The sequence below is a fragment of the Anoplopoma fimbria genome, chromosome 3, assembly GCF_027596085.1.
Source record: "Anoplopoma fimbria isolate UVic2021 breed Golden Eagle Sablefish chromosome 3, Afim_UVic_2022, whole genome shotgun sequence".
Taxonomy (NCBI): domain Eukaryota; kingdom Metazoa; phylum Chordata; class Actinopteri; order Perciformes; family Anoplopomatidae; genus Anoplopoma; species Anoplopoma fimbria.
In genome coordinates this window covers 1,055,907-1,120,776 of record NC_072451.1, presented here as the reverse complement: position 1 = coordinate 1,120,776, position 64,870 = coordinate 1,055,907, and the positions used below count along the sequence as shown (strand labels likewise).

The 64,870-nt window shown below is 37.2% G+C and overlaps 2 protein-coding genes and 1 pseudogene across 3 annotated transcripts; 2 read left to right on the top strand and 1 right to left on the bottom strand.

Moving 5' to 3' along the window:
* Window positions 1-4,292: 4,292 nt before the first annotated feature.
* On the top strand, window positions 4,293-8,016 carry LOC129088896 (transcriptional regulator Myc-like). The gene is given in 4 exon segments (XM_054596152.1): window positions 4,293-4,363; window positions 5,225-5,445; window positions 5,448-5,862; window positions 7,035-8,016. Coding segments are annotated over 3 exon segments (1,143 nt in total). The 5' UTR covers window positions 4,293-4,363; window positions 5,225-5,232; the 3' UTR covers window positions 7,550-8,016.
* A 9,595-nt stretch (window positions 8,017-17,611) lies between these two features.
* LOC129088799 (CYFIP-related Rac1 interactor B-like) lies at window positions 17,612-32,978 on the bottom strand (annotated as a pseudogene).
* Window positions 32,979-36,108: 3,130 nt separating this feature from the next.
* phb2a (prohibitin 2a) lies at window positions 36,109-50,826 on the top strand. 2 transcript variants are annotated; one of them, XM_054596690.1, is made up of 10 exons: window positions 36,109-36,211; window positions 37,173-37,302; window positions 40,000-40,084; window positions 41,359-41,438; window positions 42,401-42,585; window positions 43,846-43,975; window positions 44,671-44,774; window positions 46,268-46,345; window positions 49,357-49,433; window positions 50,318-50,826. In XM_054596690.1, the coding sequence occupies exons 1-10, from the start codon at window positions 36,191-36,193 to the stop codon at window positions 50,334-50,336; spliced, it is 909 nt and encodes a 302-aa protein (XP_054452665.1). In that variant the 5' UTR covers window positions 36,109-36,190; the 3' UTR covers window positions 50,337-50,826. The 2 variants fall into 2 exon arrangements, with proteins under 2 accessions (XP_054452665.1, XP_054452664.1); XM_054596689.1 differs by lacking the exon at window positions 36,109-36,211 and adding an exon at window positions 36,381-36,431.
* The last annotated feature ends 14,044 nt before the right edge of the window (window positions 50,827-64,870 follow it).

Here is a 64,870-nt window from a genome sequence, read left to right as displayed (position 1 = left end):
TTGATTATGATCATGATAATTAATGGTAAAAATATACCTATAGTACATTATTTTCAAAGAATAATAGTTTGCTAAATAAATTAGATCTGACAAACGAGCATCATTGACTTGAGGATATTCTAAAGACATGAGATTAAAATAGACTTTATTAAGAAGCTCGGTGCTTTCCTATGACCCATGTTTGAGACATACAAATAAATACATTAATTAAAACATATTAAACACGAGCTCAGAGAATTATGTTTTCATGCAGAGAAATAAGATTTGTATAAATAAAAAGATCATCAGAGCAGTGATAATACCTCCGCGGCGGCTAAAATATTGACAAAGAAGATCACCAAAGAATTGACTCAAACACGCACAAATAATGATGAGAAGATGCCGTAACTTTTCATGATGATTATCGAGCAGGTGAAGAAAATCAGTTTCAGCAAATAAATATTAGAAACAAAATGAGTTGAATTAAACACAGATTTAATCGCCAAAATTTTTGAATGATTTAGTTATTATTTGAGTTTACAGAACTTACAGAATTATTAGCGGTGAAACCATGAAAAACAAACAGCCGCTATTTGAGAAATGAAGTCTGACTCGAGGACATCAGAGGAAGATGGGAACACCACCAGATCCAGGGAGGCACCCACTCGAGGACCGGACCAGAGACAGAGTTTACTGAGCAGATGTTATGGGCGGAACTGCCATTGCCAGCAAATATAAATGACCAAGACTGCCACAAATCCGCTCGCCATCATCTTCTGTTCTGCCAGATGCTCTCAGCGTGACCGCCATACCGGAATTTCTCCTTCCTTCCACTCCACCTCCGGTAATAACATCCAGTTGACTTTGACGATCTGCCCATTCCAGTGAATCACCTGTGCAGATTACCGACTGTTGTTCACCATTAATGCCATTTGCCTTCAGATAATAAACAGTTGCGGTGTTAATGGTTTGATCCGAGCGATACCGGACATTTAAGAACCAGGCCCGAATCGGTTCTGTTGATAGTAAAACGCCCACTTCAGTCGTACACCGTGGAGATGCTTGTCCACTTTCAGACGCCCTGCATATTTCCGACTTCTGAGAGTCGCCAAGTCACCTCCAAAGAGAGAGACTCTGATATTGATGCTGGATGAGTCTGATTCACCGATGCTGACGCAGGAGTGTAGCTGGGAAACCGTAGTTGTGTCCCTGTGCAGGAGAGCTTCTGCAGCTTCAGCGCCATCTTCAGCCTTCGATTCGACTCCATCTTCCTGAAGCTTCCTGACTCACTCATCACTTCAGCCGTTGGATCCGATCTGGCTGAAGCCGGCATCGAGTTTTTTCGCGAGATGATCAGAACAAATGAAGACGCCGCATCCCACGCTTCCCATCTCGAGCATGACGCGCTTCCACCCTGCTAGCAGCTTCACGCCTTTCCTCTGTCCTTGACTTCTGCGCGGATGTTAATGACCCGGCAGCCTTCTGCTTCTTAACCTTCATTGCAGCCAGAGACTGCCGGCTTCTTCTCAGTAAATATATTTCCAAAGGTGCTATTGACATGAAATGTTCACCAGATGTCGGTAACAGACCAAGTAATCCATACATACAAAGAAAACCAAACAAATAAGTTCAGAAATTAGGTGATGTGTAATCAAATGGAATGACACAGGGAAAAGTATTGAACACATGAAGAAAGGGAGGTGCAAAAAGGCATGGAAAGCCAAGACACCAGCTGAAATCTATCAGTAATTATGATGATGCCGTGGTGACGCCAACTCGGACTGTGAGGAATCTGGGTGTGACCCTGGACGACCAACTGTCGTTCTCAGCAAACATTGCATCGGTCACACGCTCCTGCAGACTCCTCCTCTACAACATCAGGAGGATTCTCCTCTTCCTCCCTGAGGAGACGGTGCAGGTGCTCTACAGGCTCTGGTCATCTCCCGCCTGGACTACTGCAACTCACTACTGGAGCCCCGGCGTCGGCCATCAGACCTCTGGAGCTCGTCCAGAAAGCTGCAGCTCGTCTGGTGTTCAATGACCCAAGTTCTCCCACACAACTTCCCTTCTCCGTTCTCTACACTGGCTCCCTGTAGGAGCATCCAGTTACAGACTCTGGTGCCTACAGGGCAGTGAGAGGAACAGCTCCTTCCTATCTCCAGGCCATGAAGCCCTACACCCCCCCGACCACTCCTCTCTGCTGCCTCGGGGCGACTGGTTGCCCCGTCGCTCAGAGGTCCCTGCGGCCGATCCACCCGGTCACAGCTTCTTTTCTGTCCTGGCCCCTCAGTGGAGGAATGAACTCCCCACTGACCTCAGGACAGCAGAGTCGCTGCCCATCTTTAACCTCACCTCTTCAAGAAGTACTACCTGATAAAGAAGTACTACCTGATAAAGAAGTACTACCTGATAAAGAAGTACTACCTGATAAAGAAGTACTACCCTGAGCCTTCCTCGTAGCACTTATTGTATTCGTATTAGTCTGTTGCAATTATTGTTTTCGTAGTAATCTGCCTCTGCACTATACTTTTGCTCTGGTTTATGCTCTTAGATGCTTGTTTAAGAAAGGAGATGCACTTATGACTTCTGGTGACTAGTAGTTCTCTTGAATACCTATGTTGAATACACTTCCTGTAAGTCGCTTTGGATAAAAGCGTCTGCTAAATGACTGTAATGTAATGTACTGTAATGTAATGTACTATAATGTACTGTACTGTAATGTACTGTACTGTAATGTAATGTAATGTGTCATTGCAGCCACCAGAGAGCAACAGTGGATATATGAATATATTTATTTATTTATATTTCATGTATACTTACAGTGAGATTTTCATTATAATGTACACATCAGCAGGCAGGAGAGTTTTATAACAGCACAGCTGTATCTATTAGTCCATCCATCAATTTGTCAATTGACAGAAAATGATGTGTTTTTTTTGTGTGAAACCATTGGATGGTTCTATATTTGACTGATTATATATACTTTTGATTAAAGGATTTTTTTTAGTGCAGGAGTTTGTCTTGTAACTGAGTATTTTTAAAGGATTTTTACTTTTGTAAAGACTCTGAATTCTTCCTCCAACACTGCATACAATAAACAACAAATAGAGAACCAGTAGAAAAAGACCTGTAGATTGAAGCAGCCTTTGTAGCCACCAGAGTGCAGTGGTGTAAAGGCAACAGCAGGAGGTATAGAGGATAATCAAAGCTTTAAAAAAATATATAACTAAACTACATTAAATTGTATCTTTGTCAACTGATCCTAGTTGAAAATATCAGCCCGACTTTAGGCTGTATTTCAAAACATCACTGATGTCGACTAAGATTTCCCAGAGTAATAGAACAAAACATTCAAATTGACCTCATCAAGTGTTTTCTATACCTTGCAAATACAGTATGGAGATAAACAGGTAATGTGAAATATACCGTGCTGAACAGATGTAATGGAATAACTGGCTTTATAAGTGTGATGTGCAGGGGGTGGACACAATAACAGAAAGTGACTGAAAGAGGATGACTTTGAGTTTAGATGTAGGAAGTACACGACAGAAGTACAGAGGGCCGGAAGAAGTCATTGTGTAATGGATTATATGTTTTCCTGATTAATTAAATGATTAATTATTATTTTTCCTCTTCCTTTCTAATTGTGTTTTGATCATGTTAAATCATTTTTTCTTTCATTCTTCTTTTTTCTTTAATATCTTTTATTTCTTCTTTGATTATCTTTTACGTTATAATCATTGTATTCTGTTATTTTATTTTTAATGTTGTAATATATTTTATTATATTAATCTTCACCATTGTTTTTATCCATCTTTTTTTTATTATTATTATTTGATTGTGTTTTTTTTCCTATGTAAATTTATTTTTCAATGTTTTATGTATTTAATTAGATTTTTGTTTTAATATTTTCCTCTCCATATTTATTTATAATTTTATTTTCTAATTTTATTCCATCGCATTTCTTCCATTAATCTATTTATAACGTGTTTTATTTCCTATTTTCTTTAATGATTTGTTTTCATGACTTCACCACTGACTGGGAGCTGAGTTCCCGGAACTTCGTTCCTCTGCATCATTTCCTGTCAGAACCGGATCACCCCTTACGTCACCGCTTCACTTGCACGTCCGCGGAGCAAAACAGTTCCCCCTCAAACACACATCTTTGCAGCGTTTTAAAGCAGAATGTTCATTCAAAAACGACTCATGCTGAAAGAACAAGTCTTTCACTGTTTTTTCACGTGTGGAGTTAGATCACCGCGTACTCACATTTGGTGTGAAGGTGGAGGTGTGTGTGCGGATGGAGACACGAGGCGGAGTATAAAGGTGTGCAGCGCTGCAGGCCGAGGTGAGTCACGCTGCAGAAGGCCAGCGCAGAGTCACGGTGAGTGCGTCCTCATGCATGGTTATAACTTATATAATATATTTATATAAGTTATATATATATATATATGTGATATATTCTATAGCATTATTTAATTATAACCACATAAAAACATACATTTACTGATTTGTCTGGTGTGACTGCTGTACCTGATCTTTCTGATTTTATTTTCAGTTTTTTTTTGTTGTAACTTTTTAAAAGCTGTGTATTTTTTTATTTTATCTTTACATTTTGTATGTTTTATATTTAAGATTTATTGTATTTGACCTGTTATTGCTACATATGCCTATCTGAGTCATATTTTATAACAGTTCATTGGACCACAAAGAAAAGAAACCAGTTTCTGTAATAGACAGCAAATCCTACATGTAAATAAACACATGACATTTAAGGAGAAGCACTTTAATAACACCATATATATATATATTTATTTATTTATTCTCTTTTTTTACACTACAACATACTTTCTTTTAACGTTTTCTTTTTTGTGTGGGTTATTTAAATACCAAATGAAAGAGTAACCTCCTGATGATGAAGACCAGTCTTTGAGTCACAAGTGATGAGCCACCACTTAAAGAATGTTAAAATGCCTCATTCTTAAATGGACACTTATGGATTTCCTTCTTTTTTTCATGTGGGAAAAGAAATGCATTTTTTTCCATTTTGCTATTCATAAATGCAGGTTTCTAAAATCCCCTCTTGTATTTGTGTAAACTTTCTGTCTTTTTTTCCATTTATTTCATATAATGAAGTGTTTGTTTTCTATTCAGCTTTGTTGAAGGAGGTTTTGTTGGTTCTACATTTTCTAAACCTTCATATTAAACTTCTACAACCATAACCTGGTGTTTTGTCTCCTCTCAGGCACCGTCATGCTGCAGGTGTTGCCCACGTCCAGCAGGAACTACGACTACGACTATGACACGGTCCAGCCCTACTTCTTCCTGGATGGCGAGGAGGAGGACTTCTACCCGCCGCCGCGCAGCCAGCTCCTCCCGGGTCCAGGTGAAGACATCTGGAAGAAGTTTGAGCTTCTGCCGACGCCCCCCCTCTCCCCCAGCCGGAGACCCTCCCCGTCCCACGCCCCCTCTCCGCCTCAGAACACCTGGAGGCGGTGTCCGACCTGCTGGATGAGGATGGCGACCCCTCCGCGGCCCTCCTCCAGTCCTTCGTCATCCAGGACTGCATGTGGAGCAGCAGCTTCGCCGCCGCCACCAAGCTGGAGAAGGCGGTGTCCGAGAGGCTGGCCTCGCTCCGGGCCCGTCGGGACTCCTCCACAGCCATCAGCACCAACGCCACGACGGAGGGAGCAGCTGGTCAGCAGGTGGGCAGCACTCAGGTGAACTCTGGGTACCTGCAGGACCTCCACACCGACCGGACGGACTGCATCGACCCCTCCGTGGTGTTTCCGTGCACCACGCCGAGCGAGAGGAGCACTGATGGAGCGGCGACAGAACTGTGTCTGGACTCGCCGCCGCTCAGCAGCAGTGACAGTGAATCAGGTGGGGGGCAGGCTTTTATTTTGAAAAGGATAACTGGGGTTTACTACGACCAAGCAGGCTTTTATTTTGAAAAGGATAACTGGGGTTTATTACAACCCTGCAGGCTTTTATTTTGAAAAGGATAACTGGGGTTTACTACAACCAAGCAGGCTTTTATTTTGAAAAGGATAACTGGGGTTTACTACGACCAAGCAGGCTTTTATTTTGAAAAGGATAACTGGGGTTTATTACAACCCTGCAGGCTTTTATTTTGAAAAGGATAACTGGGGTTTATTACAACCCAGCTGGCTTTTATTTTGAAAAGGATAACTCGGGTTTACTCCAACCCTGCAGGCTTTTATTTTGAAAGGGATAACTGGGGTTTATTACAACCCAGCTGGCTTTTATTTTGAAAAGGATAACTGGGGTTTATTACAACCCAGCTGGCTTTTATTTTGAAAAGGATAACTGGGGTTTATTACAACCCTGCAGGCTTTTATTTTGAAAAGCAGGCTTTTATTTTGAAAAGGATAACTGGGGTTTATTACAACCCAGCAGGCTTTTATTTTGAAAAGGATACTGGGGTTTGGGGTTTATTACAACCCAGCTGGCTTTTATTTTGAAAAGGATAACGGGTTTATTACAACCCAGTAGGCTTTTATTTTGAAAAGGATAACTGGGGTTTACTACAACCCAGCAGGCTTTTATTTTGAAAAGGATAACTCGGGTTTACTCCAACCCTGCAGGCTTTTATTTTGAAAAGGATAACAGGGCTTTTATTTTTAACTGGGGTTTATTACAACCAAGGCAGGTTTACTCCAACCCTGCAGGCTTTTATTTTGAAAAAGATAACTGGGGTTTATTACAACCCAGCAGGCTTTTATTTTGAAAAGGATAACTCGGGTTTACTCCAACCCTGCAGGCTTTTATTTTGAAAAAGATAACTGGGGTTTATTACAACCCAGCAGGCTTTTATTTTGAAAAGGATAACTGGGGTTTATTACAACCAAGCAGGCTTTTATTTTGAAAAGGATAACCCAGCTGGCTTTTATTTTGAAAAGGGGTTTATTACAACCCTGCAGGCTTTTATTTTGAAAAGGATAACTGGTGTTTAATACAACCCTGCAGGCTTTTATTTTGAAAAGGATAAACAGTGCACTGACTCCACTATGTTTTCTTTGTTTGTTCCCCAGAAGAAGAAGGTGAAGAAGAGGAGGTGGAGGAAGAAGAGGAAGTAGAAGAAGAGGAGATTGACGTGGTGACGGTGGACAAGCGGAGGCCGTCACGGCGGTCCGACCCCAGCATCAGACCGACGGCCCCCCCGCTGGTCCTCAAACGCTCTCACATCAACATCCAGCAGCACAGCTACGCCGCCCGGCAGCCGCCCGGGAAACGGCTGAAGCCGGAGAGCAGCCGCCCGGCGCCGAGGCAGAGCGGCGAGGACGACGTGGACAGACGCAGGACTCACAACGTGCTGGAGAGGCAGCGGAGGAACGAGCTGAAGAGGAGCTTCGCCGCTCTCAGGGATCAGATCCCGGCGGTGGCCGACAACGACAAAGCCGCCAAAGTGTCGATCCTGAAAGAGGCGACGGCGTTCGTCCTGGAGGTCGGAGAGGACGAGAGGAGGCTGCTGACGATGAAGGACGAGCTGAGGAAGAGGAGCAGAGAGCTCAAACACAGACTGAAGCAGCTGAGGACTTCACAATAACGCTGACTCAGTTTAATGTTGGATTATTGTTTTACGTCACGTTTTTACGGGTTAGCTGGGTTGAAACTAACATGTTTATAAAAAAAACATTTTTTATTTTGTGCAATAACGTAACCTGAACAGGAACTCAAAGGATCACAATCAGTCAAACTGTGTGTTTTATTTGTATTTATAACATTTTTACATCTTCTGCACATTTTAATTTAAAGCCGTTTTTGTTTTTTATCAAGTTTGGTTCAAAATTCAGATGTTGTATCAGGAGAAATAATATTATGTTCATCTCACTGACTAACTTTAACTCCCGGCTGGTAATGATCATAGTGATCAATAATTTAATATTATCTGGCAGTTTATTTAATCAATAAGCATGGTTCTGTTATTGTTTTATTTCATTTTTAAAACTGTTTATATTTATACCTCAGCCACTTCAAAATAAAAGCCCTTCAGACATCGGAGGTCCTGTTAGTCTGACAGACTGTGTCCGAGTCGTTTGTGTCTTCTCATAGAAATCACAACCACATTAATGAACGTTGAGCTCCAGTTGGTAAATATGAAGTCAAATGCCTCCACTTCCCAGAATGCCGCGGGAGAATTAACACATGAAAATAAATCTTTATCTGCTCAATCAGCAGTGTCACACCGAGGAGGTCAAAGGTTGACGCAGGCTGCTTTTCATTGTGTGTTCTCTACGAGTAAGTCGCTCCCTCTCCACCGCCACGAAGGATCCCTTATGCACCCTGAGGAGACAAGGAGAGAGGATGCTCGGTGAGGAAACACAGGTGTATCCTACAAGGACGTCTGGTATCCAGGAGTCAACCTCTGGTTCTGTAAAGTGAAGCCGAAATGAAGTGTCTTAAAGCTGCATTCTCTCTCCTGTCCACCAGGGGGCGACTCCTCTGGTTGTATAGAAGTCTATGAGAAAATGACTCTACTTCTCTCTTGATTTATTCCCTCAGTAAACATTGTAAACATGAGTTTATGGTCTCAATCTCTAGTTTCAAGTCTTCTTCAATACAGCATGATGTTCATTTAGTAAATGATGCTCCATTTAGAGTCAAACAGACCATAAAGCAGGGGATGCTTTAGGGCGGGTCTACACACTGATTGACAGGTCCACACCAGAGACGTATACGGCGTCTCTACGTCACTCCTCCTCAGTCCAAATATGGTCACTTCCTGTTCACTGGTTGCAAAAAAACCAAGATGGCGACGGCCACAATACTGAACTAAAGGCTTCCAAACGTCCACAAACCAACGAGAGACGTCATGACGACTTCATCAACTTCTATGGTTTTCACTAAATGATTTAAGTGTTTTTTTAAATTATAATAAAACCGTCTCATCACTTTTTTGAGGAGGTGTTAACTCCTTAAAATGAGAAACAGATCTCAGATCCGCTTGGTGGCTCCACAGAGTAAAACAGCGATTTCCATTATTAATAACTCATGATTTGCATAATGTTTATCTGATCATGATTTTCAGAAAACAGGGTTCCAATTAAAATAATACAGATTATTGATGGCAGGATGTTTGTTTGTATGTGTCCAGATGTGTTGCATAATCCAGGAAACAAAATGTGAACTGTGTTCATGTTATTTAGATTTCCTCTCTTTAGACTTACAATTTAAGTTTTCTGATTTTAACGTTGAATGTTTATAACCAGGTGGTTGTTTGCCAGTGACAGTAAATACTCCAAATAACCGTGATGAGTCAGAGGGTCGTCATTGAACACACCTGAGGACAAACAGCGAGGTCATGTGATGTTTTCAAGTTGATGAGCGCCACCTGAGACTTAATCAAGAGGAAACATGAGGCAGACTCTCTGGTTGTGTATTTCACCATCTTTATTAAACATAACTCAGTAGTTTCCTGTGAAGTTTATTTTGAAAAAATTGCACGTAACAAGTGAAAACTGACATGTTTTTCTGGATTTTTGTAGGAAAACACAGTAAAATGAACTTTTCTTAAGATATCATAGGGACCGTTGTTTGAGGATATATATTCTTCCTCTCCTTCTGTGCAATTATAGCTAGAATAGTTTTTCTGTCTGTACATGTAATATTTCAGTGATTGTGGATTGTTTTACTGTTTTTTATTGCTTATTTATAATACTTGTTTTTCATTTTATTTGATCTTGTTTTTCTTTTACTATGTCTCTTGTTTGCACTTTACCCTATGCTGCTGTAATCCTGTACATGTCCCCACTGCGGGACTAATAAAGGGTTATCTTATCTAATAAAGGATTATCTTATCTAATAAAGGGTTATCTTATCTAATAAAGGATTATCTTATCTAATAAAGGATTATCTTATCTAATAAAGGATTATCTTATCTAATAAAGGATTATCTTATCTAATAAAGGGTTATCTTATCTAATAAAGGATTATCTTATCTAATAAAGGGTTATCTTATCTAATAAAGGATTATCTTATCTAATAAAGGATTATCTTATCTAATAAAGGATTATCTTATCTAATAAAGGATTATCTTATCTTATCTTCTCTCCATTTATAGTTTTTATTTGTGACCTAAAGAATAACTGAAGCTGATCATGTTTAAAATAAAGCAGCAGCTTCGTTCCTCAAAACCTGATTTTTTTTTTGTGATAGTGTTTAGATATTTATAGCTGCCTCTATGAAAACTTTCTCAGTGTCAGAAACTCTGTACTCCCCCCGCCCATCCTGCTGAGCCCCCGTGGGATGCCATGATGGTATTCCCCCCCCATCACCCCCCATCACCTCCCCATCACCATCACCTCACCTCCCCCCCCACTCTCGTCTGCTGAGCGGAAACTGAGACTTTTCTGTCTGCAGACCACCGACAGAAGAAGCTGCCGACCACAACGCCACGCTGACTTTCCAGAGATGTAACAGTTATTTAACAAGAGATTTTCTGTTGTTGAGAGGAGAGAGTGATGGAAAACAAAACGTTTGTTCATACAGGAAGAAAAGGACTTTAAGTTCATAAAACACGATTTCTGTGAGATCATTTAAAGGTTGAACTTTGAAGAGAATCTGAAAATCATGAAATGTTAATAATAATTTTAGATTATTTCTTATTATATTTTCTGAAAGTGTCATATAAGGATCAGGAGAGTTCATTATTTATTGTATGATTATTGATAGATATTAGAAAGATACTTCCTTTAATTCAAGCCCTACAATGAAATATTTTGGTTCTACTGAGACAAAATAAGCAAAACATCAGACGTAGCATTCTGGGACAAAATTAAGTGAATTAAAAACTAGTAAAAAAAATGCAAAGCACACAATAAATGAAGGAAAACATAACATATATGTAGACAAAGCTTTGAAAACAAATTAGTATTAAATCTTTGACAAAATGATATCACAGTGCACTACAAAAACAAAGTACAAGAGAACGTATAGTACTTTATACAATAGTGTGGAATTGAACTTTTCACCTGTTTTTTGACTGATATTCATGTAAATAAAATCCTGCCTAAAAAGTAAAGAGATCATTTCTCCTGAATCACTCGAAGGCTTTTATTGTGAAATAAATGGAGGAAGCAACAACATGTCAAACAGGATCAGATCAAATAATAAAAACTGAAAGCACGTCTAACATAAAGGCCTGATTCTTCTGTACAAAATTCAGAACAACATGCAGTTGTGTCTCTGTCAGTGGGAGGAAGTCTGAGAGGAATTTCCCTCCGAGGCAGCAACAAAGAAGAACAAAACAACAAACATCTGTGGCCCAAAAAAAAAGAAAAAAGGAACGTGCTGTTAAAATTGGAAAATGTAAATGTGTCAGAGGTAGATGATTAAACCGTGAGTCACCGGTGTCTCCCCTACACTTCCCTCCACGCTCCAGAACACTGTTCAGCTTGTACGAGCACAGAGTTTCAACAAGACCACTTCTGCAGAAACACAAGTTTCTTAGATACTTGAACGCACCACTCATTTGGTATCAGGAGAGTTGAAAAGTCTTCAGGGGGAACTTCTCCTCTTCCAGAAGTTCTTTGTTTTAGAACAGTTTGGCTGCTTTAAAGGGTCCAGTGTGATTTAGTGACATCTAGTGGTGACGTTGCAGATTGCAGGCAACTGAAACTTCTCGGATTACTCCCAAACGCCTCAAATATCACTCAGCTTGGTCAGTGGCCAGTTTGTTGATTGGTTTTGTTGTCTAAACCTAACTGTTGCCTAAACCTAACCGTTGGTTTTGTTGTCTAAACCTAACTGTTGGTTTTGTTGCCTAAACCTAACTGTTGGTTTTGTTGCCTAAACCTAACCGTTGGTTTTGTTGCCTAAACCTAACTGTTGGTTTTGTTGTCTAAACCTAACCGTTGGTTTTGTTGCCTAAACCTAACCGTTGGTTTTGTTGTCTAAACCTAACCGTTGGTTTTGTTGCCTAAACCTAACCGTTGGTTTAGTTGCCTAAACCTAACTTGGTTTAGTTGCCTAAACCTAACTGTTGGTTTTGTTGCCTAAACCTAACTGTTGGTTTTGTTGTCTAAACCTAACCGTTGGTTTAGTTGCCTAAACCTAACTGTTGGTTTTGTTGCCTAAACCTAACTGTTGGTTTTGTTGTCTAAACCTAACTGTTGGTTTAGTTGTCTAAACCTAACTGTTGGTTTAGTTGCCTAAACCTAACTGTTGGTTTTGTTGTCTAAACCTAACTGTTGGTTTTGTTGTCTAAACCTAACTGTTGGTTTAGTTGCCTAAACCTAACTGTTGGTTTTGTTGCCTAAACCTAACTGTTGGTTTTGTTGTCTAAACCTAACTGTTGGTTTAGTTGTCTAAACCTAACTGTTGGTTTAGTTGCCTAAACCTAACTGTTGGTTTTGTTGCCTAAACCTAACTGTTGGTTTAGTTGCCTAAACCTAACTGTTGGTTTAGTTGTCTAAACCTAACTGTTGGTTTAGTTGCTTAAACCTAACTGTTGGTTTAGTTGCTTAAACCTAAGCCGTTTGGAAAATAATGTTGTCTTGCGGACAAAAAACCCACTTAATTAAGTAGAAATAACCTTTGTGAGTTTGTGCTCTGACTGTTCTGCATCACTGGAGATGTTTGTTTTTTCTATCATGACAGCAGTGAGGTGACTTTCAGAGAAAATGAAAGTCAGGTGAAATATTCATCAAGCAGCTAAAAATACTGCGTTATTTCCTGAACTTCAAACGCAGCACCTGGTGTTTTTCTAAGAAGTACAGCCGACCTTTAAGAGAATCTTCGTGCTGCGTTTGATGACATTCAGTTCATCATAAGACTTCTGAGCTGAAACAACAGACGTCAACTTTGTTTAACACAAAAACTTTGTCTTTGCATATGTGGGGGAAGTACTCTGATCCTTTACTGCAGTAAAAGTACTCATACCAAACTGTAGAAATACTATGTTACAGTAAAAGTACTCATACCAAACTGTAGAAATACTATGTTACAGTAAAAGTACTCATACCAAACTGTAGAAATACTATGTTACAGTAAAAGTACTCATACCAAACTGTAGAAATACTATGTTACAGTAAAAGTACTCATACCACACAGCAAATGTTTTTACATGAAAAATGAAGATCAACCATTAAAATAGTTTCACATTTTATGTCACTAATGTTTTCTGTCCACTAATTGATTATATTATTAATTTATTAATGGACTAATTGATTAATCAACTGATGGATTCAGCTGTACTTGTATAAACTGTTGGGGGTTATTTATAATATAATGTAAAATAATAACATATTTCATAAACTCTTGTTATGTTTTGTGTGTAAAAAATATTCATCTGTAAAGTAAATAAAGTTGTCGGATAATTGTAGTTGAAGAAGAAGTAGAAAATAGCATGAGAAGAAAATACTCAAGTAACGTACAAGTACCTCAGATCTGTACTTTTGTACAGTACTGAGTGGCTACACTCAGATCTCCACCTCTCTGACCTATAAAGACTTTAAAAACAATGACGTGTACCATGAATATATTTTGTATATATTTATATATATAGATATATATTGTGTATTATGGGATGTGCTGTGGATTGAGGTTGAAAAGGAAAGAAAACAGTGGTGTTAGTTTGTGAGTAATCTAATCACACAGCTGTCGTCTGGTTAACCAACAACAACTAGAAGTAAAACTCCACACCTGAAGGCTGCAAACTGCTGAGCTGATAAGGCTTCACGTGTGCCCAGAGTTTACCCACAATGCCGAGCAGCGGTATCAGTCAAACAGAGCTTTTCCTGCTTCCTGCTGGCATCGACCCCTCTGACCGGGAGGAAGGAAGCGCCTTATATGGGCGTCAGATGTGAGTGTGTGTGTGTGATACTGATGGTTCAGTTAATCAAACAGCTAAATTGAAATACATGATGTGGCCAAAAGTATGTGGACAGCCATGTTTCTGAGTTTGTCAACTCCCAGTTTGAGAAACTTTGATTTAAAGTATTCAAACTTCCTCTGACAGAGCTGCAGAAAATCATTTCTTCATACTGCGATGAATCAAATGTAGTCTGTTTTACGACACGTGACTGTGTTTTCTAAAACAAACTACAACACGTAGACAGAGTTTAAGGTCACAAAAACGCCCTGTAAGGGATGAAACAATACAAAAATTGAAAGTACTCGCATGTGAATATTATCCATCTAGGTCTTTCATTGTGAAAGGAAAGCCGTACGGAGATTCTGTGTTGTTTTTATAAAAACAGTCAAAAGTCAATCCGTTTGAACATTATTCCGAAAATAAAAAAAGATTGCAGCGCTTAATATTCGTGTTCTGTGTGAAAGTAAATACAATTTATTAATAGTGAATATAATGAACTAATAAATAAAGATGTATAATTTAATAATCAATAATTATGATAAAATAATGTAATTTTATTCTCATGAGTTCTTTTTCTACCTCAAATATATTTTGATGCTGATTCTTTTACATTTTACATTTTGAATGCATATTCCTAGTATTTCTACCCTGTGGTATTAGTACTTATTCAAACCAAATGTTTGAAAACGAGAGAGAGATAAAGAGAACGAGGTCGTGTTTTATGAGTTGAACGTGTTAACGTTGACGGTTGTTTGCTGGTTTCTAAAAAACAGTCGGAGTCGATGACAGGAAGTAGAGAGAGAGAGTCACCTGTTTCATTATCTGTGTGTCTAATAATAAAAACCAACAGGTTTATTTTTAACGGCCGCAGGTGAAGGAAAGCCCGTCTGATGTGAGAATAATAACCGTCAGTCCTCTCGCTTTATCTCTCATCCAACGTTCCTGCCTGTGACCCCTGCAGGCCACCGTAATCTGATCTCAGACAGGAAACACATGCTTTCTTTGTTGTTATTTTGGATTAAGTTACCTTTCATGAGGAAATATTAAACTGGTACGTTATAGTGCATATTTGGTTTGTTGTAATGTAAATCTGTAGTCTAAATATATGGACATCTTTTTCACATTTCAAATGGAAACAGCTTTTTACAATTTCATAGGAGGAGTTTGTTTTCTTTACACAAAGTACAATTCTATCATTTCATATATATATAATATAAAACCCAGTTTAAATCAATGGGAGTAATCGTGATGTTAAAACCGCTCCGATGACGATCTTTAAGAATAACTTTATAGAAACAGACGATCTTCTCTCTGATGGTCTGGTTTACTGATGGAGGTCTGTAGAGGATCAGGACTAGACTGAGACTGGATCAGAACCAGATAGACGTTCCTCACAGTTAGGATTCATGAGAAGTTTAGATGTTGCGTCATCATCGGGAAGTTGGCGAGCTGTCGTACAGTTAGAGCCGATATTTGATTAAAGCGAGAAGTCCCGCCCCCAGCTTCCTGTCTCTTTGATCTCAGGTGAGACACACCTGAGGTTTCCTAGGTCGCATTAACCCTGAATCAGACACACACACACACACACACACACACACAGTCTACGGCGGCTTGGACATCTAATCTATAAACACTTATCATAAAGATAAGATCGCATTCAAACCTCACGATAAGATAACAAAACATTTTTGTTCCCAGTCTGAAGTCTCTAAAGGCTGCAGTGGCTCAGAAAACCTTACAAAGACTCATTTTTGACGCTTGAACATGTTTGTGATAATTATTTAATTTCATCAAAATGTCAGACTAATGCTTTTGCAGTATTTAAAGTCTATAGATTATAGAGTAGCTTTTGGTTAATAACCTTTTTATTATAATTTCCTTCTATTTTATATTCATATTTATTTATTTTTGCAATACTTTCTATTATTTTTATTCTTATTTAATTTTATTTCATTCTATTTCATTTTATTTTCAAGTTTATTTATTTTGCAATACTTTCTTTTATTTTGAATTTAATTTAATTTAATTTTAATTTTATTTCATTTTATCCAAGTATGTTTTGGTTATGCGCTAGTAAACCAAATTCCACCAGATTCCTTGTATGTGAAAACCTACTTTGCAATAAATGGCATTCTGATTCAGAATTGTTTAATTTTTGTAGTTCTTGTTATTCTAAAAAAGTAGTTCTGTTGTGACTCGCCTGTTGTAAGAAGATTGAGGAAAAGTGTAAAGTTTCTTCTTCTTCAGTCCTGTTTGGATGCATTTTGTCCATGATGAGTCAAAAAACCAACAAAGAACAAAGAGAGGCCTGAAAAACTTTGTAGAAGTCAGTTTCCTGCTTTGTCTCATCCATAGATATTTCTTTTGTTTAATATTAACACTGACATTGTGTTATTTCTTCAATAAACTTTACATGCAATTAAGATAAATAGAGACTTTGCTTTAGATGTCAGGGCTCCAAAACTTTGCAACATTCTTCCTGTTGAGATTCATCTTGCAACCACGCAATTATTAAACTTGCTTTTTTGTAACTTTGTTTGATTTGTTTCTTTCATGTTATTTTGTATTATTCTGTAACACTGTTTTGAATGGTGCAATATAAATAAAGTTATAAAATCAGTTATTACTCCTACTGTATAACAGCGTGAGAGAGATTTTTGCCCAAACTAAGTTTTTGTCAATTTCTTTTTAGTTTTGTAGTTTGTACATGAGTCTGGTTTTCCTGTCATGCTGTTATTGTATGTTGCTGTAAACACGGATAAAATGTACAATTCATCGTTATAAAGAACGCTGTGTGTGTGTGTGTGTGTGTGTGTGTGTGTGTGTGTGTGTGTGTGTGTGTGTGTGTGTGTGTGTGTCTTCAGATTCTTTGGTATGACTGATAAGAAAATAAGGTTATCATATAACACACCCACACACAGTCTTCGGATTCTTTGGAAGTTAGTAATTCCCGGGGAAAACATCTGACAGGAAGTAGCACATTCCACGTATGTAAGTCTGAGAGTTCTTGTACTTACTACATAGTGGGGACCGACAGTTTTTAACCTACAGAGTGAGGACACCATGGGAAAGTGAGGACTTTTGACCACTCCTCACTTTCTTCAAAGGCTTGTTTGACTGTTGAGACTTTGTTTTTAAGATTCAGATCAGAGTTAGGTTTAGGTTTGGGTAAGGGTCTGGGTTAAGGGGTATGTGTGTGTGTTTGTTCTATCTTTGTGAGGACCGTACCCATTTGTCCTTGTTTGTGAGGACATGCTCACTCCTTCAAACTGTTTTTGAGGATTCAGACTTGGTTTTAGATTTGTATTTTGGATCAAAGCTACAAACCAGCCGCAGACCTCGGGACATTCACTATCGAGAGAGAGAATAAAGTAATTCTGTGTCACATCGGAGTAGTTAAATTCCAGTGACTTACATTTCCCAGTTAGATCACTTAAAAAAACAATGATGACCAGAGTTTAAAAAAACGGATTCAGACAATAAAAAATGATAAATACCCCAAAATTGCCCAAATCAGCAGAAACAAGTCAGACAGAATAAAAACAATCACGAAAAGCAGAAGTGAAACAATGAGTCTTGAGACGGATTTAAAAACACAGACTGTTCCTTAATCAGTAATAGAAAACAGACGTTTAATTGCTCAGACTCATGTTTTTGTTTAATTACATAACGTTAGTGTTTTATCTTTATTATAATAATGAGGTTCATTTTATTGTTTAATATGGACCACAAACATCTAATTTTAGCTTTTAAAAAATACTTATAAAATAATAAAAAAGGATGACCAGATTTTTCTTAAAAATGTAAAAACTTTATTCGGCCAAACAAACATCATTTAAAACATTTAATGCCATTCCATCGTGGCGTAAACATACAAAGCAAAATAAACAAGATTTCCAGTCAGATCAGTTCAAACATCATTCAGAGGTTTTCTCTCGTCTCCGTACCGATTCGTCTCCGTCACAGTGATTCTCCTTCTCGCTGCTAATTCCAAACTATGTTAGCCATTTAGCTTAAATATATATAATTCCTACTTGTTTTTTTAATAGCGTACCGTATCGAGTTTGAGATCAACATAAATACAACTGGGTTTGAGATTAACTTACAAGATGCAGAAATGAGGATACAATTTCAAAACTTTTTGTTTGGTTTCAGGAATCTAATTGTTTGATCGTCAAAGATGCTTCCCAGATAAAAACATTTAGCCGGCTGTGTGCTGCTCGTTAGCGGAGGAGGTTTAATCAACCAGTCAGTCCTCATGCTTGAAGTCTTTTCTCTTGTAAAACCAAAACCTATTGTTTGAAAGCTGTTCACATAAATTCTTTTTATTTGAAATATGTTTTAATTGTTTTCCTTTGTTTGTCTCTCATAATTTATTTAAACATGAAATGTATTCTTAAATCTTGTTGTATCCGAGTGCTGATAGAGTTCCAGCAGTGCATGTTCATATTTGATAACATGATTATTGTATTTTACAGCTACAGTCCATCTGCAGTAGATTTAAGAAGCTATTTAACTGTCTGCTGACAGTTTGGACCATTTCTTTCAACCAGAGAATCCAGAAACCAGAGGAAATTAGCTTTCATGCAAACCAGGAACTTGTTAGGACAGTGTGGAAAGCAGGTCACATGGTACTCTACGATCTCTAATGCTGTGTTATCACCAAACGCAGTTTGATCCGCTGGAAATGTATTTGTCTATTTGCGTCACTCTTGCTAGATGCGTCAAAGAGGAGACCTCCGTGTAGACCAGGTTTCATAAATCATGGCTGAAATAACTATTGCTGCTTTGTACATGTTGTGGAACTCCCAGATATCCCGGGAAACTAAACACCATCGTGTCTGGGCTCTGAACGTCATCCAGAGGCTGGTTAACTGCAGCTGTATGAACCCCAAAATTAACAATTTAGCTGTGATTAAGTTGCTATAAACGGATGAAAGGGTTGCTGAAGTAACAACATGGTAATGCTGATTTGTCTGAATTCATGTTTAGTCAGGTCTGTCTGCAAGACAACAACCCTCGAGTTGAAATATTCAACTTTAGCGAATATACAAATGAACGTATATTCTCGTATTCGCATTGACTTTGTATGTAATAGCGTCGTGTTAGGTGAGAACACAGCATTAGAGAGACATTTAGCAAAAAGCATGAGTTGAAAGAGAAATTGTTTCAAAACTAAAACGTCACACATTCATCATCTGTCGTTTGCAGGCTGAAAAATGATTCTCCAGGAACCAAACATGTTTGTTCCAGTTTTAAACTCACTATTTTACATGAAGCTGCTTTTCTGTGATTTAAATTGTTGTTAAATAATTATTTTTGAGTATTAGAACTTTTCATAACCATAAGCCTGTGGGTTTTATCTGTTTTAACAACATTGTGTTTAGGTAAGACTTTGGAAGATTGCATAAAGCCCCTGAAAGTTCTGTTTCAAATCTTACGAATTTCTCTTTAACATTAAAAATCCTTATTTAAATTATACATTTTCCTAAAAAAATCTATTAATCTGCTTCATCAGGACTGCGTGAATGTGGTCTGATCATATTTGAAAGAAGCCAAACGGTCAAGCAAAGACGGAAACAGAAAATATCTCGTGTTAAATAACCAAAACCTTCTCTTCCTTCGGCAGAAAAAGGTTTGATCGTATAGAAAGCCGTTACTCGTAGTTCTGGTTGAGCAAATAGAAGTTAAGGTCCAACAGAGCAACAGACACACACTTATGTTCTATCATTACCCAAAGAACACATCTTTTTTTCCTTTAAAATCCTCGCTGAGTTTTTGTTTTGAGTTTGTTTGACCGATAAGTAAAACTGTGAAACTGTAAAAAGTTCGACCTCGGCCACAGAGACTTTGTTTTTTTAAATCTGAGGTAGGAACTGTGGCCCGAGGAACTAAATGGGAACAAGGTTCCTCTGGAGGAAATGTTCCTGGGTTCTTGGGAATAGTTCTTGGAAATAGTTTTTGGTAGAAAAGGGGTCCGAAGTGATGATTCTTCGGACTTTCGAGCCACCAAACGGCAGCGAACGCATCTGAGCTGCTTGTAAGCTGCATTCACGTCACACCAGAGGAACGAACGGTAAACTGGCTTAAGTCAGTTGTTGGTTAAATTGTGTATTTTGCACCACTAGTAGCTGATCCTGAAGGTGCTGATCACTTGATCTCTTGGTCCCACATGTTTATCCAGATGAACCTTTGCATCTGTTGGCCAGATTGAGATTAAAGTTGCCTTTGGATTCAAACACGTCGCCATTTTTGTGGCAGTTTTACGCCCCCGTTCTGAATCCAGAATTCAACGTTTTGATTGGTTCTTCAAGTGCTGGAAATGGTCGTCAAGGAGCACAACAGCGAAACGTATATGAAACCCTGAAATTATACATATATGTGCAGCAATTTAGAGGTTTGGAACCAGACAAGGTGAGTCGCTGCAGCCTCTAGGGGGCGCTAGAAGAACCACCAACATGGGACAATTCTGGAAATTTGTAAAGGCAAGTAAAATAAATCTGAACCTGAACTATTGTGAACGTCCACAAGGAGTCGGAATAAACAGCAGATTGTATTTGTCGTAAATCTGATGAGACGTGAACGCAGCTCGAGCACATTTAACATCTTTTCTTGGATCAAACAACTAAAAGGTTTCTTTTTCTCTTCTTTTCTTTTTTTACGACAACATCAACAACAAAAACAACTCTGAGTAAAAAATAAAAATAAAAACGACAAAGAAATATTAGCTAAAGGTTTTTTTCAGTAGTTCTGTTGAAATTCTTTGGACCATAACATTTGTTGTCTCCCTGAATCGCTCCGGAGGCGGAGAGTTAATTTGGCTGCAGCATGTTTTTGATCTGCTTGGACGTCGCCTCGTCGTTCAGATGTTTGGTCGTATACCTGCAGGGACGGAGCGGGAGGTTTAATGATGACTCAACAATAATCACTGTAGCATCAGGTCAGAAGACAACGACTTTACTAAGGGAGTTTAATACGAGTCATTAAAGCTCAAATAAGAAATTCAGATTTAAATAAACATAAATAAATAATGTTTGTGATTTCTGTCCCGTTGTTAGTATCTGTGGTGCGTTTGTGGAGAGTCAGACCTGAGAGCGTTGAGTAATCCCTCCACACTGCTGGGCACCTGCTCCTTCAGCACTCTGATGCAGCCTTTCATCTGAAAATAATATTAATCATTATTATTATTATTATTATTATTATAATATACTGCATGAAAACCCTCCAGATGTGTTGAATGTTTGTGATAAACTGAAGGAGGAAATGTTCCTTAATGTGTTGGGAAAATCCTCCTTCTTCTCTTTGAACCCCAAAACTCAGTGGCAGATTTGAAAAAACATATTTACCAATAAATGCCCATAATTCACCGTTTATTACAGCCAGAAGCTTTAATAAAAGACATTATTGTCAAAAGTTCAACGACGGCCCTTGAAAGAATCATGTACGACAAAAAGAAGCAGCCAAAACAAATCTTAAAATTGGGATATTTCATCAAAACAAATGTATTCTACTGAACCGTTATCTTTAACCAGATTCTGTAAAAACATTAAATTCTGAGCTCCTCAGTGAAACTATGAAGACATGATTGATTCATCTGAGACCAACAGTCATGTGACAACAAATCTGTGAAGCTTTGACTGAACTGCTGCTGAACACAGAGCAGAGAGGAGAGTGTGTGTGTGTGTGTGTGTGTGTGTGTGTGTGTGTGTGTGTGTGTGTGTGTGTGTGTGTGTGTGTGTGTGTGTATTGCAGGCAGGTCTTAACGAAGGCTCCGGCTGGGTGGACGTGGTCGTACAGGATGATGACGCCGACCATCACACGGAGGCAGAACAACACCGTCTCCTCACTGGCGAAGCGAGTGCGATACTCCCACACACACACACACACACACACACACACACACACACACACACACACACACACACACACACACACACACACACACACACACACACATATACACACAAACACACACACACAGTGTTGGTTCATGTCTGCAGGCAGGTAGACCACGGTGGTGCGTTCAGTAACACGTCAGGACTCACGGTGTTTCCAGCATCACTTTACACACGCTGGCCATCGTACTCAGACAGTCTGTCGTGTTTTCAATCGGGACATCTGGATTCTGGAGAGCAGGACAATAAAGTTTTATTTAATTTAAGCACAACAAGTAAACAAACACTACGGCAGGTAGTTCAAATTAGAAAAAAACATCCGTGGTGGAGAAAAGTTCAGATTTTAATGAGGTTAAACGATAAAATACAAAATGTTCTGCATTCAAAAATGTTTTGCAAAAGTACATAAATGTTTAATGTTCTTAAAGTACAAAAAGTAAAAGTACTCCTTCTGTAGTATTTCTTTCTGAAAATGTACTCAATGATAAAATAGTTTGTACATTTAAAAAAAAAAAAATGAATACAGTAAAATCCAAATATTAAGATTAAAAAATATATATAAAATATAAATTAATTACAGAGATAAATATTTAAAAATAAATGTGTCCAAACGTCAAAGAAAAATAATTCAAATAATAATAAAATATGTAAGATCGATGATAATTAAAAGAGTTCTGCTAATAATATTCGCAGTATTAGAATAATAAACTGCAGAAAGTATACATCTGTTGTGCTTTATTGCTTTGCATTCGTTTCTAGGATTTTATAAATAATTTAAATTAATTTAGAAATCACTCAAACTAGCTTTATATAAATATAGTTAAGAGGAATGTAAAGCTTTTCCTCTCTTCAGTAGAATAACACGAGGCATATCGATGTTCCTCACAGTTCTTTTTTGTTATAAAGGTGAAGCTTCAGGGTCCATAAGGATTTAATTAATCATCAATATAATAATCTCTTAATGATTTAATGAAAATTTCAAAAGTTTTTTAACTTTCCATTACAGATAAATGTGGTGACGTCGCCCTCTGCTGGAGCTTTGTGATAAAAAACATGTTCATTACGCCTGTAATATAAAGTGGTTTATCCTTAAATTACTAACATTCTCACTGGTCTGTGTCCTTCTAGTGTTTCTCATGTCTTTGCTTATTATTTTTTGTATTATTTGGAGGTTTTAGCTCAGTGGGGAGAACAGGTCATCCTTTTTATTTTATTTTATTTATTTAAGAGAATATCATAAACATGCTGTATGAAAAACACAACTGGGTTGATTTTAGCCATGACTTCATCTTGAAGAGGCTGCAGCTCTCTCTTATAGAACCTGGTTAACCACAAGGTTGGCGGTTCGATCCCCAACTGCTCCAGATTTCATGAATGTACTTGTTTGTATATGACAAGTTTAAATGTATTTACCTTTTATTTTTACTTTCATTGCGGTCCTGAAATGGTCGATTATTATTTATGTTAAACATCTGGTAACTTTGTTTTGAATAATACTGTTTAAATACATTTATTATAACTATCATTCTTCCTCTTCTTCTTCTTCTTCTTCTTCTTCTTATTATTATTATTATTATTATTATTATTATTATCATTATTATTATTATTATTATTATCATTATTAGTAGTAGTAGTATAATAATAATAATAATAGTATTAGTTTAATTGTTATTATTATTTTATAAATATTGCTATTTGTTATTAAAAAATATTATTATTACCATCATCATTATTATTATTGATATTATTATCATCATTATAATTTTTATTATTGTTGTTCTTATAATTATTATTATTATTATTTTTGCAACCAACGATCCAAAAGAAATTCTGAATAAAAAGTTCAAATTTAAACATTTTGTACAAAATGAAGTGATCTGTTAAATAACTGAATTCATTGAGAAAATTTTAAAAAATAAAAAATAAATAAATAAATAAAAAATAAATAAATAAATAAATAAATAAATAAATAAATAAATAAATAAATAAATAAATAAATAAATAAATAAATAAATAAATATAAAAATAAAAAAATAAAAATAAAAAAATAAAAAATAAAATAAAAATAAAAATCTCTGGACGGACTCACATCTGAGACGAACTTTGACGTGGCGTCGCTGAGCGTCTTCAGCATCGGCGTGGCGCTGGCGTAGAACAGAGACATCCGATTGGCCAGCTCGTTGTTGACCTCATTTCCTGCGTCGGCCTGCAGCACGTTGCCATGGAAACAGTAATCAGGAAATATGTGATTGTGAATGTTTTCACTTCATAACCTTCCCATTTGTTTGTAAGATATTATAAAAGTGTGGTTTCACATTTGAGGACTCAGCATTAAAAATGTTTTTGGAACTTTATTTTGAAATTTTGTTCCCAAGTTTCAAAATAAGTCAGAGTTTTTCTATCCGTCATGTTTACAGGAAGTGATTGGGATCACTTCTTCTTCTCTGTCTTACAGAAAGGTTGTTGATTCGCATTCGGCTGATGGTTCGACGGTAATAACTGAAGTCGTTCTGGATCGCCGGGTTCGTCATCTGGAACAAAGAGAAGGGGAGATGTAGAGGAGGTGCTGGAGGTGGAGGAGGAGGAGGAGGAGGTAGAGGAGGTAGAGGAGGTAGAGGAGCTCAGGAGGGGGCGAGAAAGTAAAGAAGAAGGGGAGTTGAAGGAGGTGCTGGAGGTGGAGGTGGAGGAGGTAGAGAGTTCAGGAGGTGAAGGGGAGTTGAAGAAGGTGGTGGAGGAGGGGGAGGTTAAGAAGGGGAGTTGAGAGGTGAAGGAGTGGGAGAGGTGAAGGAGGTGCAGAACATGCAACAGCAGAAGAAGGGGAGCTGGGGAGGTCCAGGAGGTAGAGGAGGTGGAGGAGGTAGAGGAGGTAAATGAGTTCAGGAGGCGCGAGAAGTAAAGAAGGGGAGTTGAAGAAGAGATGCTAGAGGTGGTGGAGGAGGGGCTGAAGGTGGAGGAGGTTAAGAAGGGGAGTTGTAAAGTGGGAGAAGTGAAGGAGGTGCAGAACATGCAACAGAAGAAGGGGAGCTGTAGAGGAGGTGCTGGAGGTGGAGGAGGAGGAGGAGGAGGTAGATGAGTTCAGGAGGTGCGAGAGGTGCGAGAGGTAAAGAAAGGGAGTTGAAGAAGAAATGCTAGAGGTGGTGGAGGAGGGGCTGAAGGTGGAGGAGGTTAAGAAGGGAAGTTGTAAAGTGGGAGAGGTGAAGGAGGTGCAGAACATGCAACAGCAGAAGGGGAGCTGTAGAGGAGATGCTGGAGGTGGAGGAGGTGCAGAAGTGGCAGGAGGTGGAGGGGGTGGAGAATGTGCAGGAAGTAAAGAAGGGGAGTAATGGGGAGGTCCAGAAGGTAGAGGAGGTGCAGGAGGTAGAGGAGGTTGAAGGACTGCAAGGGTGCAGGAAGTGCAGGAGGTGCAGGACACACAGGAGGTAAAGAATAGTATTAGAGAAGGTGGTGCATGAGGTAGAGGAGGAACCAGGAGGTGGTGGAGGTGAGAATGTGCAGGAAGTAAAGAAGAGGAGTAATGGGGAGGTCCAGAAGGTAGAGGAGGTGCAGATTAAACAGATGGTAAAGATTGGGAGTTGCAGAGATGGAGGTGGAGGAGGTGGAGGAAGTGCAGGAGGTGCAGGTGGTTGTGGAGGCTAGAAAAGGGAGTTAGATGAGTTGAAGGAAGTTCAGGAGGAGGTGGAGATCCAAGAGGTGGAGTATGTGAAGATGATAAAGAAGGGCAGTTGTACAGTAGAAGAAGTGCAGGAGGTGCAGAACATGCAGCAGAAGAAGGGGAGCTGTTGAGGAGGTGCTGGAGGTGGAGGAGGAGTCGGAGGGTTGAAAAGGTGCAGGACAAACAGGAGGTAAAGATGGGGAGTTGTAGAGAAGGAGGTGCAGGAGGTAGAGGAGGAGGAGGAGGTGGAGGAGGAGGTAGAGGAGGAGGAGGAGGAGGAGGAGGAGCAGACCTTGAGCTCGTCGAAGCGCAGCGTGAAGTGCAGGATGTGAGCGAACTGACGAGCCAGAGCTTGTTTCTGCTCCAGATGCTGAGTGGGAGTCGAACCGGAGCAGGTGAGGACGTCCAGGAGACACCGCAGACTGGACTCTGAGGGGGGGAGACAGGAGGGAGACAAGGAGGAGGAGGAGAGACAGGAGGGAGAGAAGGAGGAGAGACAGGAAGAGACAGGAGGAGAGACAAGGAGGAGAGACAGGAGGAGAGACAGGAGGGAGACAAGGAGGAGAGACAGGAGGAGAGACAGGAGAGACAGGAGGAGAGACAGGAGGGAGACAAGGAGGAGAGACAGGAGGAGAGACAAGGAGGAGAGACAGGAAGAGACAAGGAGGAGAGACAGGAAGAGACAGGAGGAGAGACAGGAGGAGAGACAAGGAGGGAGACAAGGAGGGAGACAAGGAGGAGAGACAGGAGGGAGACAAGGAGGAGAGACAGGAGAGGACAGAGAGGAGACAGGGAGGAGAGGGAGGAGACAAGAGGGGGAGATACAGGAAGAGAGACAGGAAGAGAGACAGAGAGGAGACAGGGAGGAGACAGGAGGAGAGACAGGAGGAGAGACAGGAAGAGACAGGAGGAGAGACAGGAGGAGAGACAAGGAGGAGAGACAGGAAGAGACAGGAGGGGAGACAGGGAGGAGATAGGGAGGAGAGGGAGGAGACAGGAGGAGAGACAGGAAGAGAGACAGAGAGGAGACAGGGAGGAAAGACAGAGATGAGACAGTAAGGAGACAAGAAGGAGACAAGGAGGGGAGAGAGGAGGGAGACAGGAGGGGAGTCAAAGAGGAGACAAGGAGGAGACAAGGAGGAGACAGGCGTTAGTGTCTAACCACACATCCAGTCTTCTTGTTCTCTCCGGTCCGTCAGCGCCCCCTTCAGGTCGCCTCGTTCTTTGCAGCGCTGACAGCATGCTGGAGCTGCAGGTGTAACATTTGACCTGAGGGGGCGCTGGGGGACAGCTGCTTTAATTATTAATCACAGAGAGGAAGTGAAGATGATGAAATATCTGCCTCTGGATTAAAGGTCAGTGTGAACCAACTACAACTTTAATTCTCTGAAGAAGAAGAAGTTTGTTTTCAGGGAAACGTAGTTCTTCAGGTTCTTACCCAGTTTGTGGGAGAACTCATAGAAGGTTTTGAGTTTACCGACCAGAGGAACCACAGCAGACCAGGCCTTCTCCTGAACGCCCTCCACACCAGGACTCTGGATGGCCTACACACACACACACACACACACACACACACACACACACACACACACACACACACACACACACACACACACACACACACACACACACACACACACACACACACACACACACACACACACACACACACACACACACACACACACACAGGGGTTGCTTCCTGTCCTTTCACAGTAAAAGCCTCTTAACAGTGGTAAAATAAGTGTTCACATCTAAGTACTACCACACTGTGAAAATACTGTTACATTAAAATACCACACTGAAGAAATACTATGTTACATTAAAAGTACTAATACCACAATGTATAAATACTCTCTAACAGTAAAAGTACTGATACCACACTGAAGAAATACTCTGTCACATTAGAAGTACTAATATCACACTGAAGAAATACTCTTTCAGTACTTTTTACTGCCACAGTAAAAGTACTGAAATACTTAAACTACAGTACTTTTTACTACAGTAAAAATGATCTGTCACAGTAAAAGTATGAATACAACACAATTAACATTATAAGCTGTGGAACCAGCAAATGTTTAGTTGTCTAATTGATTCATTGTCTCATTTATTTAATTGACTAATTGACTCATGGACTAACTGATTATTTGTCTAATTGACTAATATATTAATACATTAATTGATTAATGGACTGATGTACTTCTATAAACTGTTTATTTTATAACTAAACATCAGATCTTAAAAACTCTTCATATGTTTTTCTGAGTAAACATCTTAATTTGCAAACCACAGCTGTCAGATAAACATATTGGAGTAGAAGGAGAAATTACCATGAGAAGAACATACTCAAGTAAAGTACAAGTACCTGAAATGTGTACTTAAAGTGCAGCCCTGGAGTAAAAGTACTCACCTGCCGTATCTCGTCCCCTGCTCCTCTGTACGTCTGCAGGTCTTCCAGGATGAGCCGAGCCTCCGTCAGCGTCTGGTTCACCTCCTCCCACACCGCCGTCTCCGACTGCGAGGGCTGAGCGTCTGCAGGGAGGCAAGGTCAAAGGTCACACACACACACACACACACACACATCGGACAAGTGTGTGTGTGTGTGTGTGTGTGTGTGTGTGTGTGTGTGTGTGTGTGTGTGTGTGTGTGTGTGTGTGTGTGTGTGTGTGTGTGTGTGTGTGTGTGTGTGTCTTACTCTCAAAGTCCAGGAAGAAGTTTCCCCCGTTGTTGTCGATGTCTCTGGTTAACACCTTGATCAGGTTCCCCATGCTGTCAACACACAGACGGGGACAGTGAGGACATTTTGACCTGACAATATGATCAATGCGATCAATAAAATGATTAGACAGATAAAAACAGAGTCATTCAGACACCTCATTTTATTTTTATTTAAATGTTAATTGGTTTTTAGTTTGACATGACGGAGAGAATCCTGTTGAGAAAAGCATAAATATGGAGTCATAGGAGTGGCATAATAATAATAATAAATAATAAATATGTAAAAGAATAAGAAAATAAATCCTCAAATATAAAGAGGAATAAATATATGAATATATCAGTAAATAAAAAAATAAAAAATATAAAGAGGAATAAATATATGATTATATAAGTAAATAAAAAAAGTACATATAAAGAACAAAATAAAAAATGTAATAAATATGTAAATATAAAGAAAAATAACAACATAAAATAAGAATTATAAGAATTTTTTTATTTGTTAATTTATCTCTTTATATATATATATATTTATTTATATATTTTAAAATATGTATATTTTTGTATATTTTTTATTTATCTGTTATATATAACGTAATTTCCTTATTGCTCTCTGAACTGCCACCGTATAAAGGGGCGTGTCCTTTCGTACTATGGACTCTCAGATAGACGTTCTTGGATGCAGTGTCGGGATCTTTTTAGCACCGACAACAGGATGTAGACACGACGCAGGTAAAGGCTTTGAATCGGTGAAGGAAACAGAAGAAGAAGAAGAAGAAGAAGAAGAAGAAGAAGAAGAAGAAGAGAGGTGGAGAGGAAGGAGGAGAAGAAGAAGAAGAGGAAGAAGAAGAAGAAGAAGAAGAAGAAGAAGAGGAGAGGTGGAGGAGGAGGAGGAAGAAGAAGAAGAAGAGAGAAGGTGGAGGAGGAGGAGGAAGGAGGAAGAAGAAGGAAGAAGAAGAAGAAGAAGAGGAGAAGAAGGAGGAGGAGAGGAGGAGGAGGAGGAGGGGGGGAGGGGGAAGAACAAGAAGCAGAAGAACAAGAAGCAGAAGAAGAAGAAGAAGAAGAAGAAGAAGAAGAAGAAGAAGAAGAAGAAGAAGAAGAAGACTCCCTGTAACACTTTTGAACCAAATGTGAGTTTTGTGTTCCAGTGTCAAAATAGCAGAAATGCCTCTGAAGAGAAAAGACGTGATATAACAGGCGAAGGTCAAAAGCCACCAGTTTGTGTTCCAGTTCAGTTAAAGACTCATATAATATAAATATAAATAACGACACAGGAACACAAGACTCTCAAGCTCTCTTGATGCCAAAATAAACCGAACCCTAATGTGTAATTACGACTTTATCATAACCACAAACCACCAAACACAACTGTGACCTGCTGTCAGTTTCACTTCAAACTCCTCCTCCTGTCGGTCCAGACTCTGTTCCAACACACTGCACTTCATCTTAAAACCTGGCTGAGATCAAAACGCTTCGAAAAAAAAAAGAAAAACATGTCCGAGATGATTTGTGTTTATAAGGATGCAGCGGACGGTAAACAAAAGAGAGTCTGTGGTTTGATAACAACAATAACCTGTGAGGATATCAGACGTTGACAACCTTAAAGCTCCTCAATGTAAAAGTGTAAAAGGCAAAACTTTCTGCAAACAAACTAAAAATGAAAGTGCGCAGCTTCTTTTGGTTTGCGAGCTGCAAACTGATCTGGAAACAGCGTCTTCTTGTTAGAAAACCAGCTCAGGGGAAAAAAAGAGGAAGTGATGAAGTCTCTGAAAGTTTGGCCTAAATTTAAAACAGAGGAAGTGAAGCAGACGAGAGAGAAACAACAGCAGCTCTGATATCACAGAAATGTCACACTGTAATTCACACAGTGAAACTACCTTCATACAAGGAGTATTTCAGCCCTTAAACACAGATTAAATAGTATACAGTAGTTCATATGTGTTGTTAGTATTCTGTGCAAGTTTTCTGCAAGTCTGAACTCTTATTTTGTCAGTTTATCAAAGTATAAAGCTGCCAGGAAGCCAAAGGTATGATCATACACAAGCTCAAGGTTATGAGAATGTTGTCCTATGATTAATGCAAATAAATATAGCAGAAAGAGAAGAAGAATTTAAACTATAATACCGTTTATTTACACGTTGTTTCTTCTTTTAAAGTCTGTGTGTGTGTCTGTAAACACTGAATATATTAGTAATTCAAAGTTTTTTTATGATCTACTGACATAAATGACATCCTTCCCTTTACGATAAATTAAAGAAGCGATGTTAGTAAAAATACTTCTTGAAATGAGAAGTATGTGTTTTTGAGATAAAGTCCAGTAAAATGAACGTCACATGACTATTTAAATGTAAACAGATGTTTTAAGGAACGTGTGCTTTACAGAACATTTTTAAATTGTTCCGTTCAGATAGTTCAACGATTGTCAACATCACCGTCCATCCAGTTTATGAAACGTCATTTATGATCATATATGACGAACGTTTGAGAAGCTAAAACCAGAATTTTTGGGGGTATTTGCGCTTTAAATATGACTTAAACGATTAATGAAATAGTTGAAAATCGATCCAGTTTGAATGTGTGAAGTGTCGTCTGTGAGGAGAGGCAGGTATGTGTGTATGTAGTAATATAATAATATAAATATTCATATTAATAACTATAATAATAGTGGTGGTAATAATAATAATAAAAATAATATAATTTAAAAAATAATATAATATAATAATTAGAAACTCTTAATAGATGAATAATATAATAATAAAAAAACTACAATATTATTGTTAATACAATAATAATCATATAATAACCGAATAGTATTGATATAATAATATAATAATAATAATGTATTATAATTATAATAATATTCCTATTTGTGGGTATATAGTTATATTATAATAAAAATATTAGAAATAATATATGGTCGTGGTAATCATACAAAATTATAAAATATAGTGATAATTTATTATTATAATAATACTTGTATGTGTCTGTATATAGGTATAGAATATTTCAAATATTAATAATAATAAAACAATATAGTAATAATACTATAATAATACTAATACTACTACTAATAATAATAATAATAAAACAAATAATAATATTAATAGTGGTGGTAATCATTATAAAACATATAAAAAAATATATAATATAATAATTATAAAAACAATGGTCGAATAATGTAATATAAATAAAGAATATTATTATTAATAGTAATATATTTATATAATAATAAAATGAACGAATAGTTTTGATATAATTATAACAATATAATACAAATGTATTATAATTAAAATATGAATTGCATGTGTGCGTACATAGTAATATAATAATAATAAAACACTGATGAGTGGATACTTGTAGTACATTTAGCTAAATACTTGTGTCACAGAGTATTTCCACAGTGTGGTATTTGTACTTTAACTTAAGTAAAGGATGCTAGTACTTCTCCACCAACACTGATGTGATAAACATGTAAACTAGAGCTGCAACGATTAATCGATCAGCTGATTAAATAAATGTTTTGATCATCGACATGATATCAAAGTGAACATCTGTTCAAGACATCTGGAGACGTCGTCTTCTGCTCTGAGATGATGTGAAGGATATTTTACATGTTTTATAGACGATTAATCCTTTGTTGGAGAGTTGAGTACTGTAACGTACTCGAGATATTGTACTTTTACTGCACATCATAATGCAGTAGTCATAGTTACGCCACCTTTTTCACTTTCAATACAGCTCATACATATTTTTAATTACAGTGAAATAGTTGAAATGCAGTACTTTTACTTATAATGGAGTATTTTGTTGGCAGTTGGTGGAAGAAGTACTATGTTCTTAAGTAAAAGTAGTAATACCACAGTGTAGAAATATTCTGTTACAGTCCTGCGTAATAATATACATAGTTAAACATAACCATTATACAGAAAAGATGTATTAAAGCAGTATAATTTCATATATTAATGTCACTTTAATGTTGCAGCTGGTACTTTATATACTGTTGTGTATATTAAACATCAGCATTTATAAGTTGATTAATAATCAGAATCTGTAAAGTAACTAAAGACAAATGTAGGGCAGTAAAAAGAACAACAGCTCCCTCTGAGATGTGATGTAGCCGGAAATGGAAATACTCACTTAAAATAAGTGCATGTACTTTGTACTTCCCACCGGTGTGTGTTGGTGTAGTCATTACTTTACTGCTGCAGCTCAAAGTGTACAGTTTGCAGTACAAGTGTACAAGTACCTCACAGCTGAACTTGAAGTAAATGTAGTGTAAGTTTTTAGTGTGTAGCTTTTTTTAAATGCTGTTTTTAAATGTGTGTGAGTACTCTATGAATAAAATGTATTATTGTTATTATTATTATTACTACTACTTACTCACAAACACGGTGTCGTCACAAACCTTCAAGATGATTCACAAAACTGATCCCAGACCAGAATCAAGAAGCTCCAAACTCTCCAGAAGCGACTGAATGACACTAATAATGCAACTTATGAAATGAATTATTATTCCTATAATAAACAGAATAAAGAAAACGGCTTGAAGTGAGACTGCAGTTTGTTCCTGAGTCTGCAGGAGAAGTCTGCAGGACCTGACATGTCTGATTCTAGACCAGGATCCACCCATAGAGGACTAACCCCCCCCCCCCACCACACACACACACACACACACTGATCCACCTCCCGGACCCCCCGCAGCCCCCCCTGCTGCTCACCTGCACTGATCGCTGATCGATACCTGTGGATCGATACTGAGTGTGTGAGCTCGTCTCGGAGCTCCGTGCGTCGGCGGTGGTCCAGGTGTCTCCCCTCCCGGCTGGTCCGCCTCCTCTACATGCTGAGCGGGTCTGAACCCGGAAAACGCGGCCGTGCCGTGCTGCGTTAACTATAAAAGGAGTTGATTTCATCAGGAGGAACTGAGCTGGGAGCCAATCAGAGAGAGGCAACGAGCAGGAGAGAAATACAGTCAATTAAACTCACTGTAAATGTTTTCTTTGTCTAAATCATGTGTTCAAAAAGTTTAGATTATTTTTAAAAAACAAAGTTATAATTATAAAGCAACTGTTAAAGTCTAAATTATAACCAGAAATCATATTTATTATTTATTTAGCCAATCTCACATTTGATGTTGTTGTCTGATACTGATAATAAACTGATAACTGATAATAATTAATTAAACTCACTGTAAATATTATCTTTGTCTAAATTATGATAATCTTTGTCTAAATTATTAGTTCAAAAAGTTTAGATTATTTTAAAAAAACAAAGTTATAATTATAAAGCAACTGTTAAAGTCTAAATTATAAGACACTATAACCAGAAATCATATTTATTATTTATTTAGCCAATCTCACATTTGATGTTGTTGTCTGATACTGATAATAATTAATTAAACTCACTGTAAATATTATTTTTGTCTAAATTATTAGTTCAAAAAGTTTAGATTATTTTAAAAAAACAAAGTTATAATTATAAAGCAACTGTTAAAGTCTAAATTATAACCAGAAATCATATTTATTATTTATTTAGCCAATCTCACATTTGATGTTGTTGTCTAAACTGATAATAATTAATTAAACTCACTGTAAATATTATTTTTGTCTAAATTATGTGTTCAAAAAGTTTAGATTATTTTAAAAAAACAAAGTTATAATTATAAAGCAACTGTTAAAGTCTAAATTATAACCAGAAATCATATTTATTATTTATTTAGCCAATCTCACATTTGATGTTGTTGTCTAAACTGATAATAATTAATTAAACTCACTGTAAATATTATCTTTGTCTAAATTATTAGTTCAAAAAGTTTAGATTATTTTAAAAAAACAAAGTTATAATTATAAAGCAACTGTTAAAGTCTAAATTATAACCAGAAATCATATTTATTATTTATTTAGCCAATCTCACATTTGATGTTGTTGTCTAAACTGATAATAATTAATTAAACTCACTGTAAATATTATCTTTGTCTAAATTATTAGTTCAAAAAGTTTAGATTATTTAAAAAAAACAAAGTTATAATTATAAAGCAACTGTTAAAGTCTAAATTATAAGACACTATAACCAGAAATCATATTTATTATTTATTTAGCCAATCTCACATTTGATGTTGTTGTCTAAACTGATAATAATTAATTAAACTCAAAGTAAATATTATCACTGCGGGACTAATAAAGGATCTTATCTTATCTTATCTTATCTTATCTTATCTTATCTTATCTCTCTCTTATTATTATTGATTCTTTTTATCTAAATTATTAGTTCAAAAAGTTTGGATTATTTTAAATGAACAAAGTTAGAATTATGGGACAACCGTCAAAATCTAAATTATAAGACACAGAAATCATATTTATTATTTATTTAGCCGATCTCACATTTGATGTTGTTGTCTAAACTGATAATAATTAATTAAACTTAATATCTCATAATCCTGAGTTTTGTGTCTCATAATGTTGAATTTAAAACTCACTATTTGACTTAATATGCAATATTGTTAAATTAAAAGTCAAATTGATTATAGTATCTCGTAATCTGGACCTCAGAAGTCATTTAATAAAATTTAACAACCTTTTTTAAATGGTATATCTCCTGATCCTGATTTTAAAAGACATAAACTCACTCTGCGTCTCATAATCTTGATTTAAAAACTCACTTTTGATTTTATATTCAATTATCTTGAGTTAAAATGGCGACATTTTTTAACATAATCATAATTTGGATTAAAAAAATCATATAATGAAACTTGAAGGTCCTTATACTTACATAACATCACATGACCTTGACTTTAAAAGTCATACACTCACTTTGTGTCTCATAATCTTGATCTCAAGAGTCACTATTTGACTATTTGACACTATTTAATGATCTTAAATTTAATATAAATGTATAATCTTGATATAACAAAGGAAAATTTGACTTAATATACAATCATCTTCAATTCAAAAGTCAATCATTTATTTTAAAATCTCATTATCCTGACTTATAAAGTCATAATATTTATATATAAATATATATATATACATAGATATATTATATGTATATATATACATATAATATATATATATATAAATATATATATATTTATATATATATATTTATATACATATAATATATGAATATATATATTTATATGAATATATATATTTATATATATATATTTATATGTATATATACACATATAAATATATATATTTATATATATATTTATATACATATAATATATATAAATATATAATATATATATATATATATATATATTTATATATATAATTATATAATATATATATATTTATATATATATTTATATACATATAATATATAAATATATATTTATATATATATATATATTTATTTATATATATATTTATTCAGTATATATATATAACTATATATATATCTATAATATATATATATATATAATTATTTATATATATATTAATATATATATATTAATATATATATATATAATATATTTATATAATATATATATAATATATATATTTATATAAATATATATATATATAAATATATAAATATATATATATATATAAATATATATATATATATATATATATATTTATATATATATATATATATTTATATATATTATATAATATATAAATATATATATAAATATATGAATATATATATTAATATTTATATATTTATATATATATATTTATATACAAATAATATGTATAAATATATGAATATATATATAAATATATAAATATATATATAAATATATAAATATATATATTTATATATATATTTATATATATATAATATATATTATATATATATATTTATATATATATTTATATATTTATATATATTATATATATATAAATATATATATAAATATATATATATATATATATTTATATATATATAAATATATATAAATATATTATATATATATGCATATATAAATATATGAATTAATAAAGCAGATGAATTCCTTCATTCTAACAGAAGGTGATCAACCTAACGCCCTCTTCACGCCGTCCTACATTTCCCATGATGCCCCGGGCCGCACCCGGAAGTGCGTCACTACTTGTGACCTTGCAGTTCTTCTTCATCTGTTGTGCAGCCTGAGAGAGGACGAGCATGGCGAGTAAAGACCCCGGAGTAAGTGCTTCTGTTCCCGCTCCTGTTCCCGCTCCTGCGGCCCTGCTTGCCTCCTGTCCGCTCTCACCGTGCTGCTGCTTTCCCGCGCTCTGACAGCAGCGTGTTTTTAACAGAAAGCTACACATGTGCGTCAGGCTACTGTGATGTAAGCTAGCGTTAGCATGGAGCTAGCTAGCACAGATACATGTTGATATTGGGTCGTTCTGAGTCGTATTTGCAGGTTGTTTTTCAGCCGAATTTAAGATTAGAGTGCACACATTCAACATGTATCATTTGTTTTATGCATATGTGATGTTAAAATGTGTTTTTGAAGGTTTAATGTTTAAATATATGGATTCATGGATGGAGTCTGGCTGGAGTGTGTGTGTGGGCCAGCCTGCATAGCAGCACTACAGGCAAACAAATGTTGATATTATGTCATTCTAAGTCGTATTTGCATGTTATTTTTCAGCCGAATTTAAGATTAGAGTGCACATATTCCATATATATCATTTGTTTTATGCATATATGATGTTAAAATGTATTTTTGAGGGTTTGATGTTGAAACACATGGATTTATGGATGGAGTGTGTTTGTGGGCCAGCCTTCAAAGCAGCACTATAGGCAAACAAATGTTGATATTGAGTCATATTTGCATGTTATTTTACAGCCGAATTTAAGATTAGAGTGCACACATTTCATATATATAATTTGTTTTGTTCATGTGTGAGGTTAAAGTGTGTTAATGTTTAAATGAATGGGTTTATGAATGGAGTCTGGCTGGAGTGTGTTTGTGGACACATGCGGTCCTTGTGAAGGTGGGAGGGGTCAACCTTCATGGTTACATCCAGTGTGAAGGTCACTGTCTGTGTGGTTATTGTTTAACCACAGAGGATTTCTCTGTCATTAAAACCAGCCTTGTGTGTCTCATTTATCAACATTTAATCCAAAGTGTGTCTGATTCTGCGTTCTGTGTTTACAGGGTATTCTGCAGCAGCTGCGGCAGATAGCAGCCAGGATGTCAGCAGGGCCTCGGGGTGCAGGACTCGGCCTCAAGCTGCTGGTGGGTGCTGGAGCTCTGGCTTATGGAGTAAAGGAAGCAACATACACAGGTAGTCTTACTGTAGCTTTATAACCATGCATGACGTCACATAAAGGTTGTTTACACCTGTTCCTCAACTCGACACGACACGGACTAGTTGGCCGTTTCAAGTTTCTCCTTTTTAGTCACGATAAATATATACATTCATGTCCAAAATATGACTATTTGACACTATTTAATAATCTTAAATGTATAATCTTGATATAAAAATGGACAATTTGACTTAATATACAATCATCTTCCATTCAAAAGTCACTAATTTAATTTAAAATCTCATTATCCTGACTTATAAAGCCATAATATTTATTCAGTGTATATATATATATATATATATATATATATATATATATATATATATATACACACACACACACACACACACACACACACATACATGGCTTATGGAGTAAAGGAAGCAACATACACAGGTCGTCTTACTGTAGCTTTATAACATGCATGACGTCACATAAAGGTTGTTTACACCTGTTCCACGACACGGACTAGTTGGCCGTTTGGACAGGAGTTTGTTCAAGTTTCTCCTTTTTAGTCACGATAAATATATACGTTTATTGCCAAAATATGACTATCTTTAGCTCTTCAAATAATGCATCATCTATTCCAGGGGAAACGTTTATTTCTTTAGTTTGCAGGGAAACAAACAAAATAAAGCAGCTGAGAAACTCGTCTTATTTCACAGACGTTTTTACAGTACTCTGGGCAATGTCATTCAAGGATCATTTGTAATTATACAAAACAGGGATGCAAAGCAAAATTCAGTTGCAACACAAAAACAGCCGTACATTCTTGTAGTTTTTCAGACTTTGACGAATGTATTCTGTCAAATGTCATTAGTGATAAATACCAAAAAAAACTACAACAAATAAAGACAAAAATGAAGAAAAGTTTAATGGGAGCTACCAACTGAAGCATGTTCGTGCATCGCTGTTTCCACCTTTTCGAACCTGCAAGAAATAATTGATTTTAAAATCAACCGAAGATAAATTTGTTCTCCGTTGCGAAGTATGAAAAATGTCGAGGCTACAGGTCCAAATATGAGAGATGAATGTTTGTACAATGTTATGAAGAAGTTTGAGGTCCATATGCTGGATGTCGTCGGTGTAAAACAGTTTATTAAAGATTGTTTAAATGATGAGGACAATCTCAATGAAAGCAGAAGAGATGAGAATAATTCAGAGGTTTTTTTGTTTAAGTTCCATCATCTTGTGACAGAAAATAAAATGACGCCTTTGACCTCGAAGAGGAACAGGGATGTTTTGTTTGTGCCACCGATACAAGATGCTTTAAAATAAGATTAGATAAAATCAGATTATCCCTTATTAGTCTCACAGCGGGGAAATAAACAGGATTACAGCCGCAGAGAGGATTGTGCAAACAAACATAAGTAAAAAACAAAGAACTAAACAAGAATAATAAATAAGTATAAAAAACAAATTCTGATATAGTCCTTGAGTTTGTAAATGGCATCATGAAACTGGAGCTTACCAAGGTGTTTTAGAGTGCTAAAGGTAGGAAAGGAGAGGAGGAGTTGAGGTAGGGGAAGACGGGAGGGTGTTAGGAAAAGGAAACAAAGATTTTTTGTAGGAAAGGAAGAACTATGGAAAAAGGAGGAAAGAAAAGGAAGACAAGGAGGAGTCAGTGAAGGGAAGAAGGGGGGAGGAGAGATTAAGAGAAAGAAATAAAATAAGGAGGCAATAAATAAGTTAATAATTTAAAGGCAAACGTTAACCTCCGAGTGTAAAAAGTATTGTTGAGATAATAAAATAAATATAAAACACTTCGCTCAGTTTGTTAAATTACATTTTTATTTATAGTAGACTCTTTAGGCAGAAGCTTTGTTTTTCATGCACTGATTTACACACACATTTATTTTACTACTCTGTTTATTTGCGTCTGTAGATTTCTACTAAATTCACCAAAAGTTACCATTACATAATGCCTCATTTACATATTTAAACATAACATTTCAGAAAACCTGTAATACAAAAAACAATCGTCTTAATGTCAGTAATCACCTCTAGAAGTTTCATGTTGATATCTATTAGTTATTTTTTCTTCAACATGTGTCATTTAACAAAACATATCTTTAAAATTAGTTTTCTTTCAGACTGATCCAGAAATCTCCACTTCAGTAGCTCTTACATACACCAAACTTTACAGTTTCATTCCTACCTATATTCTGAAGGTTTCTACCGAGGGGTTTGTTCATATATCATCCATAACCTGATTTATACAACATTATATTATTAAAAACATTTTCTGACGTATGAAGTGATACAAAGAGATATCCAACATTCCGTCTGTAAAAACCTTTTGACTGTAATATGTCAACAAAAAGAAACAATAATTTTGAACCTGGCTTTATTGAAATATTCACATTTATGTTCTGGAAATATTGCAAATTATCTATGATAAGATAACGCCTCATTTACATATTTAAACATAACTTATCAGAAAACTTGTAATACAACCTGTAGTGTCTCCTTTTTTAGGGAACTGCAGATTTTTTTATGTTTGCTTTCATGTTCTTGTTATAACTTGTTCTCTGTTTCCCCCCCTTCTGGTTTAAATGAATCTGGAAACGGACACATTTGAATATTAATCAAAACCAACAGAATTAGATTTAAACTAGTGTGTTTTTTATGTTTTGGTTTTGTTAACCGGTCATGATTTGCTGTGTGTCCTGTAGTTGAAGGAGGACAGAGAGCCGTCGTCTTCAACAGGTTCGGAGGGATGCAGATGGACACCGTCCTCTCTGAGGGACTCCACTTCAGGTAGGAGGCTTCACCTCCATACAAACAAACGTATAGAGATTCCACCGCTCAGGAGATCTGATGACGACAAGAAGGTCTATCCTGTTAGATCCTGCCCTTCAACTTTCAAAATAAAAGCTGGGACAGTGGTGTGGTCTGGTGGAGCGAGCAGTAAACGTGTTATTTTTGCTTGAAAGACACGAAAAACATTGCCTGCGAGGTGATCTGATGATGTATCGACGATTAAAGGGATGTTTCCTACGCCGATATTAACCCTCTGAACCCCAAAACCCACCGGCGTGATTGAAAATAATGTTTTATTCAAACCATCGCCAACATTACTACATCGTTTATCAAACCCAGAAGCTGTGAAAACCGTCATAGTTTTCCGATTTTCATCTTTCAGACGGTCCTTGAACACATCGTGTGTGTGATTTAAAAGCTCCCATCAAAAAAAAATCAAATACATTTATTCTAAAAGTCTTATTTAAAATCTCACCTCAAATAAACCGTTTAAGGACGTTTGTCACTCCTGTTACATTTTCCTGTCTTCTTGTTTTTCAAAATAAAAGTCCTGCTCCTCTATGGGAACAGAACAATCATGACTAGAAGTAGAGAGAACTCAAACATGTCTTTAGTGCAGAATAACAGTTATAATGACATGAATCATAAAAAAGACCAATAGATTTGACAGATTTTTTTTGTTGGTCTCTGCCGAGTTAATCACGGCTCCGTAGTTTCACTGAGGAGCTCAGAATTAAAAGAATGTTACAGCATGAATGGCATTTCACTTGGTGATGTGAGATTGGAGCGTTTATCTCGATAAACCACGATTGGACGATATGAAAATAGAAACAATTTTCCAGAGCTTTTTGGGGGGGAAACAAGTCGTTTAGATTCATCAATTATTAAGTAATGTGGTGGTGGAAAATTACTCATTAGTGGTTTGAAACCTCTGAATTTAGGAGGTCAAATATTCTGGGTTTTTTTGATAAAAGTTACATTTTGAAAGAAACTATTCTTAACAACAATCTATATTTGTCTAGCCTCACTGGACGATTGTTTTTCCTACATATTTCTTGTTATTTGCCCATCACAAATCTCATAAATGCAGAAAATGAGACAGAAACAAGCGAAAACAAAAGGAAAATTAGAACATTAGAAAAATAAAAGGAGAAGAATGAATGAATTCATAATAACACAAGAGTTGAATTGTGACGTTAAATTAACAAGACATTATTTGATGAATCGTATGCATGTAAAGAAAAGCAGCTCTGACGGTTTGTTGTCTTCAGGATTCCCTGGATCCAGTATCCCATCATCTACGACATCAGAGCCAGACCCAGGAAGATCTCCTCGCTCACCGGAAGCAAAGGTCAGAATCTTCTTTTAGATCACAAAGATGTGTGTGAGGTCATTGAAGCTTATTTATGAAGCCTCGAGCTAGGCGTTTAGGCCGTCGCCAACTTGGATTTTTGCAACCAGTGAACAGGAAGTGACCATATATGGACTGAGGAGGAGTGACGTAGAGACGGCGTATACGTCTCTGGTGTCGACCTGTCAATCAGTGTGTAGCCCCGCCCTAAAGCATCCCCTGCTTTATGGTCTGTTTGACTCTAAATGGAGCATCATTTACTAAATGAACATCATGCTGTATTGAAGAAGATTTGAAACTAGAGATTGAGACCATAAACTCATGTTTACAATGTTTACTGAGGGAATAAATCAAGAGAGAAGTAGAGTCATTTTCTCATAGACTTCTATACAACCAGAGGAGTCGCCCCCTGGTGGACAGGAGAGAGAATGCAGCTTTAAGACTTGAAACTAGAGATTGAGACCATAAACTCGAGTCTCAGCGTTTGGTCGTGCGCCTCAGATTCTTTTGTTACTTGGCAATCAGTATTCCAATATTTCCATGTCTGATTGTACGAAGAAGGTCAATTAGTTTTTAGTTTCTTCACAAACGAGGTCTTTAAAATGGTCATTGTAGTAAATATTTTGCAGCCTAATCAAACATAATCAAATATAGGATATTCAACCTTTTTGTTTCTTTATAATGCATTTAATACTTGACTTCTTTCTTTAGAGGGTTTGTACGAAGGTAATAAAGTAGTTTATGAATATGAGACATGAGTTTATAGATAATTACAGCTCTGTTTCTGTCAAAGTTAGATAATTGTCGTGGGATGAATATCATGAATCTTCATGACAGAGTTGAGAAGTTCATTTATACTTCTACACTTTCTATCTTCTCTCATTGGCCTCAACACTCCAGCATTGGTTGTGTCATAATTCAGCTGTCTGAGTATAATCATGTGTTGCTCTGATTGCTGTCAGACCTCCAGATGGTGAACATCTCCCTGCGAGTTCTGTCCCGGCCGCTGGCGTCCAACCTTCCCATCCTCTACCAGCAGCTCGGTAAAGACTACGACGAGCGCGTCCTGCCGTCCATCGTCAACGAGGTGCTGAAGAGCGTGGTGGCAAAGTTCAACGCCTCTCAGCTCATCACCCAGAGAGCACAGGTACCAGACACGTTATCTATTCATGTTTAAACTCCTTACAATCCACTGCAGAAGCTCGGCCACGACTTTTGTCTTTACGAAGCTCATAATGTTTTATCTTTAAATATGGGAATTCAACTATGAAATGTTTGTTACTGTAGTCAAAGTTAACCTGTGAAACTCAAAACTCGCCGAATGAAAGCATGTTTTCCCTAAAAAATCGGCCAAAAGCTACACCGTGGATCACAGCCAGAAGATGTAAGAAAAGTCGTCAGATTTACATCTTTCTGACAGTCCAAAGCAGCCAAAACTAAGCTTAACATTGTGATATTTAATCAAAAACATTTTATTCTACATGTCTCATTTAAAATAAACCGTTTATTTTAACCAGATTCTGTAAAAAACATAAAATTCTGAGCTCCTCAGTGAAACTATGAAGACATGATTGATTCATCTGAGACCAACAGTCATGTGACAACAAATCTGTGAAGCTTTGACTGAACTGCTGCTGAACACAGAGCAGAGAGGAGAGGCTGTAAAAATATAAATAGTTTAAAATATATAACACGTAGAGCCTCCATTTATTTCCAACATTGGTAACACTTGTAGATGCTTTGAAAAATGTTGAATATATAGATTCCATTGTTTGCCAATGTTATCAAAGAAATTCAACTTGTATTTTTTTCTTTTTCAAATAATAATAAAAGTTTGCTGTATGACTCTGTCAACAACAAACTGGACTTTATGGGCGTCATTTAAGACTTTTAAGGGGACACTTTAAATCAGCTATGTAATAAAAGTAAAATATTTTTGGCTATTTTGTAAAATTTGAATTGTTTTTTTTAGCAGTTTTGGAGAAAGTTAAAAGAAAAAATCAGCTCAAATGACATAATACGTGACGATTGACATTGTCTTAAAAAAGCAAACGTCTTAGAGGTCAATGTTGGATTTCTTCTGTGGTGGAACTGCCTTTAAATGAAGGACGAAAACACTAAAAGGTGCCATAAAATAATATAGTTGTTGGTGCATTTAAATTTAAAAGTGAAGAAAAAGTATTTAGAACCCTGGATGTTTTATGAGACTGTTTTAGTTTTAGTCTGGTGTATCTTTTATAAGCAGAGTGGGAAATAAACTGCAGGTAACCATAGCAACAGTGCAGATACTTCAGGCTCTGACAGAACAAGAGCTAACTCGTATAGTTTAGTTTCTCGGATGTTTTCAAACTGAAAAAGGAGAGAAAAGTCGACCTCATGACCTCCGTTTTATTGATTTCTCCTCCAGGTTTCCCTGCTGATCCGCAGAGAGCTGTTCGAGCGGGCGAAGGACTTCAACATCATCCTGGACGACGTGGCCATCACCGAGCTCAGCTTCAGTCGAGAGTACACGGCCGCCGTCGAGGCCAAACAAGTCGGTGAGTAGAAACGGGACGTTGGGCCACATTGGATTTCGTTTATTCCACATTTAAACTCGGATTAAACTCAAAGCAGTGATAAAAAAACACTATTTACATGTCTGAGGGACAGTTAATTATTAGTAAGTCTTAAAAATCTACATGTGAGTAAATATTTTGCAGCCAAATCAAATAGTTTACAGGATATCCAACATTTTCTTCTTTATAAAATATTTAATACTTCACTTTTTCCGTCACGGGGTTTGTATAAAGACAATAAAGTAGTCCATTAGTGATGGGTATCGTTAGGATTTTATCAATACAAGTACTCTTATCCATACTGCTTATTGTTTTGGTTCATTATCGACAGTCATATCGGTTCTTTTTGATTATTTTGTGAGGAAAAAAGACAATTAATTAGGAAAATAAGAGAATAATGCAACGACAGGAAATAGAGCATTAATAGCATCGTGCATGTGGAAGTATAAACAGAGCTTTAGAAACTGTTATTCTTATTTCTAAATGCTTGTAAAAGTTCAATAACTTGCACATTACATCTTTGTTTCAAAAACTACATTTTAAAAATATTTATTTATGATGATTTACTTTTGCAGCGATGGTCCTTTACCTTTCTCTTGCTTTATTTATTTATTATTTATGCATCAACAATTTCCCACATGTGAAAACCTGGTTCTGACCCTGATGTTCCTCTCCAGCCCAGCAGGAGGCACAGCGAGCTCAGTTTTACGTAGAAAAGGCCAAACAGGACCAAAGGCACAAGATCATCCAGGCCGAAGGAGAAGCTGAGGCCGCAAAGATGGTGAGTTCAAGGTCTTATTTATACTCTGTTAAAGTCTGCGTTCTCTGTGGAGACGTTTAATTCAGCTTTACTTCCTCATTGTGAGGCTCCACCGGAGGAAGAAGTACTACTGTGTATACTGCTATAGTATGTAGTATATATTATATATACTATAGTAAAAGTAGCAGTACTGCTCTGTATTAATACTCTGATAGGAGTAAAAACCTGCATTCAACATTTCACTTAAGATGAAGACAGTTTCTCCCTCTGTGAGATTATAGTGAAGAACATATTTTGCATCAATACTGTACTTAAATACTGACATAATTATTAATTGATTAACTAATCTGCAGATTAATTGTTCATTAAAAAATGAACCCGACACATGCAGACTTAGTTTCACTCACAAAAAGGATGTAAAAATATAAATGTTTTTAATTTTTATTAATTGCGATCTAAAAAAAAACCAATTCACTAAATCAATAATGTGGCTTCATAGGGATCAAATAAAAAAACTTTATTTATATAACACCTTTTATTTGGTATTTTACAATAAAGTGAAGAAAGAAGAGAATAAATAAAAACAGGCAAATTAAAAACTAAACAAAGAGGAAGCAAATGGCAAGAACAGATATGTTAACAGCAATAAAACATTAAAGATTATAAGAAAACAAAGGGAGAGTGACAGTTTAAAGCAATACTGAATCAATATATTTTGTATTAATACATAAACAAACATTAAGTACAGATGGAGTCTTTTAATGTTCTATCAGACATTAGTTACTGTCTGAATAAAGCAGGCGCTTAGGAAGACGCTCCAAACGACCGTAACGCCGATTAAACAAACAGGAGACTGCTTTTAAATATTCTTGAACTGAGTGTGAATGACGCACAATTTCTTTTTATTTATTGCATAAAAAGGGAGTTTTTGCTCCCCGACTGACGTCCCGATAACGAGGAAGAAAAAGATCTGAAGAACTTTTTCTGCAGCCAAATTTAGAACATTTTACAGGTTTAAATATTTTGAGAATTGATGTGAAGTTTAAAAATATAAAGCAAAAGATGATAAAATGTGTTTTTAGTTGAAATACAAACAGCAGCGTTCAGTTGGTCTTGAGGTCGACTCTGTTGTGGTTTTTCCTGTTGTTGTTTTTACTGTTTCTCTTTTGAAACCTGTTGCTGAGGCCTCGGGCTGTTTGAGCCAGACAGAAGGTTTCAACATCTCTGAAACCTGTAAAACGTTAAGAGAATGTGGACGATTACATCTTTACGATTACATCTTTACTTTGACTGAACACTTAAACACCCTTTCAACAGAAGCCTGTCAAACAAACACTTAATAATAACACTATGCAGTAATTATTTCTCCTGCCAGTCAACATGCGTGAGAATAATCGGCGGCACGCCCGAAGCTTTGATCCTCGTGATGATTGACTCGCTCTCCCTGTTGTTGGGTGTGTAACACTGTTCTCCTGTGAGAACACACTAACCATTTAATTGTTTGTGTGGTTCAGCTGGGTCAGGCCGTGACGAAGAACCCGGGCTACCTGAAGCTGAGGAAGATCCGGGCGGCGCAGAACATCGCCAAGACGGTAAGAAGCGTTCACCGGAGGACTTTATCCGTCACAATATAGTGAAGCACAAATTCCCCGACAGAGCAGAGAATAAAAAGGTGTTTCTGACAGACAGCTGATCAGAAACAGGTACATTAAGAATAAGAAGAAGTCCTCAAATGGTGCTTAACTAACTGGGAACGTGAATCTCTCACGGTTTGATTTAAATTCAGAATATAAAACGATCTTTATGCATCAAAATGTTTCTATACATGATTTAATTTATCCTCACTGTGACTATCGGCTATTTTTAAAACACTGCATTTTTGTAGTGAGTCATAATAAAAATAAAAAACCAGATAAATGAACTTCCATTATCTTTTATTAATTCAATATTAGTTACAAATAGAAGAGATGTGTCAACATTTACCGTCACTGCAAAGAGAAGTAGCAGCATCCTCGTAGTGAAAACGCATAATTCAGAATGTTCTGAGTCATGTGACACAACAAGCTGCTCTTATTCACAAATGCATAATATAGACTTCTCTTCAACTTTATGGTAAAGTCATCAGTTACAGGGACACAATATTCTGTCTCACTTTCCTCAGTGAATCCATGACTTTAGCTTTTGTTTGGTCATAAAAACATGGAGATAAATGTTGTGAAATCTCTTGATTCTCAAAGACTGAGAACGAGGGCGCAAATCCTCGACAAAGAGTTGCGATCCACTTCATGTATTCAACACTTCTTGTCCATAGAAGTGACAAACTTGAATCTACTCATTTGTCCTTACCAACTTTTCCAGTTACAAGTCAACTGAAGGACACACAGCAGCTTAAAAGGAGAGTGAGTGTGGTTAAGAGACGAATGTTAAATAAAGATTACAACACAGCTACCAGTGTGTAGAATACTGAAGTTCAACTTTGGCAAAAAGAAGAAGTTAAGTTAAGAAATGATTCCATCTACGTTGGCTTCTAACCCTTTTATCAGCTGCTCCAGCTCAGCCGCCCTCACTGAAACTCTGCTCGTGTTAAACTAGCTAACAACGTGTGTTGCATTCAGGGGCAGCGGTGAACAGAATGGTTACAGGCGATCATAACGTTGAGAATAGAGTTTTAAATTACCTATTAAGTTTTCTGCATCGAGTCATAAATGCTCAAGAGATCCCCAGATATCCATTTGATTTGATTTAACTCCATTAATGTAGATTGTTTCCTCCATCACTCACATTGTAAAACAAGAGTTTACTGTCCAGTATAAACAGGAGGAATGATTAAAGCATAACAAGCCTGTTTCACTGTTTAATAAGCACCTTGGAGAATTTGTCCTTTTTTAAAATATGATTAATATGTTTTTACGTCTCTTCTGAGAGGTCCACAGTATTTTTATTGACTCATTTTTAAAGGATAATGTTTTGTTTTACTTTAGAATTATTGTCTCAATCTTCTTAAAGTGTTCAGTTTAAATTGCCTTCCGCTTCGACACCCATGGGGGCCCCTGACGGGTCCAGAGCCCCAGTTTAGGCAACACAGATGCAGTTGAAGCAGCTCATTGAGTCCACCAGGTGGCGCCACATGATCATGAAATTGGAGGGAGAAGGCAGAGAAAACTTGGAGACGAATCTTCTTCTGACATTTGACCTCTTGTGTTTTTTATTTTTCACAGTCATTTAAAGGTTTCTCTGCTTTTATTACCATTAATTTAAATTGAAGTTATAATTGGTGTAACAACTAGAACTTTTTAACATCAAGTCTTCATCAGGTTTGATCCCTCATTTCAACCTATTACTGAAGAATCAGTTTAAAATTTAAAACCTGCATTCTAAAATCAGAACTGCTTAAATGTTTTGTCTTTAAACTGTAAATACTCAAATGTGTAACGCGTCTAAGAAACATATTAACATTTAATAACTAGGTTATAAAGCTTTAGAGCTGCAGCCAACGACTTTTTTCTGTATAGATCATTTATAAAAAATGTCTCTTAATTAACAGATTAATCGATTGTTCTGTAAAACATCATGAAAACGGCGCTAAATGACCGTTTCAATATCGTCATGAAATATCTTCATTTATCCGACCAACACTCCCAAAATATTTACAATAATTAAGGACGAGACGGAGGTCCAGCAGTTCCTCGCATTTCAAAAGCTGGAACCAAATAATTTTCGGTATTTTTGCTAGAAAATTGAATAATGGTTAGGGAGTTTTATTTATACTTAAACGGTGTAACGGGTTTTTACGATTTCAGCAAAGTTATGGCATTTTATGTGCTTTATTCCAGCCACACGTGGCAATTTCTGTTTGTTACATGAATACAGTCTTTTCAAAATAAACTGCTGTCCAAACAGGAAACAACTTAGTTAGGAAAGATGGATAAATACTTAGTTATGTTTAATAAAAGATGGTGAAATACTTAGTTAGGTTTAGTTAAAGATGGTGAAATACTTAGTTTTAGTGAAATACTTTAAAGATGGTGAAATACTTAGTTAGGTTTAGTTAAAGATGGTGAAATACTTAGTTCCTTATACTTCCTGGTATAGTAAATAGATATTATAAGTTTTAAAACTTCCATCAAGACTTCTGTAAAACGTTCCTGCTTCTACTGTATGAATCTAATTTCCTGATCAGATACAAGCGCCGGACTTGAACTTCTTTTCAAACAACATGTAAGAAATATAAAACGGAATAAAACATTTGGTGTGTGAATTATTCAGTTTCTGTTGGAATATTAATTACAGAAATAGAGGAGAATATCATCAGCGTATCGGCTGATTCATAACTTTTGGATGGCGCTGCGTCTCTTTGTGGCATCAGCTGGTTACATGAGCGTCTGTAGGTCACCGTCACGTCATCCGGCGGTGGCGTGTGGACGGTGAACGGGCCTCAGCGCCGCTCAGCGAGCCGTGAATCAGCTCAGTGTTGGAGCTCCGACAATGTTCCCTTTGTGCTCAGCAGCAGCTCGGTGAGGCCTGCAGGCCGACCAGCTCTCCACCTGTGTTTTCTCTCCTCACACTCAACTGTTAATGTGTTTGTTTATCGTTTGACCTGCAGGTGGCGCAGTCCCAGAACAAGGTGTACCTGAATGCTGACAGCCTGGTGCTCAACCTCCAGGACAAAGACAACTTCAAGTGAGTCCCTTTAATGTGTCCGGTGTTTGATTTTAACCCTCTGAACCCCAAACAGGTTTCGGGTTTTTTATTCTTTTTCCTGTCACATTTTAATCTTTGTGGTCTTCATTTTAACTTCAAAATAAAAGTCCTGCTCCTCTATAGAAACAGAACAATCATGACTAGAAGTAGAGAGAACTCAAACATGTCTTTAGTGCAGAATAACAGTTATAATGACATAAATCATGAAAAAGAGAAAAAAGCTAAGTTTAATTTCTTGTATAATCTATTTTACAAAAAGAAAACAATGGAATTTATATATCCAATATTTTTCCAAGCGTCCGCAAGTAATACAAATGATAGAAATAGAATTTAATATGGAGCCTCCACTTTTTATATTTATTTATTTATTTACATTTTTCCAGCCTCTCCTCTCTGCTCTGTGTTCAGCAGCAGTTCAGTCAAAGGTTCACAGATTTGTTGTCACATGACTGTTGGTCTCAGATGAATCAATCATGTCTTCATAGTTTCACTGAAGAGCTCAGAATTTAATGTTTTTACAGAATCTGGTTAAAGTAAACGGTTTATTTGTGGCGTGATTTTAAATGTAGAATAAATCGTTTTTTAATTAAATATCACAATTTTGAGCTTTGTTTCGGCTGCATTTACTGACGGCAGCATTCGTCGCACATGATGAGTTCAAGGACTGTCGGGAAGATGAAAATCTGACAAACTGACGTTTTATTTTTATTTGACTTTAGTTCAATGATAAGAGTCTTTGTGCTAAGCTAAACGCGTCCTGGATCTGTATCTCTGTTCTGGACATCTGAAACTTGTAACTGAAGGAGAACAAGAGGATTTCACTACAGTGTTGTAATTACATTTTTTGTGTGTTTTTCTTTCAGTTTGTTGCTGGGGAAGTAAGAGGACGTCCCATCATTCCTTCTGCAGAAATAAATCTTCATCACTCATTTCTTGCGTCTCGGCCGCTGTCGACTCCACACCAGGTCAATCTGTGAATCTGCCGTGTTTACATGCCACTAAAAAATAAATGGACTTTAACCGGCAGAGTTTCACCACCGTGGATTTATTTTGAAAGGTTTCTCTGGTGTCGGTAAAAGTCTTCATCCTTCAGTTCTTCTGTCATAATCATCTGTAGACGATAACCGCAGAATAATGTTTATTTGTGAATAAAAGCAGTTTACCCCGTTGAGAATATCTGTATTTTATGGATTTCTTTCTCTGCAGAAAAGTTGAGTTTAAAGTCGTGTTTCAAACTGGAGAAATTATTTATGCACATTTTCCCTTCAGACACTGGAGCGTCATTAGTTAGAACAAACTGTTTTACTTTCTGCTCTGACTTTCTTAATAAACAAACATCAAGTTCAGGACATTAAGACGACTCATGTTGATGACTTTAATTGTTTTGTTTTGTTGAAAATGCAAAAAAATATTATGTTTAGGGTCAAAAATCTAAAAACACATGCAAGAAAAAAATCACAATTCAGAAACGAATTGTTTTTCTTTGCAATTTTTGCTTAAAAAAACTCATTGCTTTAGCTTAAAGTTTTGAATTTGTAGCTAAAAACAATACAAAAAATTCAGGAAGGCTTTTGTCCAAAATAAAAGTGAAGAGGTTTTTTTTCTACTGAATTGAAGTCACATTTTATTAAATCAAACGAGCTGCAAGCGAGAAAATGTTTCTGTGATTTCAGTGAACAGACCTTTTAAACTCAAAGTCCATAAACGGCCTGGATTCCAGGAAACATGTCGAGGTTATTAATTAATTATTAACTAATCATTTGCTAATGCAACACCTTTAACTGCTGGAAATTAAATAATAGTGTTATAAACCATCTAATACATTACTATATGCTGGTTTTAATGCTAAATAAAGGGACTTCCAGTGAAATGGTATGAAGCCATCATGATTTTGACAAACAGGACTAGAAGTAGAGAGAACTCAAAATGTCTTTAATGCAGAATAACAAAGTTATAATGACATAAATCATACAAAAATAAAAGGAATGCAAGTTGAATAACTATGATCAAGTGTTGAATATTAGAAGAAAAAAATAGACCTCACATGCTATGAATATTCTTCTCCTCTCTGCTCTGTGTTCAGCAGCAGTTCAGCTAAGTTTCCCCTAATTGTTGTCACATGACTGTTGGTCTCAGATGAATCAATCATGTCTTCATAGTTTCACTGAGGAGCTCAGAATTTAATGTTTTTTACAGAATCTGGTTAAAGTAAACGGTTTATTTGAGGCGAGGTTTTAAATGAGACATATAGGGCAAAATGTTTTTATGAAATATCACAATTTTGAGTTTTGTTTCGGCTGCTTTTTCAGACTGAAGCATTCGGTGTACATGATGTGTTCAAGGACGGTCGGGAAGATGACAATCTGAAGATAATGACCATTCTTACAGCTTCTAGATGTGATAAACCCCAGATCGTGGGGTTCAGACTGTTGATAAAACTTTCATTCAGATGTAAAAAGTGGGACGAATGAGTGTTGGTCTCTGTTGTTCCGTCTGGACGGTAGAGCTGCAACTAAGGAGTGTGTTCATTATCCATTATTTCATCGATTTATTGATTAGTTATTTGGTCTATAAAATGGTGAAAAATGTCCATTCAAGTCCCTAAAGACGTCCTTAAATGTCTTGTTTTGTCCACAACTCAAAAACCAGCTTCACATTTGAGAATCTGGAATCATTTTATTTTTTAAAGAATAGATTATCACAATAGATGCTGATTAATATAATAGTCGATAACTGATCAATAAATGGTGTCAGCTCGTTCGGTGAGTTCATGAACGTCGTCAGCTGGTCGGAGCTGCAGCTTTTGTGTTTGTGTAACATTCAGTAAGCGTCTCACTGAGCAAAGCTTCAAACTGAATATGAACATTGTTGAGTCGTTAATACCAGCAGGTATTTATGTCCACACACACACACACACACACACACACACACACACACACACACCACAGTTATATTTGTTGTTGCAGCTGAGTGTGAAAGAAAAGCTCGTATGTGTCTTTCACATCCGTCCTGTCCTGTACTCGTATCACAGGGTCAAAATACTCTGTTACATTAAAAGTACTTATACCACAACTTTAAAAAACTGATGCAGTTAAATCACTAATACCACATTGTAATAAATACTCTGTTGAAGTAAAAGTACTCGTATAACACAATCAAAATACTCTAGTACCAAGCAGTTAAAATACTGTATCATAGTAAAGGTACTGATACCACACACAGTAGAAATACTCTGCAACAGTAACATTTTCAGTAACAGTATGTCAGTATAAAAAGAAAACTGTAAAAGTATTCAAACTGTGACTGTTGTACTATTATAGTAGGATAATAATAGGACCCTGGTAGTTTGTCCTCTACCTGTCAGACGCTGCTCTGGGTAAATAGGACCCTGGTAGTTTGTCCTCTACCTGCTCATCCTGTGATCCTCTTTAACCCTTTTATTGAACAATAGTTTTAACCGTCTTAAAGTGACGTCTCTTCCTGTATAAATACTTTTGATATGAATCATTTGGTGACGTTTACCCCCCCATGTGTAGAGGTCATGACCTCTCCGGTACCCTGAAACTGGAGCAGCTAAATGGAACTCAGCCGACGTCTCCACCTGTTCGTGAGTCATTATTCTAACAGCTCACCGAGCGCTGAAGGGATGAGGCCTCGGGTCATAACAGCGGGTCACATGACCTTCATCATATCCGTCCTCCCTCCTCCTCCTCACAGGGTTACAACAACAACACACAAAAAAAAGATAAGATGGCTGCCGAGTTATTTATAGCCCGAGCTGTGAGCAGAGAGGCTGCACTGCAAACCCTAAAATCTGCAGAGGGAGGGGAGGACGGGGGAGGACGGGGGAGGGAGGGGAGGCCATTGTGTCGGCCACACAAAGCGAGCGGCCCTCCATGTTTCTTCTACATAAGAAAGAGGAAGGAGGAAGGAGGAAGGAGGGCGGGTGCAGATTTAAATCTCTGGGGGAGGGAGGGGTGTGGGGGAGGCAGAGGGGGAGGTTCTGGTCCAGGCGGGTGAATATTCATGGCAGGTTTTTTAAAAAAGACAAAGAGGGGGCTGGGAGACGGAAGGGCCTCCTGATTGGCTGCCACCCCACGCCTCCTCACATCTAAAGCCCGGCAGCCAATCACGAGCCTCTGCACGAGTTTGAAAGATGCCAAGAAGAGGAGGAGGAGGTGGGGGAGGAGGAGGAGGAGGAGGAGGAGGGAGAAAAAGAGGAGTCAGAGATGATGAATGTGCTGCTGGTGTCGATCTGCAGCGGCTGCAGTTTGTAAAACAAACAAAATGGTTTCTACATTCGGTTGTTTTCTTCTCCCGTCAGACGGAGGAGGATTCACTTCAACCACACCGAACGTTAAAAGGTGCATTTTTATAAAATCTTAATAAAATAAATGTACGATTGTTTTAAAACGTCAAAGACACCAGCAACAAAACAATAATATGACTCTTCACCTGGTGGCAGCTGGAGGTAACTGCAGCGTCCTCCCCTCGTCTTTTTATTTTAAATGAATCTCTTTATTTGAGTTTATCATGCAAAGAGGTTTTTAATGCCCCATAAAAACACAAAACACAGACATAGAAATACCAGAAGACGATAAATAAAGGCTCCGTCACCCGCCGTGTCCCGCGTTACGTCTCTGCAGCTGATTACGCAGCCGCAATAACACGCTGCATGTTCCTTTTCTTGTTTTTTTGGTGACCTGTTTATCAGAATGTTTTTTAATCTTCACGCTTGATCTGCGCTGCGTTTTTGCACAAATTCACTATAAAGAGCGAGAAGAGGAAGGAGGGAAAAAAGAAGGGTGGTGGGGGGAGGAAGGAGGGGGGGCTGCAGCTTTAGTGAGATCACACACACATGCTAACAGATGCCTCCTCCTCCTCCTCCTCCTCCTCTCCTCCTCCACCCTCCTCCACCCCGCCCGCTCTGTTTCCACGCTGCAAAAAAAGAAAAAAAACAAGGACGGATTACCGTTCATCTGCTCCGTCGCCATGGAAACACTGACCTCACACACCGTGGTGACCGGCAATATGGGCCGGTCGCCATGGTGACGGTGGCTGCCGGTTGCCTGTGCTGTGCCATGGAGGAGGAGGAGGAGGAGGAGGAGGAGGAGGAGGAGGAGGAGGAGGAGGAGGTTCTGCAGAACTCCGCAGTGTCGTCAGCTAAAACACGGTGTCCTCACATGTGACCAGCAGATGGCGCTCTGCAGGAAAACCAATGGAGAGTCTGAACAAACGGGGATCTGTGACACGAGCTGGTTCACGTCACGCCGGACCCTTTAGAGTCCGGATACGGGTCATACTGAGGGTCCAGGATGGTTCCTTTAGTAGAACCGGGAGACGAACTCCGGTTCTGAAGAGTGAAAACAAAACTTCACCTTTTTATTTTAAATGATTTAAATGACTTTATACTCCGCTGGTAGTTTATTCTGTAATAATACACCATCAGTATGATTCATAATCACAATCTGTAAAGCAGCTAAAGCTACATGTAGAGCAGGAGAAGTGGAAAGTAGCAGGAAATACAAATACACAAGAACCTCAAAAATGGAACTTTTATTTCCTGTTGGTCTTAAAGGTCCCTGTGGACTAAAGCGGGAGTGTTTCTGAGCACCAGACTCCCTTTAGAAAACATTTTACTGCAGCAGGTCTGACAGTCTGGACTGGTCTCTGCTGGATCTGGGTCTGTCCACGGTGGACTGGTCTCTGCTGGATCTGGGTCTGTCCACGGTGGACTGGTCTCTGCTGGAGGTTTCTGGTGAACCTTCATGATTTCATCTGGTTTCTCCAGAATCCGACCCGGTGGCTCCGATGAGGAGCTTTAAGAATAACTTTATAGAAACAGACGATCTTCTCTCTGATGGTCTGGTTTACTGTAGAGGATCAGGACTAACCTGAGACTGATTCAGGACCAGATAAAGGTTCCTCACAGTGTCTTTAACTCGACTACTTTAAAACATAATATTATTTTAAGTCTAGAATTTGCCGTTAATCGTTCCCATATTGGTGCCATCACAGCTGGTAATCAGAGGGCTGTGGGGTTAAAGGTCACAGCCCTCTGACAATCCCCCCCCCCACTGGGCCTCCTGCTGAGTCCTCATCAGGATCAGGATCTGTGTCCTCGGCCTAGAGGTTCCGTCCTCCTGTTGAATCAGAGCTCCGTTTCGTTAATTTGCTGATCTGATGGAGCTCATTAACCTGCTTCTCTTTTTTTTTCTGTGGACGTCCGCGGGGGCCGAGCGGCGTCCCAGTTCGATGACGGCGGCGGTGGCGGCGGCCTCCTGCTCCCCTTTTCTTCTTTCTCCTTCAGCGACCTCCTGATTTATGAGCCGTTAGAACGAGCCGTGTGATCGCTGCGTGTTCGCCCCGTAAATCAGACGCTGGTTTTCTCGTCGTTTTTTACTGTCGCTTCTTTGTGTTTTTAAATCTGCGTCGAATGCTCCAATTAACCTTTTTCATGTTAGTAGCTCCCTCTGTGAGGCTCCTGATTGGCCGGACTGGTTGTGTGCAGGACTCTGATTGGCTGTTAAAAATATATCTATATATGTGGACGACTCGGTGATGTTTGAGGTCAACAGTTTAACCTCTAAACTCAAAACCAACGCTAGTGGTGGAAGGTAACTGAGTACATTCACTACAAAATAAAGTACAAGTACATCACAATTGTACTTGAGTATTTATCCTACTTTATATTTCTGCTGGCTATAGTACTTTTTTTATTTATTTACTTTTCAGAATAAGATTTCACATTATGGAAAAAAAACAAAAGATAATTTTATAAAATAAAACACATTGTTTAATATTAAACCAGTGGTTCCCATTTGTGTATATTTATATATAAATGTAAAAGTATTAAAATAAAAGTACTAGTTCTTTGGAAACAGGCTCTTGTGACATATTTATATACAACATATATGTTTAGTTTGTTATGTGTCAGTTCCTTCTAAACCTTTGGCATGTTTTCATTTAAATATTCAAATGATCAGATATTTTGCAATTGTTTTTATATTAGACAAAAGTCGAATATTATATCGTTTAATTGTATTCTTTTTTATTATTTTTAATTATTATATTTAATAATTACATTAATTGTTAAATATTAACTTAAATTACCATTATTTTTAATTTATGTATTTATTTTGGTTTATTTTTAAATAAAAAATGATATATATAAATGTTTTATTTATTTATAATACCATTAACAAGTATTTACGGGGGTAAATTTACGGTTTCTGCAAAACTAGTACTTTTATTTTAATATTCTAAAGGGACAGTTCGCCCCAAAGTGAAAAATACATATTCCTCCTTTTACCTGTAGTTTTATTTATCAGTCTAGATAGATTTGGTGTGAGCTGCCGAGTGTTTGAGATGTCTGCCGTAAATATTCCACAGTCCGTGTTTGTGAGCAGGTTCATGTAGGAACGATTCTCTTTCTTATTGTTCCTCTGGAGAATTCAGATGTCACTGTTGTTCTCTGAGTCTAATGTTCTTTAAAATGAGACTCATAGAGAAACAGAGAAGCTTCTTATCTCAAACAGGAAAACATAAATATCTGACCTCAGATCAGCAGCAGAGTGAAACCCACGAGCTACCAAACTCACTCTTCATTTTTCACTGCGTTCAGCCGACTCAGCAGCCGGGAGTCAAACCTGTGACCTTGTTGGTCGCTGGTTTACCCAGAATGCAGAGCTGCAACTTAAAATACCAGAATTAAAGGAGCAGCACACAGATTTTACACGCATTCTGGAAGTGTGGAGTGAGAAAACTGTTTACCAGGCTCTGATGAAAAATGAAGGACCAGTGTTTTTGGAGCTATTCGTGACAAATGTTACATTCAGGTGCTCCTCGGAGCTGTTCCAGAGTTGGGACTTCGTTCTTCTGACATCGGTGTGTTCAAGAGCTTTAAGTCGTAACGCGGAAACCACACGAACGCTTCAGAGCAGATGAGTTGTGTCTCATTTAATTCAGAGTATTTCCACTTCTGTTGCGACTGTATTTCAGTGGTTTTGTCCCAGTCCCTGACTTGTTTAGTTTATTAGTTCATGCTAATAATTAACCTTTCTGCATGGACAGCAACAAACAGTTTCGACCTAATGCTGCGTTCACACCAAACTATAAACTTATAGACACACATGGCCATCAACCATGGCTGAAATAACAATAACCTGTTAAAGCCCCAGAAAGGTCAGAAAACCAAAACGCCGTCCTGTCAGGGTTCATAACATCCTCCAGAGACATCATCTGGTTTACTACAGCTGTATGAACCCATAATAAACAGATTTAACTGTGATTTAATTGTAATAAAACAGATGCAGAAACAACTACAGAATGATGCTGATTTGTAAAAAGTCTGAATTCCTGTTTTATCAGGTCGGTCTGCAAGAAGACAAGCAGTTTCATGAGATCAACGCAACATTGACGTTCGTCCTCCATGTTTCTGCGTCGTACAAAATGTTTTCGCAGACTCTCCGTGTTGTTGATTCTTCTGAATATTCCAGTCGTGGGAACTCATTTTTCCTACACCACATGAATGTATCAGGATAAATCTGCAGCACAGATTTCAACCATATATTTTTAATGGGTTTCTTGGGTATCAAAGTGTGATACTAAATGTCCGGAGAACTGCTCACATCGTTTCAGTGAATTATTTAGTTCTGTTTCTGAGTAATTTGACGCAGCAGATCATCAGCTTTACTTATTCATACTAATGGTTTCCGAGTGTTTTTTCATATTGCAGAGTGATGAACATGTGATCCTGCTTCTGTAGTAAAACACACACAAAAAAAACATGAGTGATCATGTTTCGTGCTGAGTTCAGAGACGTGGCGTCGAGGTGGGAAACGTCGCCTCCAGCTTCCGAAACCTGAAGCTCCTCTCTTCTTTGCTGTTTTGAGGAGTTGTGTCTTTTGTTTCCTTCTGATGGTCTTTGTCATTTTCACCAACAGTTAGTTGATGAGGGGGTTTCAGGTGCATCAGAAACCAGCAGGAACCGGTTTGTGGGCTGAGGGGTTTTCCGTCTGAACACTCTCACAAACTTTCCCCTCCGCGAAAAACCACAAAACCACCAGCTTCAGCTTTAAAATGTTCTCCATCTTTGTTTCTCCGTCTGAGTCACAGAAGTTTTACTAAATACTGTAAAACAAACGGTTCTCAACGCGCCTCCTCTCTGCAGACGACGTTTTAAGCTCCTTCTGAAGAGTTTTTGATGCAGCTAGGCTAGCAGTTTCCCCCCGCTTCCATTCTTTGTGCTAAACTAGGCTAATCTCTGTGCTAACAATGGAGGCTTTCTACTGAGGCCTGACCCAGGACTCGAGTCGGGCCAGGAAATACGTTTTAATCAACATGAATAGAAAATAGCAATATCAGCTTGTAGCAACTAAAGAATGATTAATATTCATTTTGTTATCTTTTTCAATCATGTCAATCATCTGTATTTATTTTTTATAGTTAAACATTTAAAATGTTTTTTATCTGTATTAATCCAAAAGTATTTTTAAATCATGTCCAGAACAAACATATTTAGTACTGTCTGCAAACAAAACAAATTGCAATATTTCCCAAATATATATTTTAATATATTGAGTGAAACGTTGAGGGCCCCAATACCGACCCTTGTGGGACTCCAAATTGACCCTTACATTAAATTCCAACTCTTATTATTCCAGTTGGTTAAGGTCGGAGGAAAAATGGTTGTTTCTGTCAAACATTGTGTGTTCTTTTGTATGTTAAGATGTGCAGAAAATATTCATCTTAACTTGTCAACAAATCCCATGAAAACCAACAACATGTCAGTCCGTCTCTAAACACTGTCCGACATCCTGTCCGTGTCTCTCAGCTCCAATCCATAGACTGTATATAAGAAGTGGACGTAGTCACCATGACGACACCCGTTAGATGGTCAACTGCTGTTTTGAAACCTGGAGTTTGGTATTTTGGCCGTTTCCATCTTGGTGTTGTTTGGCTGTCGATATCGTGTTTTTGTCCATTGGCATCTTGATTTTTTCCCGTCATCATTTCGGTTTTTGTCCATCTCCATCTTGGATTGAGGCCGTCTCCATCTTGTTTTATATTCCGTCTCCATCTTGGTTTTTGACTGTGGCCATGTTGTTTTTGGGCCGTCGCCATCTTGGTGTTTTTATCTTTATTTCATTTTTTTATACCCTCGCTATCTAGTTGTTGTTTTTTGACTGAACTCTGGATAAAAAAAAAAGTTCTGCAACCAAAATGGTACAATGAACTGACATGAAGTGAAAACACACTGTATGTATGTATGTAAATACACATATAAGAGAGAGATATATAACCAGGTAATAACATAAAATAAAAGAACTATGAAGGTATCGTTTAACAGGAAACATGACCCTTTTACTTCATTAACACTGAACAGAAGCCCTGATATCTAACAGACCTTAACCAAAGTGTTTTAGTGGTTTAAAGCAGAAGGACAATATAAACTTAATTTCCATTCATTTCTTACCGTTAATATCCGGGTTCACTGTGTAAAAAAATGGCGTTGAACATTTTCTGTTCTCAAGATCGTTTTTGTCCTTCGACGTGAGATCCCTGACTCTAGAAGGACACCAGAGGTCAAAGGTCACAGCATTCAGACAGCTGAATAAAAACCTGAAGGTTAAAGGGTTTTTAATGAGAAGGGCATTAGGACCCAGCAGAAACAATCAGCCTCATGCATTGTGACACTTTATAGGCTTGTGAGGAAATGCATCTCATGTTCCCCCCCCCATCGATTGATAAGCTCATTGAGGTCATTGAGCTGCTGCAGTTTGTTCCTCTCATGAACTCGTCAAGTTAAGATGAGAGACGTTTGTGTTAAATATAAATATATTTATTAAATCAACTGTCTTAATCATTCTGGTGACCTCTTGACCTTTACTCTTAGTACTTTCACTGTAACTAAGTATTTTCACAGTGGTGGTATATGTACTTTAACTGTAGCGAGTATTTTCCCAGTGTGGTATCATTTTATTGTAACAGAGTATTTTTACAGAGTGGTATAAGTACTTTTACTCTAACTGTGTATTTTCAAAGTATGGTATATGTACTTCCACTGTAACAGAGTAGTTTTACACTGTGGTATTAGTCCTTTTACTCTAGCAGAGTATTTTCACAGTGTCAGATTAGTAGTATTATTGTTACAGAGAGTTTTCATAATGTGGTATTAGTACTTTTGCTGTAGCAGAGTATTTTCACAGCGTGGTATATGTACTTTTACTGTAACATAATGTTTTTACAGAGTGGTATATGTACTTTTACTTTAATGTTTTTACAGAGTGGTATATGTACTTTTACTGTAACATAATGTTTTTACAGAGTGGTATATGTACTTTTACTGTAACATAATGTTTTTACAGAGTGGTATATGTACTTTTACTGTAACATAATGTTTTTACAGAGTGGTATATGTACTTTTACTGTAACATAATGTTTTTACAGAGTGGTATATGTACTTTTACTGTAGTAAAGGATCAGAATACTCCCCTTCCTTCCCTCTTACATATGAGTTGCTGTATTTTTAGAGATTCATTTTCTCAGTCGGGGATTTTCTGTTTCTGTTTCCAGACCGAACGTGAAGCTGCAGATAAAAACAGGAAGTGTGCAGAGTGATCTCGGGCCGGCCGACATGTTTCAGAGCCTGCAGGCCGATTCCTGCCGCTCCACACAAACACCACCAGCACTTCCTCATTCTTCACATTTTCCGCCACAGAGCCGACGGAACGGCAAATATTTGTTTTTTCATCCTGAACAGGAAAGAGACTCTGAACGCAGCACGACTGCTGCTGGAACATGTGTGATAAGCTCAGCTCTCTGGTTTATCTCAAGAAAAGAATCAATAGAGAGGCAGAAATAATCACGGAAATGTCCTGCAGGTGGCGCTGTCTTTGACAAACACAGTCATGTCCTTTTCATCACACTAACATTAGGTTTGTTTTTCTGGCCTCTCTTGTGGCTTCTGTGTTTCCTAGTAAACATCATTTTCAACGTCTTCTTATCTGAGCTTTGACTTTAAATCACAAAGTAGATCTGAGTGGACCTGAAATGTGAGCTTGAAGAGTCAAAAGCTTCCAAAATTTCATAATTAAAAAGTTACATTTAGATTTTAGGGTTCATTTAAAGCCTCAGTCCGCTTTAAAGTTTTTTTGCCATCTTGGTTTTTGGCTTTGCAATCTTGTTCTTTTTCCGTCTCCATCTTGTTTTTTGGCCGTCGCCATCTTTTTTCTTTCTCCATTTTCGCAATATTTTTGGTTTATCCATAATGTCTTTATGGCCGTCTCCATCTTGGTTTCAGGCGTTCTCCATCTTGTCTTTATGGCCGTCTCCATCTTGGTTTCAGACCATCTCCATCTTGTCTTTATGGCCGTCTCCATCTTGGTTTCAGACCATCTCCATCTTGGTTTTTGGTCATCTTCATCTTGTTTATTTTCCTACTCCATCTTATTTTTTTCTTCTCCATCTTGTTTTCTGGCCTTCGCCATCTTGGTTTGTTTCTGTCTCCATCTTGTTTTTTTTCCATCTCCATATTTGTGTTACGCCGTCTCCATCTTGTTGTTTTTTTCAACAATAAGTGACACGATAGGGCAGAGCGGACTATGACCGAACGCTGAATGAGACCAAAATGTTAAAATGAGCTCTTATGAAGTTAAAACACACGGTGAGAGGGTTTAAGTGAAAACATGGACCGTGATAGAGACCTGTCAGTGATGATGCAGTGAGACTCATTGATGTGTTTTAAAGGAGCTCTATGAGACATCAGGATACTTTTAGTGGAAACATCCGCATAAGATTTGTTCATTTTAAGAAAATTATTATTCTTTTATATGTTTTCATCTCATTCCGACAGCAAACAGTTGAAAACTGAAAGTAAATGGGGGGAGAAAGACAGACGGACAAACCGGAAACTTGTGATTACGACGTCAGCATTTAAATAACAAATCATTACAAATCTCCAAGAATAAAACCTGTTTCTCAGCACAGACGGACAGATAGACTGTTGTGTTAATGTTTGTGTATTTCTCAGGACTCAACTCCCTTTGCCCTTCATCATCTCTTCCTCCTCCTCCTCCTCCTCCTCCTCCTCCTCCTCCTGCAGTCAGGACTCCATGTATGGTCTGAGGGGAAACATCTCAAACCTCCAGCCACCAAACAGCCTCCAGCAGGGAGTGACTGTGTTTCCCCAGAGTCTCAGAGGGCGAGTCCTTTATTTTTAGACACGCAGAGACTTACTGGCTTATTATGAAGTGTGTGTGTGTGTGTGTGTGTGTGTGTGTGTGTGTGTGTGTGTGTGTGTGTGTGTGTGTGTGTGTGTGTGTGTGTGTGTGTGTGTGTGTGTGTGTGTGTGTGTGTGTGTGTTGTGTTTCTCTCTGACCGTGACAGATGGATCATCATGTCTCGTCATGTTTGTCGGAGCCTCAGTTGTTTTCTTGAATACTTCACCTCCTTTTGCTCAAAGTCAGAGGTGGAAAGTAACACAGTACATTTACTGAAACACTTTTTGGGGGATTTCTGATTTCTGGTACTTTATTTGAGTATTTGTCTTTTCTGAGACTTTCTGCTTTTGCCTCCAACAAACTTCAGTCAGAAATGTGGCACTATTTGTTTTTAAGTTACCTGTAGATTTGAAAATGCAGTTTTTATATTCGACATGAACTATAAATATTTCATGATATCTTTATTTCCTTCTTGTATTTTTATCTTCTCCGTTCTTCTCGTTTTTCATTTCTTCTTTCACTAATTTGTGATCAGGGGAATTCCAGGTTTTCCCCTCAGAGCAACAATGGCGTGATGTACATCAGAGTAACAAAGACATTTTGGAGACTTCCTACTTCATCTTACACCTGATACTGAAGTCAAGTTTAAAATAATGTACTCTGTCAAAGTATTTTTACATAAAGAAAAGGATCTCAGAACTTCTTCATCCACCAAATGAAGGAAAACAGTTTCATTTTCTAGTGAAGCAAAACAGAAACTACATTTGACTTCAACTGCAGAAAACAATCAAAATATTTAACACAGTTTACATGAAGATAAATCTGACTGGAGGTCTGTTATCCTGTTGGCAGATAAATGTGTTAGTTTAGTTAAATTGCACATCTAAAAAAATACACAAACATAACAGAGATAATTAATATCACAGTGCAGGAAGAGGCAGAAAACCCACTGGGCTAAATAATGATCAGATTTCACAATATTACAGAGAACACTAAATTAATATACATAAGTTATGACTACGTAACATTGACGAAAAAGTATTTTAACAAGATATAGTGTATATATAAAAACTACAGCAAAGCATTATCAAAAAGAAAACAGTTGGACGGATTCAGAAGTGGATGTGAAATGTTGTTTTTGCAGCTTTCGTTTCCTCAAACTCAGTCTGTCTGAGGCCCTAAAGGACACAAATCCTCATAAATATATGATTTCCTCTAAATGAAAGGTACCAGAGCACATATTCAGACATTCGTGGTCATTTGTTCATATGAAAAATGAAATCATTTTGTGAAGAATTACAAAAGAGGGCAGAGAGAGAAGTTCAAACTCTGCCCATTTTCACACCTACACGCTCTCGACCAATCAGAGTGGGCGTGGCTGCACGGAATAAGTTGGGTGCAGCAACAAATGTTAGACGACGCCAACGATCCCAACCACAAATATTCATATTTGCACAGCAACAACTAAACATTTGTGAAAATTAAACTAAATAACGTTTATTTTTACAATTAACACTTAAAATTATGATGGCACTTGCAAATAACGAGGTAGTATAAAACGTAAACCATACTTCGTGTTTCATTTATCAATTTTAACTTAAGATTTTAATAAACTTGTTCTTGTTTCTTTTTAATAAATGTACAAAAACTCTGGCAATGAGGAAGATCTGTGGTAGATAATGAGAATAAACATCAAACAAAATTTAAATCATACCCTCTGAGCAAGAAAATGAAAAGTACAATATATACCTCTGAGGTGTAGTACAGTAAAAAGTACAATATTTACTTCTACGATGTAGTACAGTAACAAGTACGATATATACCTCTGATGTAGTACAGTAAAAAGTACTATATTCATCTCTGAGATGTACAGTAAAAAGTACAATATTTACCTTTTAGATGTAGTACAGTAAAAAGTAAAATATATACTTCTAAGATGTAGTACAGTAACAAGTACGATATTTACCTTTTTAGATGTAGTACAGTAAAAAGTAAAATATTTACCTTTTAGATGTAGTACAGTAAAAAGTACAATATTTACCTTTTAGATGTAGTACAGTAAAAAGTACAATATTTACCTCTGAGATGTAGTACAGTAAAAAGTACAATATTTACCTCTGAGATGTAGTACAGTAAAAAGGACAATATTTACCTCTGAGATGTAGAGGAGGAGTAGGGAGTATCATGAAATAG

Excerpts from the sequence above, each read along its gene's own strand:
- phb2a (XM_054596689.1), top strand. The coding sequence starts at position 36,396 with ATGTTGATATTGGGTCGTTCTGAGTCGTATTTGCAG. Across the intron at positions 36,432-37,172 it reads GTTCTGAGTCGTATTTGCAG|GGTATTCTGCAGCAGCTGCG; the intron begins GTTGTTTTTCAG and ends CTGTGTTTACAG. Across the intron at positions 37,303-39,999 it reads AAAGGAAGCAACATACACAG|TTGAAGGAGGACAGAGAGCC; the intron begins GTAGTCTTACTG and ends TGTGTCCTGTAG.